Here is a 72089-nt window from a genome sequence, read left to right as displayed (position 1 = left end):
AGTGATGGCCTTCATCCATTGTGATGGCAAAAACCTTCACTTCATCCTGAATAAAATTTCTATAACTATTTTGCAAAGTAGGCTTATAGTCTCTCTTTATTGCCTGGAGTAATTATTATACCCTGACCAAATTAAGTGACTTTTAAGATCATTACTGCTCTCATATTTAGTGATTCTGTGGAACCAAAGGTAAGTTCTGTCAGTTTCTGATGATGTGGATGTTATAAACATGCAATTACTGATTTGAATGAGAACACTACATCATTTAATTTTTTGTATTTTATTTGAGGAAAAAGACATTTAAGTAGGGAAGCATGAATACTTCTCCATAACTAGAACATTTAAGCAAGTTATATAGTCCTATTAACTCACAAATGGAAAAATGAAAAATGTTAATAGCCTAGAAAATCCACCACAAGAATAATATCTTGAATTTAAAATTTCTTTCTGCAGTGAATTTTTGTGGGCAACTTAGAAAACACTCGATCTAGGGACTTATAATGGAAATGTAGAAAGACCTTTAAGTATAAGAGCAAGAAGAGATACTGCTGTAATACAAAATGAATCTTTTTCCAACAAAAGGCTGAATATATAAATCATTGTTATGAAAAATACATTTCTTCTTAGTTATATTCAATCTGCAAATCATAAACTCATTCTTGCTAGCAAAAAATAGCATGGATTTTATTTTAATGTTGATTTTTTTTTTTCATGCTTCTCATTCTACATCTGTTCTGACTCTTCCTTTCAATCATTTCCTTTGTGATTGCTTAACTTCATGGTTCCTATATTTTGTTAGACTAAAATGTAATGTACTCCAGGTTTATATTGGCAGACCCATGCAGCTAGTCAGCTCTGAAGCTAGCTTTCATCTCAAATGGGCAAGGCGGGGGAACTATAGAGGGGAGAAAGCAGGCAGCAGAAAATGGAGGCAGAGAAGAAGAAAAACCCATTTATATTTCTGAAGTGGCTAATGTTCCTTGTTGCACAAGTTATTCTAAAACAGAATACCTCTCTTCAGATGAGTACTAGCAGCTGTGCCATCTGCAGAACAAGATACCTGTTTCAAATCACGCAGCTTGGATTATTTTTAATGGTGTGATATCTGTCGCCTGTTTACTTATATTCGATAAAGTATCCTCAGGTCTGCTGGCTTCATTAGCTCCCATTTACTCTGTTTTTGGCTCACCCTGTGTTCTGCTGTCGACAAGTAACTAATGGGCCTTGGGGAGGCATCTGGTCAGAAAATCTTTTCTATCTGATGCTCTTTTGATTGTGCCAAGTTGTTTGGTCATCGTATCATCCAACGGGGAGAAAAAGGATAACATTCTACTCTATGCTTTTATTTTTAATATAGTAAAATATAATAAATGTCTCTGTATGTAAAGTGAAAAAAGACTTTATTTTTATTCTTTCCATTAAGAAGCTTCTTGAATTTCCAGGGATTGCCTGAGCAACAGAATATCAAATTCTACCTGTTTATGTGAGCAGTAATTATATATTCTGGGTGGCAGAAAGCACTCAGCAGGGCTCTAAGGAAGTCTGTTATTCATTTCATCATTCTATGCAGCGTTGATCTTGCTGACTGCACAGAGCACTAATAGAACAAGTTAATGGAGTTTATTCTGTCACAAATGCTGCCAGTTGAAGAAGATGATTGCCACGTATGGAAAACCAGTCTCTCTAACGTCTTCCCAAAGATATATAGAAATATTAAATCTGTTATCGGCCATAGAGGAAATACATAAATATTGCCTTCTTAATATGAATACAGGTGGACTTTATTATTTCAAAGTAGAAATTGCAGACGTTTTGGACAATTTTTGGTTGTAAAACCTATAGGGATATATAGCTGCATGTTTTTCTTTAATGAATTATACAATATCAACATGATAGCCCCCCCACTGGAAAGTTAAATTATTCTAAATAGAGATGAGAATTTCATATTTTATGAGTTGAATATGTACCAAATTGTGCTGTTTAATAAGTAACTTGCAGCCTTGGATTGATGTTGATAAAGATGTAAAATCCAAATGTTGTTTTCCAAGCTGCAAAATTGCATGTTATTCATGCTAAAATATGAAGCTGATTATAAGATTCAATGGTAATCAGACTGAATTAATAATAGTCCTGAAACAAACCTTCATTTTCTCAATAGTCCTGACAATTCAAGTAAATAAAAATTGAGAGGATGTACCAGTTCAGAAAATGAATTTAGCATTTTACTTAGTGCCTAAAATATTTCTCTGACTGATCAATAAAACTAACTAATTAAAATATTCTTTTATGGACTAGAAGGTTTTTGAAAGAATATGGATTCCCACTTACATGGTCTAATTATTGGATGAAACTAATCAAGAATGAAAGATATATGTGGTTGTTTGTTGTCAGCATAGAACAAAGAGACTAATTGTGATTTACACAGTATATCACTATTTTAATTTAACATTTCCCTAAGTAAAACTAGAGCTTTTGCATTTCTTCCAGGAAGCCAAAATCTAGTAGAAATTATTTTCTGAAGACAAAGCCTCAAATTCAGAATTATTTTGTGTGTGTTTTCTGTTATAACAATTTTTAAAAACTTTCCTACTCAAACTTCTACCAGTTAAAAAACACAAATGTAATATGCTTTTTGTTTCTTATTCATAAATTATGTAAATGCATTCCCTTATGAATAAACTATATACTGGTTGAAAGATATACAACCATAAAGATTCAAATGAAATCTTTATAAAATTTTATGGCTGAATATCCAGTTTTAGAACTGTACCTATTTAAGATTTAGAAGTACTACTCATCTAGGAAAGAATGTAATTTCATTACCACAATTTGGTGTTTTCTAATAACATCATCCTTCAATGTACTAATTTGTGGGCTATTCTTCTCCTGTCTCCAACTCAGTATAGATTAAATTTTAGATTCATCAATTTAGAGAACAACGTTTAAATAATTCATGCCTCAAATGAGGTATACATTAAGGACGATGATAATGGATTTGCATTTGGAGAAGATGTTACCTGTTAATACAACTTAGAAATACACATCTCACTTCCAGTTCTGGTTATGTTGGTTATTCTGATAACCAGTTCTCATAAAAATAACTTAAAATACCAAATTCTTTATAAATAGAACTTAAAATACCAAATTCTTTATAAATGTTCTTCAAACAACATTAGCAAGTAATACATAAGACAGAATTTTTTTTTTGCAGTGCTGGGAAGTAAACTCAGTGTGTGCTAAACAAGCACTCTACCTTTGAGCTACTTCTTGAGGCTTGGACAGAAATTAAAAAGAGAACTGTGGACTAAAAATTTGAGCATGAAAGGGGTATACTGGGGTGAGTTTGACATTGTCCCTTGCTTTTGTTCTGAAGGTATTGTTGATTACTAAGTCAAATTGTATGTGAGGAAGAAAAAGTAAAACAAAACAAAACAAAACAAAACAAAAAATACAACAGAATTCTTATCACTCTCACAGAGTAGGAATCACATTTCAGAATTCAGAGCTTTCCAGGGAAGAGAATATTAATCAAAAACTCAGGTTTTCAATTGAGGCCCCTAAAATGATCTATCTTAGAAACAAAACCTAGAAATAGAAACTTAAATCTGAATTTAAAGAGTCTCATTTTCTGATTTTATTAGGGTGACATGACACTTCTCCTCAGAAATTAACTCAGTCCTCTAAAAGCAAAATAACATTGAATACCTCCAAAAAGATTTTAATAAATAATACCTGAATGTTTAAATACAATCAAGTATGTCTGGAGATAATATACTTAAATAACAAATAATTCAAAGTCTAGAGGAAAAAAAGAAAAACAATGAAACAGATAATCCTTATGTTGAAGTTATTAGGTAAATATTTTGAAAAAATATACACATAATGAATTTAGGAAAATAAATTAAAATGAGAATTTTACCAAGGAATTTTGCCCAGTATTGGAATCTATGAAAACTAAATAAAAACTCTAAAATTAAAAATGTATTATTACTAATATCATGAACTAAAATACATGTAAAATTATATAGGAAAAAATAAAGATGGAAAGATTATTATGGGATTTGCAGGAAAATGGATGGAGTTGGAGAATATCATGCTAAGAGAAATAAGCCAATCCCAAAAACCCAAAGGTTGAATGTTTTCTCAGATAAGTGGATGCTGATACATGACGGGGTCTGGGGTGGGGGGAAGTGGGGGGTGGGATAAGAGAAAAATGGAGGAATGTTGGGTTGTGTAGAAGGAAATGAGGGGAGGGGAGGAAAATGGAAAGGGGGGAAGGAAAGATGGTGTAATGAGATGAACATTATTACCCTATGTACATGTATGATTACACAAATGGTGTGAATCTACATCATGTACAACCAAAGAAATGAAAGTCGTATTCAAAAAAAAAAAAAAAAAGCAAAGAAAACTGTCTTTCAGAGAAAAGAATAAAACCTGCACAAACCACAATGTTCAGTCACAAACAACAAATAATAAACATGTAAAGAATTTTAAAATGTGACCTGCAACCTGGAGATATGTCAGTTAACAAAAATGTATACAGAAATGATAGAGTGAGGGAATCAGCAGATTAGCATATTGAATGTGCTATCATAAATATACCCAAGAACCAAAAGAAAAACATGAACATGGTGAACAGAAAAAAGAAATACATTTTAAAAACTTGAATGCAGAGATAAAAAATTAAATTATTTGATGATAATGGGTTTGTATGGCAAGTAAAGTCCAACAAACTTGAAACCATAGCAATAGAAACTTTTCAAGCTAAAAAACAAGGAGAAAACAACTGATGATAGATAAATGAAGAATCAACAGTCTGTAAAAGTGTATCAAGTAGTTGGAGCCCAAAGGGAATGGGGATGTGTGAGAGAGATGTTAAGAAATAATAAACAAAATATTGAAATTTTATGTAACTAGTGCTATAAAGATCAAAAGCAATATTCAAGGGTAAATACAAAGTAAACCATGGTAAACTATATCATAAAGGAATTTTTGAAAACCAAGAGCAATGAGAAAATGTTAAATGCACCTATGAAATGTAAAAGATGTGTTTCATTCAGAACAAGATAAAAATCATCAGACTTCTCCTCAGAAATAATGTAGTTCACTATTTTAGATTCCATACATGAGTGAAGACCCTGGGTTAGAGCCTCAGCAGAATCAAAAATAGAAAAATGATGCTCTAATTAAAAAACAAAATAAATAAAAAGAAAGAAAGAGAAGGAAAGAAATAAATGAAAAGGAAAAACAGAGTTGAAACAAGTGGAAAGTGAATAGCCAGATGGTTGACAGAAAATAACCTTGCTGTTAAACTTTTCACTTTAAATAGTAGGTTAAATTCGTCAATTAGGTACTGAAATTGTTGGCTACATTTACAAAGGAGTTGTCTATTCTTTCTTCAAGAATTTAATGAGTGATAATAAATAAAAGTGTAAGTTAAATGGACAAGTATAAAAGTAAAAAAAGTCAATAAAGAGAAAACTGTATAACTTTATTAATAACAGGTAACATATAATTTTAAAAATTATTGAGGGGCATTCCACAATGGTACATCAGTTTGACATAAAAAACACAGGGCTATTTTTTATTTGGCTTTTAGCTTAGTGTGATACAATGGAAAATTTGTACATAAGGTATACAACTTGCAATATATCTGAATTTCTGACCAGTGCCAGGTCTGGTGTTGAATCAGAATTGCTTGCATTGGCCATGATGCCATATTATTGTAGAGATAAACTATGTAACTCTGGGAACATTCTTCCTTTCATTCTTGACCCAAATATGTTATCATTCTTAGTTATCTGTATTTTTTTTTTTTTGGTGTTGACTGACAACTTTTTCTGAAGTAATACTGAACTAACTGCTTTGTTTTCTCTTTCACTTTTAGTGAAGTGCAATAATGTAAAACAATATTTGGAAAAAAATACTTGTATTAGATGTGTGTGTGTGTGTGTGTGTGTGCATGTGATGTATATGTAAATTTAATGAAAGACCTATATTGACTATATAACAATATCTCCTAGATCCCAATATTAAAGTGTTAGAGAAAGCAATAAAATGGACAAAACTGTCTACTTTTTCTTTACTTATAACTGACTAGAAAAAATTGTATAAATATTTATGGTGTATAACATGATGTTTTTCATGTGGATATATATCTCCATACACACACATACACATTGTGGAATGTTTAAATCAAATTATTTAACACATGCTTCCCTTCATAGAAATTTATGTGTTTATTAATTTTTAGAACACCTAAAATCTACTTTTTTTAAAGCAATTTTCAATTTTACAATAAATTGTTATTAATTATAGTCACTATGAAGTAAATTGATCTCATGAACCTGTCTTTTAGTAGAAAGTTTGTCCTCTGACAAACATTCCTCTACTCCTTATATCAAACATCTTTTCATAACTACCCTTTCATTCTCTTTTCCTATGGGTTTAACTTTTTTAGACTCATATAATACAGACTCAAATGTATAAATAAAATCAGAATACATGAACCTAGAGTTATACTGAGGATTTTAACACTTAACTCTTAATAGAATATGTAGATTAAAATTACTAAGAATAAAAAGTTTGAATAATGTAACAAATATACTCAATGCAATTGACTTAGGCACAATAATGCACACAAATGCAAACTAAACGTTCTTTTCAAATCCATAAGGAATAGTTATCAAAATTGGACAGAAAAAGTTGGTCAGATGTTGGTTCATGAAGCAAGGTTCAACACACTTCACTAAAAAAGCAGTTTTATAGTGTAAAGCTTTAGCTTTAAGGTAATTATATGAAATCCTATAAGAAAAAGTAAGCAAAACAGTCCCAAATATTTAGGAATAATAACGTTTCTTGGTAATAATGTAAACAAAATATCACAATGAAAGTTAGAAAATATTTTAAACATATTATCACAGTACATCAAAATTTGTGGATTGGAACCAAAGTCATATCAACAGAAATATTATAGCTTTAAGTGTATGTATTAAAAAAAGATGAAATTGTGAAATAAAAAGCCAACATAAGGATTCATTAAAATATTAAAACTTATTTAAAATAAGAATTACAAAATACATAAAAAAATAATGAAATATATTTTGAAAAATGATAAAAAATTTAAAAACCCACAAGCATATTCTTTTAAATTGATGAATAAAGGCAACATACCTGTAGCAAAACTGGGTCAGAATACATGTCATGAACTACTAAAAATAAGCAAAAAGGGAGCATCATTACAGATCTTATAGTGTTCAAATATCTCTAAGTCTTAAAAACATATTTCTAATGAATATGAAAAATTTTTTAAATAACATAACTATTTAGTAGTAAACTTATTAGTTTTGCTCAGAAATGTATAAATCTCTATCATCATAGAACAATTAAATATGTTGTTTCTGCAAATAAAAATAATTCTTAAAATTGGTGAATTATTTAGTATATTTGTATCAATAAAGCAGAATATCATGTATGAAAATTTTTATACCTTTGAAAAAGAAGCACTTTTCAAAATTAACCAGTTTTAAATAAAAATTCTCAATAAATTAAAATTTGAAAGGAATTTCTTTAATCTGGTAAATGTTCTATATGCCTACAACCAATTTATAGCTAATGCTGAAATACTTGAAGATTCCTCCTAGATATCAGCAATGATTTAGAATTTTCTTCTACTACAGCAGTCAGTAAAATGAGGTAAATAAAATAAATATGAGAATTGAAAATGATGAATACAACTGTTAATATTCACAAATAATATGATTTTGAACCTAATGTAGAAATAATCTACAGAAAAACCATTGGATTAATAAGTGAAATAAACAAGACTGTCAGAATCAAGGACAATTAAAATTGTTAATCTTTATAAGATTGTGTAAATATTACCAAAATAGTATGTTGTTGACAGAAGTGTATTCAAATAAATCAATGACAGAAAATCGCATGTACCGAAAATCTCAATATTATAGTCATTTGAATTGCAACAAGATGACATAGCAGTATAGAAGATAAAGCACAAATCAATAGTACTATGATTGATAGATCTTCAGATATTTCTATAGGAAGATAATGAATACCTAGGAAAAATAAGAAACTACAACTATATCAGTCACAGATGGATTATAAACCTAATGAGAAAGTTAAAACAATAGAGTTCTTCAGCACATTAGAATGCATCTTTATAACACTGAACTATTTAAATATTTATTAATACAACCAAAATATCACTAATAATAAAGACAAGATTTATACACTGAAACTTATTAAAATTACAACCTTGGTTCATCAAAAAATTTTCTTGGAAATGTGAAAAGTGAAGGCACAGTGGCAAAAGTATGTGTAATATGTGCATCCACTAAAATATCCCTGTTAAGAATATATAGGGTTCTAAACCAAAGAAAATGATGGTATACTTAAAAAGAGAAAACAAATACAAAAATCAATTCATATAAGAAGACATCACTTTCTAACCCCCCATACAGGGGAATGAATTCAGGGGTACTTATCACTGAGCTATATGCCCAATTCTTTTTAATTTTTATTTTGAGACCATGTCTTGCTAAATTGCCCAGGTTGGCCTCAAACTTGCTACATTCCTTCCTCAACTTCCCAAGTTGCTAGATAATAAGCATGTGCCATCATGTCTGGCTGAAAAGATCCTAATGGCTAATGTTTGGATATGACGTGCCCCCAAAATCTCTTGTGTTAAGCAAGGAATATTCAGAGATAAGATGATTAGACTGTGAAACAATGAGAGCTGTAAGATAATCAGGGGACTGATCCATATGATGAATTAATAGTTCTGGTGGATTGCATGGGTGGTAACTGCAGGCAGGTGGATTATGACTGGAGGAAGTAGGTCACTTGGGGTGTGCCTTTGGGAATTATATTTTTGTCTCTGATGCCACAGATTCTCTCTCTCTCTCTCTCTCTCTCTCTCTCTCTCTGTCTTTCTCTCCTTTCTAACTGCCATGAGGTCAGCATCTTTCCTCCACCACACCCTTTCCTCATGGTGGTCTGCCTCACTTCCCACCCACATTTTAAAACTGTAAGCTGATAGTAATCTTTTCCTCTAAGTTTTCTTTGTCAGGTATTTGGTCACAGTGACAAAAACTGGACTAACCCCACTAATAAACTTGAAAATCAGAACAAAACATAACTACATAGCCACTGGGATAACTAAAAGTTTAAAAAAATACAAACTGACAATTTTAAGGATCTACATGGTATTTGATTTCCTCTTCCCTCACAAGAAGGACATCCTAAAGACTTAGCTCTACACTCATTTTGAAAGAAATCTTTAACTCCTAGAAATCTGGCTAGTCCTTCAATTTTTTTTTTTAAACAGTGAAATCTTGGCATTTTTTTCTTTATTTAATATCACATTTCGGTGACTTTTTCTATAAAAGTGTAGGTATTTAGGGGAAAAATTTATAAAAGTCAGCATTCTTTTCAAAGTATGGGACCAAAACAGATGAAGAAAGATCAACTTACAGTATTTTCAAATATTTAAAATGTCAATGAGTATTAAGGACACCAGTATTTCAACACTACACCACCAAGAAAATAATATTGTTAACAAAACTATGGTATGCCATCTTGATGTCACAGATGCTAACTTCAGAAAAAAGTTGAATCTTTGAATTGGAAAAAAGAACAGTAAGGGGTATTTTTAAAAATGAAGACTTTTTTGCAGGACACTATAATACGATGATAGTAATAATAGCTTTTGTTGTATCCTTAATGTATAATATATCAGGTAAATATATATCTAAACTGATTTTTTACTTCAAGGAAAATATTACATTTAGAGAGATTTAGGAGCAATTAAAATTTTGAGACAGTTTTTTACAGAATCCAACAACCCAAATTTTGGAGATTTTACTATGCTTAATGTTTTCTACTATTTACAACATGTGTTGATGAGGTTCAGTAAGCACAATGATATATCTCTGTCCAGGTTGTAAATAAATCAATTGAAATTAATACAAGTGAACATCAAAATATCACCTTTATAAGAGAACTAATTATTATAGAAAGTAACTTATATGAAAATAACTTATATGTTTCCTCCTTTCTGGAGGAAAAAAGAATAAAGGCTATTAGTCCTATATGACCAACTTCTTCCAAACTTGTTATTTGCCTGCCATTTCAGTTTTTCAATGCGGAAAATTAGAAGAAAGATTAAGAGGTAGCAAGAGTTACATTAACACATGTATCTTTACTTGTAAGAAAAGAGGCAGAAAGGAAGAGGGCTGATTTCTACAGTAATAATTCAACCAGAATTTGTCCATGTATACTTTTATGACTGGGCATGTAATGCATTGTCAATACTCCAATGACTTTCCATTACCAGAGCAACTCAGACTCACTGCCAAAGAAAAGTCTAACTTATGCTTGGTTAGATGTAAGATGTGGACCCCACATTAATTTTGGTGATTAGCATGGTGTTAGTATGGTTACTTGGGAATGTAGATCACAGGAGATGAGGAGAAAGGATGGCCTACAGCTTTTGCATGGTGAGTGGTGGTGGTGGGGTTGATGGTAGGGATAGAGGTGGGGGTGGATGGGAGAATAAGCCTAGGAAGAGATTTTAGCAACCCACATGCAAAAAGTAGTGACTTATTCTAAACTTAGTTTTGGTTTCTCTATTTGTGGAAATTTTTAGTTAAAACAGAAGAAAGTAGCCTTTTAGTTTTTTTCCAAGATAGCCTCTGAAAGGTCCAGTTCTAAACACTCTTATGGATGTACATATAAGTACTTTGTCATCTGAATATGGTTCATATTTGCCCAAATGATAATTAGAAAATTTTGAAGAGTGTTTTAATATTAAATTATTTGTATTTATTACAATACAAATAATTTCAGAGGTAAAAGAGATATGTGACTATTTTTGAAGGCTATATAAAAGCATTTTTTGTTAAATGCCATATGATTATAAACAAAAAAAAAGTATAAAAAAAGTAAGGAAAAAAATAATGTAGAATATTTGACCCTTCCCAAGAAATTTCCCTTGTCAACCTTTGTTGAACGTAATTTCTGCTGTCTCATAAACATATACCTAGAAGAAAGGAGATTGCTCTGATTTTCTCAAAATTAGACTTTTACATGTTATTTTATAAAAATATTAATTTTTATAAAATTTAACAACTGAACAACTACCAGCAATAAAATACAAGGAAAAGGATTATTGAATTTAAGTTAAATGTTTATCGAGCCACACACAAACCCCAAACTATGAGGCTTAAAAATAGCCCTCTAAAATTAGGAAAACTAGTGAAATTGGGGTCAATAGCAGTATGTATCTTTTAACTGCATGTTTCAACTTGCAATGATTGATACTTTACTTAATAAAACTAGGGAAATGCTAACAGCCACGTTTTATACCTCTGTCCCTCCTTTGTTCATTTACTTTCTATTCTATTAAACATACTTCCAAATGTTTCAAGTCTTACTTTATAATTGAATTGCTTCAGCAGGTCCTTTTAGGAGTCATTTAAACACAGTATCTCCATTTCTGAATTATTTTAGATAATCTCTTTAGTGGCTGGACTCTTGATTATTCACCCATTTCACATTACCTGAAACTTTCCTGTATTCCCACACCCCAAACTCTTCCACAGTCTTCTTGTTTTTATTTCTTGTGTTTCTATGCATAGTAAGAAAATTTCCTTTGCTTTTTTTTATTATTTCTGAGCACAGAGTGAGCACCTACAAATGACAAGATACATCTCTCTACCTTCTATTACTGATCATTTTTATGAAAAAATTTAACATTTTAAATTTTTACTGACTTAAAATATTTTTAATTAAAAAGTTTGTGTGTGTGTGTGTGTGTGTGTGTGTCTTAACTTTTTTACTCTTGAAATTTAATAGCTACACAAGAGTAGTCTTAATTACTTTACTGTAACTTTTTCCTTGGGGAATAATTTTCCATTTTTTATTAGAAAACTGAAGTTTTTTCTTATTTTAATTTCAGGTAGGATGTGTGCTTTACCTGTTGAACTTGCTTACACCTTTGTTCTGTTGTGACATTCGGTATTGATGATGTATTTTCTTGGTTCCTGCTCTTCCACTGTGTGTAACTCAGGTCCCCCTTCATACCTGTGATCTCATCTCAACCTGCTCTCTCTAAGGTGATGCTGTCCATTATATTTGCTCTACTACCGTAACACTGAATGCTGCTTTTATTCTTCTAACAGGTTTCCCCTTAGTAGTTACAGATTGATTTCAACTCATTCCTTTTTCTTGTAAATACTTTCCTGAACCTTCGTTTGTTTCATCTCAGCTGTTAGCTTGTTTTCAATTTTTTTTTTTTTTTAGATTAAAGAGAGCTATTTGAACAGTCACATTATGACTTTGCTTTTACTTTCAAATAATTTATTACTCTTCTTCAAAGTTCTTGTGCTTAAGATCCTTTTCTCATTTCGTTATCTATACATGACTCATTCATGATTTATTTTAAAGGAGTCAGTGAGTTGATGAATAAGTGAATTGAAAAATTAGAGGAAGACAATATATAAGCCTGTGTTGGACCATAGCTTGGATTTAGATTTTTTTGCCTTAGAGATCTTTACTTTTTGCCCTAAGTATGAAGATGCAATCATTTTCTTGACTGAGGTGTAATTGTAGCTCCTGATGACACATCTTGGGGCCTCTTGCCTGTTGAATTCTGTTGACTTCTTTCAGCTGCAGAGTAAGATTACAGGGGAGAAAAATGAGAATACATTTTCTTTTAGAGCCTTTTCTGCTGTGCTGAGGCAATCTGCTGAGTCAGCATAGAGAAGAGATTCAAATCCAAGTCTGCTTGACTCAGGTCACAAAGCTTTTATATCATATTACACTTTTTGTCTTAGATTCCAAAATTCTTTAAAAGAAAGTCATAGAAAACCTCTGTAAACTAAGACATTTTGGAAATAGAATATTGTATTCAATTACATTTCAGTTTAAGATAAACAGGAAACACTTTGATTTCAAATTTTATTATTGAAAACTCCTTTAAAATGTATTAGCCAACGTCCTTGACCTTCTTAGTACATTATGCAAAAGATAATTGATTCTTCTTGGGAGGTTTGAAGGTTGTTTGGGATCTCAATATCAATATTATAGGTGTGACTCCCACTATTGCATAAAATAGATGTAGGTATCTGTGACTAAATGCTATAAGTTTTCAATCCAACAGTGTTAATTTTTAATTGGCCATGTCTTTAGTGTTGAACTGTTTCCAATGAAAATAAAGGGAGAATATATATATTTAAACAAATAAGATAAATAACTCTTTCCATAGGGACATATTTATTATATTTTTATGTTTATCAAGTAACATATATTTACATATTATACATTTGTATACAGATGCTTCTGGACCTACTATTGGTTTACATCCTGATAAAACTTTTGTTAGTTGAAAAATACTGTAAGTCAAAATTGCATTTAATACACCTAGCCTACTGCTCAGCTTGGCAATTCTCTACTATAGAGTATTGGATTTTCCTTAGTGATTGGTCTAGGAGGTACGGTGTGTTTCTGCTGCCCAGCACCACAAGAGTATCATGCTGCTTATCACTAGCAAGGGAACAGACCAAAACTCAAAAGTTGATATACAACATACCTTCTTGTGTCATCACAAGATTGAAAAATCATAAGTCAAATCATCATAAATGCAGGACTATGTTATGATATACAAAATTATATGTATATTTTCTGTATTCATGAACTTATAATTCTATTTAAGTTATCATTCATCAATATTTTAAGATAATTTGTTTTATTTTCTTCTCCTCCTAGATTTTAAAGTAATAAACTAAGGCACTGAGATAACAATGAGCTGAATCCATTGAGTATCAGAAAATAGTCATAAATATTAGGTAAATACTGCAACACAAGGAAATCCATGTCTTCCATGCTATGTATCATAATTAATGCAGTCTATGAAAAACCTGAAATATGTTTGCATCAAAAATTTTAAGGTTCCTTTCAACACAACAACAACCTGGACAGATGGTAAAAATTGATAGTTACATCACAGGTTTTTTTTTTTCAGCTAGTATTAAGAAATTTCTGAAAATTTAACCCCATTTGTCATTTTTTCCTTCACATATTTGATAACTTGTAAACACAACTTAAATGCATTTTGATGAATTGTAGTTTGCATGTTTTTTTGACAATATTTCCAGTGTTGGTTTTCACATTCTATTTCTTGATGTTTTTATTACCATCCACATTTTAGGTTATCTGATAGCTAAAAAAAAAAAAAAAAAAGAAGAAGAAGAAAAAGAACTAGTGAAAATACCTGAATACCTGAAAACCCCCTCATGCTCTTATCTTTCAAAGTGAAAAGCATGTGCTGAGTAGATGAATAAAAAGAAGATAGGGACACATAGACTGCAGTGTAGCAGAAGCCATTGATCTTTACAAATTAGGCTGACAACACAGATCCATTAAAGTCCACAGCACAATGAAAAAAAAAAATCCTTTCCTTTGGCCTTTCTTTTATCTCCACTCTTCCTGAATCTTATTCTTCTCTCCCACACTCTCCTGTCCTTCCGAAGAAACACTAAATACTGATGAGGTAATGGCCTTTACAAACCTTTCAATCTTATTTGAGAAATTACTCTATTCTAAACGTTAATATTTGGTACTATCTGAATATCAATAAGTTTGCCATTTCATGGATCATGCAGTGGAGAAGAATCAAGACAGTATGAAAGAGTTGCTCATTGTAAGACAGTCCCACCATTTCAATGAAACCCATTGGTAGTTAAAACAGGACACTCACTACCATTTCTTACAAAATTTATCACGACATTTTTCACATTCTGAGTTTCAGTTTATTTTTTTACTTATATTTTGTTTTTACATGAAGAAAAGCTTAAGGTTAGAAACCAGATCTTCCTAGGTTTCCCTACTCAAATAAGACCTAGCCACAATACCACCCATTTGCTTAGTTATTTGAGACATGTTTATTAGATACTTAAGAGAAGGTAAGAATGCTTACTAGTGCAGCTGTTTAAATGACTGAATTATTTGGATAAGTAATAAAAATAGAGTAATGAATGTAATTGAATGTGATATAAATTACGACAGGGAGAAAAGGTCTGCTTTGCAGAAATGCTACCTCATTTTCCAATTCCTACAAAGGAGAAAATCATTCTGAACCTGGGTCACCCAAATTTTATTTTTCTTATATCCTAGCCCTTAAATGACTGTATAATCCATCTTATTTTCATGCTAAACCATGAGTCCCTTAGAGGCATGAATCTTGTCATCTTCATGTTTATATTCTCAGTGTCTATTTTAGTGCTTGCCAAAAGCAGATGATCAGATGTGTGTGTGTGTGTGTGTGTGTGTGTGTGTAGGTGCAAATGTATACATATGTATATTTACATAGACTGTAAAAATTAGGCAATTTCTAAATTAGGCTACTTTGGAAAATTTATATGGCATTGCTTGGAAACTTTCTCACCCAATCAAATGGACAAAAAAGGAAATCCATTTCCATGATTCAGAAGCAGGAGTTCTGTTTCTGGGCCACGTGACTGGTGCCATGCTAGCACTTTCCATACAGCACTATATTTATGCAAGGTCATTCAGAGAGGGAGTATCACAGAGTACACAGGAGCATTTGGAACAATGCACTCTTTATTTGCCTGTTGATTCCTTTCCTTATGAGAACTAATAATTTAGAGAAGAAATTTAACTTCTCTGTATTTGATCTTTTGTATATATTAATAAGAATTATAGTCAATTCATAATGTGTCGTCTTAAACAGAAAATGTACATTCAACAGTTTGTATAATACCTAGCACATAATAAACACTCAGTTAATAATAGCTTCCACTGCTCTCAACCTGACCCAAGTGGAGACTGCACTCACTGAATGTGCATCACTGAATGGAGAAATAGGTAGCTGACTTTGCAATTAAGGAAGGGAGGACTGTGCTAGGTAATAAGGCAATTTAGGTAGTTTTTTTTTTTTTTTCCTTTTAGTACCAGAGTTATGATGTCTCGGTTGATGAGTTTTCCCAGGGAACATAACCATATCCATGAGCCCAGGAAGTGAAGACTAGAAAACTGAGCCATACATTTCTGCCTCTAAAAGCCTGAAAAAAAAAAAAAAAAAAAGTGACATAAAAATTTAATTTGGGAAGTATTCCTTTGTCTCTTTCTAGAAATTTTAGGATATGATTGTGCTATTCTAAGTCCCAAATAGCATTGGTCTAATAGTATAAGAAATATGTATTACATTTCTAAAGTCTATCACAATTAAAAACTTTTTATTTTTTATTTTTTTGGGGGTAGGTAACAGAAATTGAATTCAGAGGTACTCGACCACTGAGCCACATTCCCAAACCTAATTTGTATTTTATTTAGAGACAGGGTCCCACTGAGTTGCTTAGTGTCTCCCAGTTGCTGAGGTTGGCTTTGGACTGGTGATCCTACTGCCTCAGTCTCCTGAGCTACTGGGATTAGAAGCATGCAACACCAAGCACAACAGATAGCATTTGATTTTTAAGGTAAGAAAACACAATTCATTGCATATTTTCTTTTCTTTCTATTTATTTTAGTTTTTAGTTTTCTTCTAGAGATATTAAAATGACACTTATCTCATGTTTATGAGATTATTCATATTTTCCCACTTCTATTACTCCTTGAGATTTTCAACTTTCAAAAGTATTTCCTCAGCAATACAATTTCCTACATAGGGTTTTATTAACAACCTTTTCCAATCTCCAACCAGATTATTAATAAAGTTAACAATCAATATAAACCTTGACCAGACGTTCCTGGTGAAAATTCAGGTTTTTATGTAGGAATGCTTGCACATAATTCTTTTCTCAACGTGTAAAATACTGAAGCACTCCCTTGAACTTTGCCATTGTGTCCATTTGCTAGCCTTGAGGGGGAAAAAAGGCTTATGTATCAATTTGGTCTCAAATATCTGAACATAAATTGAAATATAGTTATAAATGCAGCTATTTTGGCAATAACATATTTCTAATTTCTTATTTCAAATTTAAAACATTGTATTAAGTATAAAAGTTATGTAGAAAACAAGTGAACTGTTTTGAATACTTTAGCACAAATTGCAAGGCATGTATTTACTTGGGATTTTGAATCACTGGTGGGAAAGACCTAGCTGGAGATCATTAATGCAGAGGTTAGAGCAATGATTGAATCTGTGGCCAGTTGTTATGCTTATTTAACAAAATCTAAATATTGAAGTGATTTCTTAAATGCCAATGTGCAATTAGTTTCTTAATATCTTCTTCCTTATACCTGTGGGTCAAATCAGTCTGTGAATTTTTTTTTTTTAAAGCAACTTCTGCTTTTTTTGTTGTGTAGACAGTTTCACAGATTACAGGACTACAACTTTTGTAATAGGAAGTGAGAGTCTTCTTCCTATCTTACTTTTGGGTCAGACATGAGGTTAATTCCAGAGAAGTGTATCCTGCAAAAAGGTAGAAGCAGGGAACTTAAAACTAATTAGATGACTCTTAAAACTTTCACTCAAACCGAAAGTATATATACATTAAAAAATAAACAGTGGGTGAAATTTGGGGCTCATTTGGAAATGGAGATTTTTTTTCCTGGAGCGAACTACCCAGTGAGAGTTTCCCACCCACTCCCACTCTCAACCCCCTCCAAGTGGGAAGGGATCAGAATTCCTTCTTTTGTCCTTTCAAATGCAGAGTAAGCCTAGGCTACAAGAAAATACCTGGAGAACTTAATAGGAGTCTTCTGATGTTTGGAATGGGCAGTGATAGAATGGACAGTGATCTGAGTCAAACTTGAGAAGTTGGCAGTGTGACGGGCAGAAGTGCTGCTAAGGATGTGTGGAAGGAAGTGACTGCTCTGTAAGCAGCTGGCTATTGGAACTAGCTAAGAAAAAGTATGGGTCCCTTTTCCCTTGGGCCACTTTGGTGTCAAAAAGTCTGAATAAGCTTTACTTTATGACTCTGCAGAAAGCAGCTACAGGAGTCTGTGGCCTCATGGGGATTACAGAAAGGATGTGGATTGTGCTTCAAGTGTGGATATAAACATATCAAGAGACTGAAAGCAAATAGTAGCAGTGACAGAAGGCACTTTTCCCTGCAAATGGACTTTAAACACCATGAGACCCGGTGAGGGTAGCATTATCTGATGATTTTGGATATGTAGTCCCTCCTGCTTGATTCACTTTTCTTGAATACTCCTCACTCTAAAACCAAAGGGACCAAGAAATTGGGTTAACCACCTGAGGGAGAAGTGACAGAGAAAAATATTAACCAACCTCCATCCCTGATCTTAGACTTCCTGAGTAAAGCAGACACTAGCTGAGGGAGAGGGAAAGATTAAAATACATTGGACAGGACATTCCAATTTCTAAATGAGAGAGCTTGTTTACTGACGGAACATGACCAGAGAACTCTTTATTACCTATGAGTGAACAGAAAAGTTAGGGGCTTGACTGTGTTATCACCCAGGGGTAGGATGAAAACTTCATCCCTGAATAAACATAAGGGAAATAAAATACTAAACTCACTCTATGATTACACCTAATGAGTTCTGCTGATACAGTGTACTGTTTAAGCTCTCCATTGTGTTAACCAAAATAAATCATGTACAACCCTCAAGATTATTTATGTTTAAAATTATCTATAATGATGCCAATCTGCAGTCTCATGCCAGGAGTTGGGCAAACACATCTAATAGATACTAGATTTCTTTTCCTCTAAAATTTCAAAATATTTGGGAGTACAATATATGCTAAATTGTTACAGTCACTAATCTGGAGGTTTAGCAGAATGGATCTATGCTATTTCCATTAGTTTCAAGGAAAATCACAGAACAAAAATGCTATCATTCTAAATATACCTTTGACAAGGGTAAGACTTCAGTTATTATTATGGAAATTTGAAAAATATCTAATAGGACTTGGGGGTGATTTTTTGTTTATAAGAATTATAGGGTATTATTCTTCAGATTTTCTTTACTCTCTGGTCTGTGTTTCTGGACATTTATATAACTGAGGTTACATATTCTTGTTTACACAATATTAAACATATACAACTACACACATGCTATCTTCACAGCATATATAGTCTTTTTAGAAGTTGGTAGTCATTTTATGCTAGCTTTTGCATGGCATCATTCCAATGAGATATCTTTTCATTCTACAGAGAGTTTAGAAGTTGGACTTGTTATTTTTAGAAACGGGAAAAAAACATCTCTCCAAGGTAATGGGACACCATGAGGTGTGCTCTTGCATATTACTTCCTTTACTAATTAAAGGGAATGTGAGAGTGAAAGTAAGTTGGCATTGTTAAAGTAAATGACCCAATGCTTCAGTAATGAAGACACATCTAAGCTCAAGTTTATTGTTTTAATTTTAATCTTGAGCAATTTTAGCTTGAGCAGAGTAGGTTGCTCTACATGTCCTGCAGTGCATCCTGTCCTTTGCACCAACAATGCAACCCACTGACTATAAAAACAAAACCATCTGTAATAAGTTGCATTTTGGAATGAAGTGGTATATTTATATGCAAGGTGAATTGATATTGGACATTTATTAAATCTTGTTTTTAACAGGCTGTCACAAGTGGGGTTCTTCAGAGGGCAGAGATATCGGGAGACTAAAAGTTGCTTAAATTATGCCCCATAAAAATATAGATGAGGCTCAGATGCCTTTGGATTAAATATTCATTACTGAATATTTACATAATGCATGTGAAAGTGCTTTTAAAATAAAAACTCTCTTTATATAAATGGAAGCTATGGCCAGATTTTCCCCATTATACCCAGTAGAGCACTTCAAAGCATCCTCTGGAGCCTTGGAGAGGAGAAATTCCTTCCATCACGTCTACAAAGGAAGGGGAATGATTATTCCATGCTATCCAAACTTATCCTGCTTAAATGATTCTGGCAGTCTAAAACTGTTCAACCTCTAGGAGGATATCTATTTTCTGTGATTTATAAATATATGATTCTAAAGAAAACAAATATATTTTTTAACTTCCACTGAAAAGTGTTAAGTGTTCAACAAGGCCTTGTCAATAAATTATGCAGGGAGGCAGAGACATGAACACAGACAGAGCTGGCTTCCTATCCCAACTCTACCTCCACTGTTTACTGGTTGTGGGCATGACCTTGTACTGATAATTTCAGCTCTATTTCTTTGTTCCTCTTCTTTTTCATATGAGATTGTAATGTCTACCTTGTAAGGCTACTTAGAAATTAAATGACATAGTGCAGGCAGCATTACCAGGATCTGACACATTGAAAAGGCTGAAAAACAGTTAATTTCCTCCCACATAAATACATTATTATTGCCAAATTGAAAGGAACCAACTCTCAATTACCCACAGTAATATATGGAAATCCCAATGCAGATAAATAAAAATAATGTGGGCATAATTTTCACACATAGTTTTGTGATCTATTTTTAAATTTTATAATTTTCTAATATTCCACTACAGAATTTAGATAGGAAAGAAGGATTTTAGAACTAAGTGGTCCAACCCTCTCATTTGACAGATAAAAAAGTCAGAGATAACAAATACAATTGTCAATGTAATACAACTAGTTAGTGGTAAAATGGGAACTGAAGATTAAATCATTTTTTCCCTGTTCTGTGATTTTATAGTACTTCAAATAAAATAATCAAACTGATGTTCAAAATAATCTCAACTGAAATAGCTGAAAAAATACACTAACTACCATGCTATTTATTACTTGCCTTCTGAAAATTTTATTCTGTGGGTATCTGTTGTAATTTTTTACAGTAGTCCAAAGGAACATACAGGGTTAGAATTCATGAATAATTTCAGTGGAGATTCTGAATTAGTTTAGTCTAAACTTTGGGCTATTTAGGACAACTATGGATTAGAAAATATCAATGACTAAGTCCTAAAATAGTGATTGGGTAACTTTGCACATTCGCAGGTTGTATTGTTTACTCCAGAGTTTATGGGTAGAGTTGGGATGAAGACTACTTTTTAGTCTGAGCACACAGACACAATCTTAACTGAATATCTTAGCTTATAACATCCCTGGAGGCAAACAGTAATTAAATGCTTTGTAGTTAAAGTCCTTCTATTGTGACTCATAAGCAGGTAAATCTAGCTTATGATAACAGTGAGCAGAGCTACTGATAATGACATAAATAATGATAAAGTAAGAGCTAGTAATAATTTCTATGAGAACTGGAAATTGAGATATGTTTTAGAAATTCACATAACAGATAATCTTCCAGGGAAAGAGACTCATTTCCCATTACTCTCTATCTGTACTTCTCCAACGGCACTTATTCTCTAACTTGCACTGGAGTTATTTATGCACTTCTTATCTCTTCAATTGTACCATAAACAGCTTGGGGATCAAACCTCTTTCAGCCTCATTTTTATAGTTTCTGAGGAATTTGCTTATTATACCCTGGCCATAAAAGACATTTAACAAGAATGGCTTAAATGAATTAATATATTTTTGCTATGATGATATTGGAATTACATTTCATATAATGGAAAGAGGAAATAATAATAAAGTAGTTGCAATCCTTCCTGGAGGAAAGGAGATGTTCTCATATTCTCTTTCAATAAAGGAAATAAATTACAACACTTTCTCCAAGGGTCTCAAGTAAAAGAAAAAAGTGAAAATAAGAAAGTTTGCTATAGTGGTTTAAAATATACTCACTTTAATATAGCTTCTTTTGTAATTCCGCGATTTATTTGAATTATTTCAAATGAGATATTCATAAATGAAATATGAGCTGAACATTAAAAAAGGTCAAGTCCCCTTCTGTATGTGACCAACTTTTACTTCATGATTTCTGACTGCCTATGCATCGCAGACACTGGCGGCTGACTATGCAATATCTATTCCTCATTTTTCTTTCTAAAAGAATCTGTAATTTGTTCAGGGATCCACTGTGCTCCCATGAACTCCAAGAGACTCAGAAGAAGCTCAATTTCTAGCTCCAGTAAAAAGTCTGTCTCTGATGGTCTAGTCCAGTCGTGGTTTGCCATCACCCACCCCTGGGACTGATGAGAATGTCTGATTGAGCTATCAGTGCACAATTACTGACACACTCTTCAAGAGTTATTGATCCAATCGGGATGATTTTCAGGAGAGTTTGTCTGTTCTCTTGTTGCTCTCCCTGTTTCCTCCCCTCTCCCCGTCTCCCATCCCTCCTTCTCTCTTCCCTGCCTCTACTCCTCCCTCTCAGCCTTTCCCACAACTCCAGGTTTTAATTTTCCCCTATCATGCTGGACATGAAAAAGGCAGCACACAGCCAAACAGCTTTGCAGAAACCCAGCACTCTTTAACTCCTAGGAGGAATATCAGCTCTTACTTAAGCTGATGCTGAAGGAGCTGAGCAAGGAGAAGAATTTGGGTTCATGATGTTATCTCTGAGACACTTTCTCAACCCACCGTCCACATGAACTTGCACTTTCTTAAAATGATGAAATGTACGTATTGTTTAAGCCAGTTTGCTCCAATATTGTTGCAAACTAATTTTGATGCACTCCTTCACCTCAATCCTCCACCTCATTTTTAAATTTCCTTCCTCGCCCACTTATTTTTCTATATGTGCCATTATTATTCTTATGTAGAGAAACATGTCTAGCTTTATGATACTAAATGATTACCATTAAATATGGACAATAGCAAGGGAAAATAGTACAAACTCAAATGAAATGCTAGCAGCTAAAAGGCCGCTTTTATAATGTGCATTCGTAGCAGCCATTTGAGTGAGTCTACATAATGGTTTTAAAGGACTTTCAATAATGTTTCCTGCAGCTGTGCAGACTTTTAACTTTTAACTCTTCATTTAAAAAATACATCTAAATATAAATCAAGCACTATACACTTCCAATTTAGCTGTTTGAATGGAAAGAGAAAGTTGAAAGCTGGAGCAGTCATGAGTAAGTGCTATAGAAAGCTGTAGTCGACAGTTGCAATTTAAAACCAATCAAGTGGGCAGGAGAAGGGGAACACAGAACCTGAAAATAACTGGTAAGCTTAGAAATAGTCTTAAAGCAGCAGCTACACTAATAATGATTATGGTTAATTAGTGATCCAAGGGTGCCACCCTCTCAGTAAGAGGAGTTGGAAGGTGAGAAGTAGTTTAAGCACAGTCTGTCACTCTCCACCAGCCGTATTCACCTGAGCCAATCTTCCCTAATAAGGGAAGATTTTGCCTTTACCAAAGTGCAGAGAGTATGAGGGGGCGGTATCTACATAGTGACGTGACATGTGTCCACACTTCTACATTTTTTGAGACTGAAATACTAAGACTTTTTAAGGTGGATGACATGCATAACATGAGAAATGACTTGGAGCCAAGGCCTGGAGGCTCAAGACTATTACTCCGGGGATTATGCATCTGGAAGGTAGAAAACAGGTTAGCTTCTGTAATGTCAACCAAGGCCAGTACAACTCGAGTGAGAGGATGGGGGAAGCTATTTTAGACCTAAAATAATGCTTTCTCTTTTAGCACTGTGAAAGAAATTACAGTGTCTTGGTTGTTCTTGTATTTTCATGTAGTTATAATCTGATCAAGTTATTTAAGGTCTTTCCCCCCTCTGAAGACAAAGAACATCAACCCTGTACTGTTTTTCTTTCTAGGGCATTTGTGAAAGGAAAACTTACATATGTGAAAACTTTTTCTACCTAGCAAAGTACTATAGTGATGCTAACAATTGGCATTATTTTTATTAAATTATCCCTTTCAAGCAGAAACAAATTAGAAGATAAGCTGCACCTTTGAAAGTTATTATATAAGCCACGGGAATGATCACTTGTTTCAATCATATGAAATTTTTTTTTTTTTTTTTGCAGTGCTGGGGATCGAACCCAGCACCAACTGAGCTATCTCCCCAGCCCCATATGAAATTTTTTGAAAAAAATAAACAAAATTTTTTTAAAAATCTTTAAAGCAAAATTAGATGACTAAGAATAATGGAAAAGCAGTTTAGCATATTTGTCTTTGATTTTTTAAAACTTTTGCCTATATATATTTTCTACTATATTTACAACTTTCATTGTTTCTTTCTTTCTTTTCTCTGAGATACTTTTGGTAGAAACTATCAAGGCCTGGTTTGCATTTTGTTCTTAGTTCCTGAATCTGAACTTTTGGGACTTTCCCTCTCTCCTCTCCCCATGGATGGAGGTGAAGGTAGATAAGTGTGAAATACAATTTGAGATACTCTGAGAACATTTGCTCAGTGCTCACAAAGGAACCTGAACTGACTCCAGCAGAACTAAACAAGGCGAGATAGGGAGGCATTCAGAGACAGAAATGCAGTTGCTACAAGGACTTCTTGGTTGACCCTGAGTGTTGCTTAATTTTCTTTCCATGTAGTTCACTGAAGAGAAGGAAGCATGAACAGTTACCTGTTTTTTTCTTTCTCTGTGTTACAAAGGTAATTTATGATCTTAATCCCTGAATGAGTATTAGAAACAGTAAAATACAAAGAAAATAAAATTTAAGCATAATTTCCATATGCAAAAGAAAAAAAGCTTGTTAACATGTTGCTGTGCATATAGGAATGGAGAATATAAATCAGTTCTGTGACAGATTGTGCTTCCCAAACAGGTCAGAGCAATATTTTTGATCCTATGCACTCCTCCAGACCCTTGCCACTTGCCATCAGAAAGTAGGATATTTTTATCTTCCCTCCAATGCTGGGTGGGAATGAATGGTAACCGCCTCAAGCATGTAGTAAAAGGGATACTGTGCATCTTTTGAGCTGGATTATAAGTGGTGAATTGGGTCCTTCTGGCTCCCTCTCTGAATATTCACCCTTGCTTTCCGCTACCATGCTGAGAAGCAGCTCTGAAAGACCACAGTCAAAGGCTTCTTCCAGAGAACTTCATGGAGAAGAATCAAGGTACCCAGCCACCAGCGTCACCAGAGGTGTGTGTAAATCAGCCTCCACAGGATTAGAGCCCTAATTTTCACATCAGCCCTCTGAAACTAGATCTCAGTCAAGAAACTTAAGTGTCTGGGTGTAGGTGGTGCACACCTGTAGGCCCAGCAACTCAGGAAACTGAGGCAGGAGGCTCACAAGTGTCAGGTCTGCCTCAGCAACTTAGTGAGACCCTGTCTTAAAGTAAAAATTAAATAGAGCTGGGAATGTAGCTCTTCATTTATGCCCCTGGGTTCAATCCTCAGTACTAGGGGATTGAAAAAAGAAAGAAAATTAAAAGAGAGATGAGTAGACCCTGCTTGCCTTCTGTGAATTACTAACTCACAGAAACCAAGAGTATTCATAAACTATTATTATTTTTAAAGCCATTATAATTATGATGTAGCATTAGATAACTATAAGAGGTACACATAATATCAAATCAATTTTTATGACTCTTATTGTTTTACTTTTTTGGAAATCATTTAAAATTTGGCAATATAACTTTAACTATGTGAACCTTTTGTACCTGTTATGTTTGGAAAATAATATAAACATTTAAATATGAAATAACTTATTCTTCCTCCTTTGAAGACAAATTATCAAGGAATTTTGGCAAACTAGAGGCTGAAATACAAGTATTAAAATTTATCTTTTGCTCATTTTCTGCAGATGGAATAAAATATGTCCTACTCTTCTGTTTCTAAAAGCAATAAGTACTGTTGAACTATAATAGGGAGTGAAGAAAAAGCCATCTCAGTGCTAAGGAGTAAAGAAACGAAACAAGACAGAAAGAGCTATAAATGGAAAGGAGTGGAATGAGAAGGAGGGAACAAGGTGGAGGAGAGAAAGGAAAGGGGGAAAGAAAATAGAGACTGTAGGAAAACATAGAAAGTTACTTAATATAATACACCAACACTGTTTTTATTTTTTAATATTTCAACACCGTGTTTGTATTGCTTGAAATTTGACAATACTTTACTAGGATTCAAAGCTTTGCAATAATCAAATGTTCAGCTGGTTGATTCTTTAGCAAGTAGCCACAATAACCTACCAGCAAGAGAAAATATTTCTAAGACTTAGTACTATCAGTTCACATACCTTGAAATCTCTAGGTTGACAGAATCAAGTTAATCCAAGAGTCAAGTTTACCTTAAAGATGGAAGGCCGCCATTCCTGATTTAACAGTAAAAACCATTCTGGCTCCTAACAAGTAAGCAAATATTATGGGCAATGTAGTTTTTATTCATGGAATTATGTTGGTTGTGCAACAAATTTAACATTTATGGAAAATAAATATACTGAAGATTGATTTCTCTCACTTCTAGTAGAAATCCAAGAATAGAGTTTTCCAGGAACATGTCTGTCTTTCTTTGAATCAATTTAGATTCATTTTAAAGGACAGGCTCTGCCATCAAATTCCCAGACTGAACTCTCAGCTCTATTACTCACAAGTTGAGTGACATTAGTCAAGTTACTGATCTCCAGGGACTTTAAATTGACCTGTGAAGTTGAGAGTGTAATAGAACCTGTATGACAAGTTTGTTTAGAGCATTTAACAAGTGACTACATATCATGCACTTAAGAAATGACTGGGATAAAATAAGCATTTAATAATGTTAGTTCCTACTATTAACAATTATTATTATTTTTTTAAATCAATCTCACTTCTAGTTTTAGCTAATCACCCTTTGATTTTAAAATTTCTGGCTATAATTATTTGAGATACAAGTTTCTTTTATAGAAAGGAGAAAATTGCTTTTCTACATAGTATAAATTATGTTTTAAAAAATAACAAGATGATTATGTATTAAACAACAGAAATAAACATGGTCATAAGATAAGGAATCATTTGGAATACTCAATTACATTTAAAAACCTAAATATAATTATCAGTTTTAGATTAAAAGCAATTATATAATATACATCAAACTAAAATAAGAGTCTGCTTTCCTTTGAGAAATTCCCCTAGATTATAGACCTGATTGACTAAATGGAAGTTACAGATGCCAGAAAATACATTTATTCTGTTCACCGTCATCTCCCTTTGGGATCTACACAATTCAGCATATCATTGGGGAACGAGCTGAATTTGTACATACCACTGAATTTCTTGGTTGATCATTTTAAGAGGATAAAATGAAGTCAATTTATAAAGTATGCCTGTAGTAGAATAGCATATAATATTTACATTGAAATGATTTCAATGAAAACCATTCTTTTTAATAATAATTAGAGATTTATATTGTGTGTTCCATATATGTTTCAGAGGCAAACAAAAAAAATGTTAATAAAACCTTTCTGAATACAGTATTTGAAACTTTCAGATTTTATTTTTGTGCTGAAAGTGAGTGAGCAAGAGACAGAGAAAAGAGAGAGAAAGAGAGCATTCTAGAGTGCTTTTATGTAAAGCACTTCACTAGTATTGGGATTTGGAGATGTCAATGGGGAAACTAACAATCTAACATTAAAAATACAAAACCTATCCTTAATGAAACATATAATTTAGTGTGGGAGATAATCATGTAAGACAAAACATGAGGGAGCGAATGAAGAGCAGATGGACAAAAGTGTGAGTTATATATTAAATCACCCAGCTGAAGGGTCTTAAAGAAAACATTTAAATAAAGATTTTCCAGGTAAACAGGAACAGTGCAGTTTTTAAAACTTTTCTGGATATCGCTTCCTTTTAAAATTTTATTTATTTATATTTTTGATATTGCAATAACCCACCTTTAGTTTGAGACAGTCTTACTACATTCCTGAGGATGGTCTTGAATTTAAGATCCTTGTGTCTTAGTCTCCCAAGTTGCTGGGATTATAGGCATGCACCACCAAATCTGACTTTCCATTTTTAAGTGCAAAATAATGCTGGGTGAATAATTTTTAAATTCCATACTTACATTAATATAAATAATATACTCACTGGAAACCAAAACAAAACCATACACGTTATAATTCATTGTAGTTTTAATATTTTTTCCAGGTGTCACATTCAATAAAATATCGAGCAATATCTGAATTTTAGAAAATTTTTTTTAAAGATTTGCCTCTCTTATTCTTTGATCTGTATTTCTTCTTTTGAGATTTTGTCTGTTATTTTGGAAAATACTTTTTTGAAAGCCATTGTACTCAATTGTGCATATAAATGAAAAACTGTACTTTAGTAAAACAGTAAAAGCAAAACGTGTAAATATTTTTAATGATTAAAAAAGGCTGTGACATAAAACATACTCTTATAGATGCAAAATACGCCCATAAAAATGTCAGGCCTTGGCCAAAATTATCCTGTACTGCCGTCTCAGTGAGTAGAGAACTGGACATTCAAATGAAAGAACTTGTTGGAGCTGGAGACATGTTAGGAGTTACAGAATTCAGAGGAGACTTTTGTGTCCTTTCCCTTCTCTCTTCATAAGCAACATTCCCAAAACCTAGGAAGAAGGCCTCAAGCAAACCCCACATAGACCTTGAGGTATCTCTTCTAATTAGTGTAGCAAATATGGTTGGTGCCTGCCCCATTCCTTTCCATCCTACTTCAGAGATTTTCACTGGAAATCTGGATCTCCAATTGCTAGAATGTGCCTTGATTTGTCTGAGAGATTTTTCTTGCCCATTGACCTTGATTCACTACTTATATAGCAGGCCAGAACATTCTGGGAATTAACACATTCTCTCCATGAACAGTGCTTAGTGATGGGCGGGAGTTGGAGTCTAAATGCGTTAGTTTCTATGCTCCTATATCGAAGGAGTCTGAGGTGTTGGTTTTATACTGGCTCCCCAAGTTGCCCCAGGAGACTAGGCTCATTGCCCATAGCAGCAGCTGGCCTGATAAGACACCCTCTATTAGCCACTTGCCATTCACTGCATTGCATCCCAATGTCACACCTAGTAGTCTTTTTCCCTCAAATACATTTTTGAAGGCTACACTAGCACAGTAACTCAAACTGAAAAAGATTGACAGTGAACTGGCTTACTCTCATCTCATTTAAGCAAAAAGAGAATGGGATTCCTTACAAAAAGCAGAGTAGAGAGAGAGGAACAGCAATGGCTCAGACTGTATTGATCATAAAATTATTTGGCAGTTTTTTAGATCAAAAATGGTGAACAAGAAAATGTAGTTGATTGAACCAATCTTTAGAAGACAACCCAAAGGTATTGATCATCATAAGAAATGAGAAAGAGATAAGAAAGTATGTTGGATGAGATAGAAAACTAAAGTTGCAATTTTGACTAAATTTAAAAAAATCAGAATGAGTTCAAAATCTCAAGTGTTCTTATAACAGAAAGGTACTGTAGAGCTCTAAGCTTCACCCAGATGTCAGTGAGAGTGTTGAAGGAATTGGAAGTGGGGGAAGGAAGCAGAACCATTTCATGCTTAACTTGGCTAACTCAGACTATCAAATAAACTAATTGATAAAACATGGCGCCCATTCCTTCTTAACCTCTCCTTTACCCATAAAAGACATCACTAATCAAACATCACTAAACTCACAATGATGCTAGAATACTTCATAACAGCAGAGCTATTCAGTCACTGTTTGTCACTCACGATTGGTATACAAATCACAAACATTTCCCAATCCTTAGCCTGGCAAAAAACAAACAAACAACAACCCCCCCCCCCCATAAAACAGTAAATAAATAAATAGTAAAAGTCTTACTTCCTTAGAATCATATTCAAAGATTTTTCATCTTGCCCCAAATTAAATGTTCAGTCTTAGGTGTTGCCAAAACCATATACATAGAAAAATTAAACCATGAAAACGTGATCAGAAGGCTTCAATAATTACTCATAATCTCTTAATTTAGATTTATTTTATCATTCATTTTTTATTGGAAAAGCTCTATACAAAACCTTTGGCCTGTTGCCGCCCGCGGCAACAATTCCCACGGATATTGTTACCGCCTGCAGCAACAATTGCACAGGTATTTACTGGAGGTGGACTGGAAAGAAACTACTTCTACTATCTTTCTCTTTAGTGCTCTGCTTTCTTGCTTGTTCACTTGTTCCCTAGCTTATAGAGGAAGAAAGGCTTTGCATAAGAGAGTCTTTGCTTAAGAGAGAGAAACTTTGCTTATCGGAGAGGCTACACTTTCAGAGATACTACTTCTTAGTTTTGCTGTTTCTTCTTAAAGGTGCATCCTGCATCCTGCGTCCTTCACTCTGCTATCTAGAGGTGTGGCTTTACTTCTCCTTTCTGCAATCTGCAACCTGCGTTTTACCATCATTCAGAGGTGCTGCTTATCCTCTGCCCAGCGATCTAGAGCTTAGTCCTGTGTTCTGCAATCTATCAGAGGTGCTGCTTATACGATGGTGCTTCCTATAGTTGTGTCTTATATACCTAAGGCAGCCAATCAGCTTAGGATTAAGTAGCATGGTTGGAGCATGCGCTACGGTACTAATTAAGAATGAGGAACATCTGTTGACCACTAGCACAAAGGAGACATTAACTAATTAGGCAAAAGTTGATCTCGCTGTGTTAACACTAATTATGGGCCACACCTCTTAGCTCAACGCCAGCAGCCATCTTAGGGTTACCCGAACATGTCTTCTGCATAGGCCAAACTCAAATGTCAAGCAATCTGTATCTACTTCCCCAGATTATTTAGTCCAAAGAACTTTCATCAACTCTTTATACTGTGTTCTATCATTGAACTCTTTTCCTTTTACATTTGTCTGTTTCTCCTGTGCATATAGTTTACTTAGGAAAACAATTACATTTTATTAATTCTTTATATCATGGTACCTGGCCAAGCTTCACATATTTTGTCAAATCAAGTTGAATGAACATGATTTACTTTAGTCATCATTTGGACTTTCTCAATATCTCCCTTCATGAGATATGCTGCTCTACTCTTGTTCTTGTTCTGTATAGTTTGTGTTCCTTGACTTGTTTGAGAAACTGTGGTATGAGTTAATCAAAAAGATGTGGCAAGCAAAGACTTAGAGTTAAACCGTATGAAATTAGAAGGAATAGTCAAGATTTCTAGATTAGAAGTTAATGTTTCCTCAACTGTGTCTGTGACTTCTAGAACACATGACATATACATACATTTAAATTAACTAGATATAGAAAAAATTTTAATGTGTTCTGATGATCAAAGTTATAAGTTCTATTGATTTGTTCTGTTATTACTTAGTTTTTTTATGTTTAAAAAATTTTAGCCTTTTACAGAGTAATTGAGCTCTAAAAAATGCCTGTGTTTTGTTACCAAGTCTGCTCACTTAGTCCTTTATTTTCCTGAATGGTTTATTCCTTACTTGTTCTACAGTCTAGGGCAAGTCAAAATGTTTCTCGAAGTCTTATTTCTTCATATATACAGAGCTATAATAATCCCTACCCTCCAACCTACCTAACCCAAAGAGCTGTTGTACAGATCGAAAGAAAAACTATTATATATAAATACAAAAATATATGTATTTATATCTATAGCTATTGAACTGAATATATATGCACACACAAATTTCAAAAAGAATACTCTTATATACAAATATAGTATGAAAATATTAAACTTACGTGAGAGCATGTTGTATATTTTTACTGAGTCAATTAAATTTCTAAGTCCTAAAAGAAGTTTTTATCTAACTGATGATATGATTTATCTATGAAACTTTCAGAGATTATTGCACCTGGCCAAAGGGATTGGGGCAGTGTACCAAATAAAACATTTCTTAATCACTTAGGTAAAAAGATCTTTGGAAAACAATTAGAAATGATGCCAAATTGCTTGCTACTAGACAAATATTTTGTGGATCATAAATTCTCTTAGAAGGCTTTAGGCAAACTTAATTAGATTTTTTAAAAAAGTTTCTCTACTAAGATTAGTTGGTGCTTTAATTAGGTGGACACAAAATTAAAAAACCTGGTTTTATTTGATTTATTGAATTATGGCCTGAAATATTTCTCCCCTTTTGATATCTAAAAAGAAGGCTTGTACTGAAGGTTTAGTTCCTCCATGGAGACTGGGCAAATCTTCATACTAGAAGAGACTGGAAATCCCAGCTCTTCTTACTTTTCTTTGTTTTTCCCTTCAAAACATTAAATTGTTGACCCATTTGCTTTTGCAAATAGTTTGACTTTGTTTATGTAGTCCACCCAGAGAAAATACATATGTGGCCCAGACAAGGATAACAGTGAGTGGAATGGAAAGAAGTGAGAAATATTGAGAAGATAAAATTCACACCCACTTGAATTGGATTTGACTTAGAGATGTCAAGATAACTTTGACATGTATAGCTTCCACTACAGGAGGAGTGATGACCCTTTGCTTAGTTGGAAACAAGAGGCTTGGTAGGGTTGAGGGTAGACCAGCATCAAGAGAGATAAGGGGTTCATTTTAGTGTATTTTATTTATATCTAAAGTATCTAAATTGCACTAATGTAAAAGCATTCAAATATATTTGAAATATTCCTTTTTTCTAATATAAACTCTTTTGGAAAGTAAGGGCATCATAGTGTGAAATTAATATCTTAGGGTGTATGGATGAATTTATCAAATTGTTATCTTAAATGACAAGAGGACCTGAGAGAAATAAGAAAAAGCTAATAGAGTGGAGAGAAGATAGTCACAGAAAAATATCTATATTCTTTTTAATATTGATCAAGAGTGTTCTAATATGACTGTTAGAATTAAATGATTTTCATATTTCTCGAAGTTGAGCTCATCAGGATGCGAACTTTTTTCATAAATTTCACAGCTTTTCAAGGTGTGTGATTAAAAGATTTTACCTAAGATTTATTCTCTGGTCTACATACTATAAATTTTCTTATTCACTATGTTCAAACAATCAAGCAGAGCTAGTCATTAGCAAATTAACTGAGTCTTATGAAGTGTGCATTTCACTCTCATGTTTGTGACTTTGAATGAGGACCAATTATGTTCTCACATCTGTCACTCACATCATGAGCTACAGAGTGTCAGGACTCATGTGCACACTGTGCATATACTTGAGAGCAGAGACTTGGGAGTGAATGCTTTATCTTAACTGAAAGCTGTTGTCCATAACCACTTATATTCATCAGATAATTCTTTTATTCTTGGTAGAAGACAGATCATTTATTCTTTCCAGGTATTTTGACAAAGTTATCTAAACAGAAGAGGATTTTTCTTTTCTGAACTCTGATTTTAAAGAATTTGTTTATTTCTAGAAGCGGGAGAGCTAAGACACAATAACATATATGACCTTAAACATATATGTAAAAGATTACTGTGAGAAAACATAGGTAAATAAGTAATACTAAGATAAAATAATTTTCATATACAAATTATCCTGAGCAAAGTTAAAGTGATACGTAAGACATCATAAAGGTGGAAAATACTGGTCATGTAAAAATATTATAAATTAAACCTTAAAACACAAACTAACATTTGAGAAAATGTTTTCATTATTACACGTCAGCAGATCTTCTCCCCACAAAACACTAGAAATTAGGAATACTTTCAATCTCTTTAAAGGTATGTATTGCAATGGTATTTTAAGTATCTTCATTGTGTTTATTGGTAATTCTAAACTCTTGATATTTCTGTACCTGTTTTTTTTTACATTCAGATTCAGTTCATGGTCAGTGGACTCTGTTGCTCTGAACTTGAGGAGTGACAGAGCACAATGGCAGAATAGCAAAAGGGCCCACATCATGGTTTGGATATGAGGTGTTCCGCAAAGCTCCTGTGTTAATGTAGGAATATCCAGAGGTGAAATGACTGAAGTAGGAGATCTGGAACCTATTTAATCCATCCTAATTTGAATGGATTAACTAGGTGTTATTTGTAGGCAGGTGAGATGTGGCTAGAGGAGGTGGGACACAGAGGATGTACTCTGGAAGGGTTCATCTTCCCTACCACTTTTTCACTTCCTCTCTCTGCCTCCCGGCCACTACAAGGTAAGCAGTTTTCCTCTGCCCTGCCTGTCTTGTAACCAACCCTTATATTGCAAAGCTATGAAGTGTGAGCAACAAGGTACTTTCCAGCCAATTTAAACCGAAATATTAAATTATCAAATATAATAATTAGTTTGTGTCTAGGCAGCATTTTAATCACTATGACCAAAATACCTGGTAAGGGCAACTTACAGCAGGCAAAGTTTTGGGGGGCTCATGGTTTCAGAAAGTCTCAGTCTCAGTAGATGACCTACTCTGTTGCTCTGAGTCTAAGGTGAGAAAACACATCATAGAGGAAGGTCCCAGCAGAGGAGGAGGAAAGCTGTTCAGTTCATGGCCTGGTCAGAATGCAGAGAGAGGAAAATGGGAAGGGGCCGCCGAGAAGATGTACTTTTCTAAAACACACCTTCAGTGATCTATCTCCTTTGGCCATGTCCCTGCTTTCTAGTTACTACCCAGTTAGTCCATTCAAGTTAGGATGGACTGATTAGGTTACAGCTCTCATAATCTAATCATTTCATCTCTGAGTATTCCTGCATTAATAGGAGCTTTTGGAGGACACCTCATATCCAAACTGTAAGTTTGTATATCTGTGTAAATGATAACTACAGCACAAAGTCTACATACCAGAGAACTTTTTACCATTGAAAGAGCTATCTAATTTCAAACTGTGGTGCTACTGCATCTAAGTAAGCATCTACACAATTCAGAATTGTGTATCAGAAGCACTTCTCTAGGTACCACTGACAGAACTTCAACCCCTGCACTTTTAGTATAAATCTTCCTAAAAGAAACTACGATACAAATCTCATTACAAGCTGTTTTACACATCTTATTCTCATAAGGATGCTTCTGAGTCTTCAATTCACCTGTGTTGTTTTTAGGTGAACAGGAAGTTGAGAAAAAAAATAATTAAATTTTAAATCTGTTTACCAAAGATACAGTAAAATTATTGTAATTGAAAAAATCACTAACATTGTATTGATTAAACAAAAGGAGATGGGCAGAGGGAGAGACGCATCCTTGTCATTTATTTCAATATAATTTTAAATCATAATGAAATTATTGCAATTTTATCTGTTTATAATTCAGATTTCAGACTGATATCAATAAAAGTTCAGTTAAATCAGATTAGAAAATGAAAAACATTACATGAACACCAGGAAAAAAGAGATGTGATTTTTTCTTTGTTCGTTTGTTTTCAGTTGTATACACCATGATAGTATAGAAAAGTCAAAAGGTACCCATAAAAGTTATGATAATTGACAACAGAATGTGTTAGTCTGCAATAATACGAAGAAATTTTTAAAAACTAGTGTTTTATTTTAGTTCATTTACTAACCCAATAAAAGTGCAAAAGTATATAAGGACTAATTTTAAAAGAAATATAAAAATTCTATATAATAATGTATACTTTTATGTAGGATGAAAAGGAAGATATTAACATGTGGAAATAAATCTCTACATTTCAGAACTGATATTTTAATATATTAAAAATACTAATTATCATTAAAAATGTTCACATTTGTGACAGTTCAAACAAATATACAAAATAAAAGTATGGAGCATTGCCTTATTATATATCATAAAAGAAACTATAGAGTCACCCTAAAATTTAGTTACCATGTAGAAATAAGCAGGAAATGAAATAGAGTTCACACATAGATCATGGAAAATATATCAAATAAAAAATATTAGTAATATTTCAGTTGAAATATTAGAAAAAAGCATGATTTATTCAATAAATAATGATAGCATTATCATTCTGAAAGAAAACTGGTGACCATCTGACATGAGATATCAAATTAAATTGAAAATGGTTACATATTGAAAACAATTTAATACAAGTGTCTTACAATTAATTCTATAAGACTATATGAAATCAAAAGATGGAAAGAACTTCTCTATCAAGTTAGGAATCTGAAATACTATAAAAGAACATTTAAATTGAAGCAATCATAAAACACTTAAGAGTATGTATACCAAAAGATTCCAAAGAGAGATGATATATACTTATTTTATTTGGAAAAAAACTAATTGAAGGCAAAACATAATAGCAATATTATTCAAAACAGTTATGAATTGAAGAGAATGGGACATTTCTTACATTCCTCTATTCTAATTGGTAATACATAAAAATTTAATTTTCAGAAAAGTAAGTCCAGGATGTCAAAAAGCAGAGGAGAGAAAGGGACATAAAGTTAAGAGATGGATGAAGGAAGGAAGAAAAGGAAAGACAGAGCAAGGCAGAGAGACAGAATAATGCTTACAATTAGTGTAATAAAAATAAAAATCAAACTCACAATGTGATAATGCAATACATTATAGAGTCATAAAATTTCAAACTGATATCACTCACTGAAAGTGGAAATGTTGAACAAAAGGAAGTATTTTTCATTCTTTAAAAAATTCATATCATTGTAGTCATTTTAGGAAAGCAACTTGGATACAGTCATGAGGATTATAAATATACTCATTCATTGTACCAACAGTTTCATCCTGCCAGTCTAGTCCACAAACATGAAGTTGACTCCGCCTAGTGTGTTCCTTATCATCAGTGTCTGTCACCATTGGTATTGCTCATACCAGCTGAATTCTTAAGTAATTTTCTATCAATCAGAATAGAATCACCAAAGTCTTAGAACATAAGTGCAAAGCTCTTTATTGCAGCATTACTGGTATTGGCAAAAAGATCAAGAAAATCAATTGAGTTCCCATTCTTCAGGAAAAAGTTAAAGGAATCATGGTATGTATGAAACACAACATTTTATATTGACATAAAAATGAGTGGATTATAGATACAATGTAGATATAGGGAAATTTACCTATTATATTTTCATTTGAGAAAAATAAGACTGAAATGTTTATATTGTATGATCATGATTTTTAAAAGAAACACTCATTAAATAGAAGAGTGAATATGTGTGCAGATATGAATATATGTATAGAAATGTGTACATAAGAGTATGAATGAGAAACACAGAGGGAGAGAAAATATTATATGACCATCAAGCACTATAAAGATGGATATATTGAGTAAAGGCTATGGATCATGGGAGTAGAATTAGAAAAGGAAAAAAAATCAAAGACAAAAGAGTTAGTATGATCACAACCATACAAATTTATTTATGTAAAGTTGTAAATTTACAAATATGCAGGTGTTTTTAAGAGACAATTCACTAAATTTCACATATGAGAAGCTAACTCCAAGACATTAAGAAGTAAGGTGATAATACACTGGGTATAGCAGATGCAAACTACCATTATCAAAAACACTGCAAAAGGCAAGAAATACATTGGATACTTGAGAGAGCAGTCAATTGTGCGATTGGTGTGATTTGAGCTTATTTTTATTAGAAGGAAATTAAATGATTTAGCAGAAGGGATTCAGGTAACAGACCAAAAAAAAAAAAAAAAAAAAAAAAAAAAAAAAAGGAAAGAGAGAGAGAGAGAGAGAGAGAGAGAGAGATAGCTATAATACATAAATAGAATAGGGACTGAGTCATTTGCATTTGTGTAAGTACAAGATTGAGAGTTCAATCTGCTAGATAAAAGTAAAAGAGGAGAGGAAGAAAGAAGTTAAGGGAATATTCTGAGTGAATAGGGTCGTATGACTTCTTTTCTCCTTGAAAGCACAGCCTCAACAGGAGTAAATGGTGTTCTCATTGACCAGTGACTAAGATGTTGTGAGATGGAAATAATGGAGATATGCATGAGCAGCTGTGGTTCTATAAAGCTGGTCTTCACCTTTGACTGCCTATGAACATGTGAGGGGTCAGTGAGAGAGTCCTACCTTAGTATAAGAATCCATCATTACTTCACTAGCTTAACAAAGTTGGTGATAAAAGCAGGTAAGGATTTGTGATAGAGTAAAAAAATTCTCTCAGTGTGCATTAGATGTGGAAATTCTATCAGTCAATTGAAGTTTAAATGTATGTTTCACAATAGAGCTACTAAATGTTATAATAATTAATTATAACATCCATCACTGATAATTTTTGTATGAAAAATATTGGTAATAAACTTGAAAGGAATGGAGAATAATGAAATATAGACTGGAAATTTATATAAATATCTATTAAAAAACAAGCTGACAGTTTATATAAGTGTTAGAAAGAACCCATTAAATCAGTAAGTATGCGAAGGACACATGATCCATTTTGAAATTAGAATATTAATTAGATAATGTAGTTTTTTCTATGTGGAAATTACTGCATATTACTGTCATAAAAGAATATGTTGTTTTCTAAATAAATGCTAAGGTTTGGTGATAGCTATACCATGATCAGTATTCTGTCTGGGCAGAGCACAAAAGACATACTTCGTATCATAACAGAGCTCAGGGGAGGGGGCAGAATTTGTTGACCTGTGTAAATATTCAGTACTATCAGAAAGACAGAAGCATTCTGTCTGATAACATAGATGTGAGGAGTGATTGTCTCTCCATTGTAAGGTCAAACTTTTTAAAAAGCAATAAACTACTACTATGTTAATAATAGAATATTAATTTAATAATTATGTTTTGAATAACATTAATTTATTCTATAGACTAAGAACTCATTGTACATGATGATTTTTGCCTGAATTTCACATGAACATTTATTTTGATATTCATCTACTTGGTATTCAGTCAAAACATGCCTCTCCAAGTGAATTTATACTCTAACCCAACATTGAAAAGTTAGGTGAACTAGCAATGGGTAGAAATTGTTATTCACCTTATCTTTCTCAAAAATTCTTCCTTCTATTTCTGAGGGGAAGGATTAAGGAAAAGAAGTAAGGGGCAACTTGAACATGGATAGCCTCCTGTAATGATAAAAAGTTTGGAAGAGCATTCCCAGTGAAGGTAGAGAATATCAAAAACATGCTTACCCATGTGAAACAAACAAATAAATACACCCAACCATTCCTAATTGGAATTGCTACATATGCTGCTAGAGTTTGAGTCTGGAATATTCCCCAAAGGTCCTTGTTGTAAAGGCTGGATTACCAGCTTCATTTTAAAGGGAGGTGGTGGAAATTTTAAGAGATGGGATTTGTGGGAGATTTTAGGTAGTTAAAGGGATGCCCATGCAGGAGATTGTGGACCCTGGTTTCTTCTTCCTCTGTTTTACTTCCTGTCCACAAAGGGAGAAATTTTGCTTCACCATGTGTTCCTGTCATGATATCCTACCTCACCACTGGCCAGAAAGCAGGGGACCCTCTGATCTTGCCTCCAAAACTGTGAGCCAAAATAAACCTCTGTGTAAGTTGCATATCTCAGGTGTTTGTTATGGTACAGAAAGTTGTCTAACCCATATGCATTGATCATGAACATGTAATCAGCAAAAAAGTAACATGTAATTCATTTATTTAGAAGGATATATGTTTACTTGTATAAGCATCTAGAAAAAAAAGTCTCAAAAGTTCACACTGTAGATATTTTAATCAAGTATTCCTGGAAGAAGGTAGAAAATGCAGAAGAGAATGGATGTTTAGCAGGAGAAAAACAAGAAAACTAACTAAATAAGTAAGTGGGAAAACCAAATACTGCTTACATAGAGAAAACCATACTAACAACATACACCTCCATGATTGGTAAAGTTAGTAGAAGTAGGAAAGTTTTAGCTGTGGAGGAATTTTTACTCCAGGTATTTCCTGTTTCATGATTATTCCAAAGGTCACATTTCTTCATCAATTTTTACTTATTTACTTTCACCTCTACTTTAGATGTTTAATATATACACTGCATTCTTTCACTAGAAATAATAGCTTCTGTTGTAGCTTTTTATGGTTACCTTTTATTATAATATGCTTAAGATAATCATGATTATAATTTAAAAACAATTCTTTCCGTGGTCTGTTTATATTACTATAACAAAATTCCAAAAAGTGTGTAATTTGTAAGGCACGAATATTTATTTCTCATGGTTCTAGAGGCTGGGAAGTCCATGGTCAAGCCATGGCAGGATTTGTGTTTGTTGAGGGCTGCTCTCCACTCTCAAGATGGAAGCTGATCATTGCATCTTTGAAACCATTGTGTCCTCATGTGGTTGGAGGGACACAAAGCCAAAGGAAAGGGGACAAATGCTGTATCTTTACATGACAGAAAATCAAACTGAACACACACTCTTGGGTCCTTTTATATGATTCCCTAAAGCCATTCATGAGGGTTCTGCTCTCTGACTTAATCATCTTTTAAAGGCCCTACCACTTAACACTATCACACTGGTGATTTTCAACACATAAGTTTTGGGAAATTCTCGTATTATAGAAATGTTTCAGCATATTATGGTTCATTATTAATAATGAACATCTTAGCTTATTTTTGTATAATTTCAGCTTAATTCTGTGTTTCTGTGTGTCCATGTGTTATTTAGAATTAAACATAATAATGCTTTTATTACCTTCCCACAAAGGAACCTGACTGAACTCAATACTTCCATTTTGTATTTCATATTCTCAAGATTTTTCAAATTCTTTTAAATTTGGAAAAACTGCTCTTTTTACAACCCTATGTGCTACTTACTACAGATGAAAGGGCAAGTATTACATGGCTCTTGACCTTTGAGAATAACATATGAAAGGAGAAGTAATAATAATACTAGTTATAATCACCATGATGGTGGTTTACAGAGGATTCTGTGATAACCTACTAAGAGACCTAGAGCTGGGGAAGGATTATAAGAGGAGGTAGAAGCTCTGACCAATGTGATTAAATATCTTCCAAATGAAGGAGGCAGAAAGAAATGTTTCAGCCAGATGGAACTTTGTGAAAAAGTATGGATAGAGAACAACGTGAGACACAGCAGAGTCTTCATGGCCAGAACTGAATCAGCATTAGAAATGGTATAAACAAGACTAGGAATAAAAGTAAAATCATGAAAACCTCTTCAAGTTTATGTAAAGAGTTAGAACTTTAGAACTCCAAATGGTCAGTACCCTTCCTAAAAACTCTGATAAACATATATTTCAAACAAACAACTAATGAATGGCAAGATATTTGAATAACAACTGTCAGGTGAAATTGTTTCATATGACCAAAGTAGTTATTTTTCACTGAATAAATTTTATTAAATTGTAAAAATATTTTGTATGCAATTAGTTTGAAATCTCCATATTGAGTATTAGTTTGCTTGAGACTTGGATAGAATAAATGGTAATTCTTTTGGGTCAGAACTTCTGAATAACCTCCCTCCCTTTCAAAAGAGAAATGCTCTGTAATGTGGAAACAATTATTTTGCTTTCATCTCAAAAAAATACTTAAAAAAATTGTAGTTCTGTGTGCCTTAACTCTGAATCTTCCTTGAATAGCAAATAGTCACAATCAAATAAATTATCTCTCTTTGAAAGCTTGGGAAATTCCATTATAGTGTGTTTAACTGACTTAAGAAAAAGAGTGAGATAAATATTCCACAAAAAGCATAGGTTCATCATGAAGAAATTACATAAAATATCTCAATTTTAAAGTCATTACAATTTTAATATTTTTATTATAGAATGAAAATTGAAACATATTGCATTAAAATTTCACCTTAATTTTCTCAAATCATCCTGGTTTTATTAGGAACTAACATGCTGCCCAGTAATATTTATGAACTAATAGAGATCATAGCTTTTAGCACAGCTTTCAGATATAAAAATAATGTTGCTATCTACTGTAATTAAGATGTCCTGTGTTGACTAAGAAGATATAAATTGCCTTGTAAAAGAAAAATGTCTCATTCTAAAGATTTTCCCTCCCATTAGTAAAAAGACATAGGTATGATTAGATTTTTATGTTTAGTATGACATTAGATATAATGTAGAAAAATAAAATTATGCATTCAACATAATTGGAAACCAAACAGAAGGAAATGTGAAGTTCTCTTCACCCAAAAAAAATGTTTAGATCAATTGTTTAGAATCTAATTTAATTATCTTATAAAATGAGTCAAAGTGGGATAGCAAGTTTTAATCTAATGCTGAGCAAGGCCTTTAGAGTTGCTATTACACAATTATTTTGACTTTTATTTCCCAGTGATGGGAAATATCTCTGACCCCATACAATCCCTTGCTGCCAGATCATTTTGTTCCTTGCATATAATTCTACTTTATTCTTTTTCTATTGCCTCCATCATATTCTCAGCTAATATGACAATATTATTGAAAATATGGAATGAAATAAAGGAACTAAATATACATAATATACACTTAATTAATAAATTAAAAAGATGATTTCTGAAACTTTCCTCTGGTATATCAATATTTACAAATTAATGCATGTAGTTTCACTTGGATTTTTATAAAAAAAATTAAAGTTAATTATCCAGGAAGTGTTGAGCCCTGTCCTAGGAAGCAAATGCCCTGAAAAAAGATTCCTACCCTCACAGAGGGTTCCATAGGAGTATTTTCTCCAATTACCAAGGCTTCATTTGTCCCAGATTGGTTCTTGTTGCTGTCCTGTCTTCTTCCTTGTAGTCTTATTCTTATATCTTCTCCACTTAATCATAATAGTACACTCAAATTTTCTTCATGAACTTATCTGTTTTATAACTTCTCTTTATCTTTCTTAATTTTTTGCCCTAAAACATTTTAACACTAGGCTATCTATAGTCAGATCAAAACCTGATTATTGCTTTAATATCATTTGTTCAACAACTTTGCACTGCACATTGAGAGAAGATAGTACATCTTGATGGTAAAGGCAATTGAGTGAAGAATATGAAAATGACTCCTGTTACTCATTAACAACTCAAGAGGGCATAGAGGAGCTAAATAGTGAATATTCTCTTACTTCTGTAGAAAGTACCTAAAACGTCTTCAACTGTAATGTATCACAAGTAAAATCTTCAAAGCTGAATTTCTTGCTACTTAGCAGGAAGCCGATGCTTAAGAGTGAGGTTAAGGATATGTTAAGGGATTTTTGTGATGGTTGACATCTGCAGAGTCCTTAGGGTCACTATATTCTTTGAGTTGAACATTCATACAATGATTGGTAAAAGTTTCACTCCCTTGGGGGTCACTCACAAGTGTCAGGAAGAAAGTCTCAGACATCATCTATATCAGGTCTGAAGCCTCAGGAGATTCTACTGGTCCTCATTCTTGTCCAAGCTTCATGTCCAGGTGAGTCAGTAACCCTGCTGACACCCTGCCCTGACCCAAGCTTCTCCACAGCTCCCTTGTCACCCAGTCCTTACATGGTGAGGAAAAATTAGAGAGAACACTGACCGCAGTGACCTGGCAGGATTGCTATGAGGCAAAGGCCACACTAAAATATCAAAGCTGCTCCAAGACATGCATAAATTAGAGTTCAGAGGACAGATACAAAGATGATGAAACATTTTAAAAACAGACTTTGTAGATAGAATAAAGAGATTTAAATTTCTTAGCCTTGAGGAGTGAAGACTGAAGACACAGAATAAATATCTTCAGATAGTTAAGAAATTGTCCTTGTTTTAGTTCCATTAAACTCAAGAGTGTATAACTCTAACATAAAGGATAAATTAGTCCTTTTAGCATACAATCTCCTTGTAAAGAAGCAGCTGACCTCTACAGACACTTTAAATATGATCTTTGTAATATCTGGAAATTAGATAGAAATATCATCTCCACTGATCTATCCCAGTTAGATACTCCTGAAGTTGAAACAAATTAACTCTGATACACCAGCTCATGTATATTGTTACAATGGAAAATATAGACTCCCCAAAGTACTGACAATGTATGAGTGTATCCTTTTCCCCATGTTCTTGCCAACATTTCTTGTTGCTTGTATTCTTGATAATTGCCATTATCAAGATTATCTGATTAAAGTTAGAAGAAATCTTAGAGTAGTTTTGATTTGCATTTCTCTGATTGTTAGAGATGATGAACATTCTTTCATATATTTATTAATTGATTGTATTCTTTCTTCTCTGAAGTGTCTGTTCAGTTCCTTAGCCCATTTGTTGATTGGGTTATTTGTTTTTTAGGTGTTAAGCTACATTTCCAGGAGATTAATTCTCTATCTGAGGTACAGGTGGTAAAGGATTTCTCCCATTCTATAGGCTTTCTCTTCACATTATTGATTGTTTCTTTATATACATTACTGATGGAACATAAATTGGTGCAGCCATTATGGAAAGCAATATGGAGATTCCTCAGAAAACCTGGAATGGAACCACCATTTGACCCAGCTATTTCACTCCTCCGTTTATACCCAAAGGATTTAAAATCAGCATACTACAGTAACAACCACATTAATGTTTATAGCAGCTCAATTCACAATAGCTAAACTGCAGAACCAACCTAGCTGCTCTTCAACAGATGAATGGATAAAGGAAATGTGGTATATATACACAATGGAATATTGGCATTTGTTGGTAAATGAATAGAGCTGGAGAATATCATGCTAAGCGAAATAAGCCAATCCCAAAAAACCAAAGCTGAGTGTTTTCTCTGCTCTATGGATGCTAATTCACAATGAGGGTGGGTTTAGTGAAGAATAGAGTTACTTTGGATTAGGTAGAGAGGAGTGAAGGGAGAGGAGGGGTATGGGGATAGGACAGATAGTAGAATGAATCCGACATTATTACCCTATGTACATATATGACTACATGACTGGTGTGATTCTACATCATGTATAACCAGAAGAATGAAAAGTTATACTCCATTTATGTATGATATGTCAAAATGCATTTCTACTCTCATATATAAGTAATAAGAACAAATTTTTAAAAAGAAAAGAAAGAAAATATTCTTAAAAAACACTAGCCTTGTCACTTGTGGGTATAAAGATCCAGGAAATTTCAACTTATAAATCTTAAAAAGAAATTAAAAAAAAAAGTTAGTTGAAGACATGAAAGTAGTAACTATATGACTGTTTTAATAAGTTACTAAGATTTATTTAAATATGTTAATGATAAAAATACATCAGAAAAAATAACAACTATTTTAATTACTCAAAAACATGGAACATCTGAGTTATGTAAATGAGTAAATGCTATAAAGTCACATCAGAAGCATAGGTGAGTCACATAATCTGCTCTTATTTGGAGGAACATATGCTTTTGGGTAGACCACTGTTATCAAGGCTAATGGCTCCTTGTTATTGCTCTTTGTTCCAGATTTGCTTTTCACTTCTAACTTGTGGGACAGCTTAAATGGTTGACTTGTTTAAAGTGCTTAATTACTCATGTGGTGGCTATTACCAATACAAACTGTCTACAGGATACGCAGACAACTCTTGTGTCCCAGCTGATGTTACAATACTAAATGGGACCTGATTACTGTACATTGCTTTTCAATGCTGTTAATTTGCATGTTTGAATAAGTCTGCTGGGACTCCATTTTACAGCTATTGCTCCATGTACACTGCTTGGGATCGCTTTGGGAAACAGTATGTGATTGGCTTTTTCTGTTCATCTGAATAGAGGGTTTGGAGCTGCTGACACCACGGCCATTATGCTTTGCACCTATGGGTTTTGTGGCCCATTACATATTCAATGGCTTCACTTGCTTTTCCTGTTTCTTTTTTTTTTCCCCTTCTCGAGTGCTCAGTTTCTGTTTATTATTGAATATTACTGTTAAACGTGCAAGTTAGAATTAGTAAATGATGGTTCTTTAGGAATACAGAAGGGCAATAAGACAAAATCCAACATACTTATGAGGTGGGTTGTTAGATTTCTAGAATTAATTTCATATATGTTATTGGCAATGAATGCTTCTTTGCTTAAAAAATTATAAAGGCAAAATGTTTCATTATCTCAGCCCAAGGACTCTTCAGTTCATTTAGACTGAGTAAGAAGTTGACAAATTAGTTAGTTCCCGCAAGAAATATTTTAAACTTTGTTTTCCTATTATATTGTCAATCAATTAGACAAAAAATAATCCAATTGGCTTGGCAGCACACAAACCTTCTATAAATGTAAAAATTGGTCAGTGTATTTAATATAGCATGATAGGCAATAAATGTTCGGACAAAACTGACCTGCAGTATGTTCCATGCTGAGGAACTTGCCTGGCACTCAAATGTATGTGAGAGATGTAATAATGCTTGTGAACAAATTAGCAGATGCTGAATTTTCAGTCATTAATTTAAAAAAGTTGTTTGTAACACTTTAAATTTTCTTCTTAATTGTCCTTCCATTACTGATGATGATGGCAAGGTGATTTCAACCTCTCTAACTTCACAGGATTGCAGTGCAGAGAACCATCTCGAGGTTTTGATTGAACTCACTAGAAAAGAATCAACTGGGCACTGTGTGTGTCCAAAGAGGGGGTCAAATATTTGAAACGCCTTACTTTTTGTCTCTTTCCTTAAACTTGTGAAGGGAGTGTTTATGTTCTCTTTCTAACTTGTCTACTAGTCATTAACTCTCCAAGTTAGAGAAAACAATTAAGGGTAGAACTGGTTTGCTGAATAAGTTAACTAAAATCATATTCATACTTATGCATAGAGTGTCTGAAAATAATTTAATTGCTAATAAGGAGTTGGAAAGGATGGCTTAATCTGAATTGAATATGTCTGATTCCGTTCAGATCAACCTCTCTCTGCTTGACTTGAAAACTTCATAAGGATAGGAAGACATGACCTAAAGAGCTTACTTTCCATTCACTGTATATGTTTTTATCAGATAGAAAAAACAATCATGATAGCTTACTGTCTAGTGCAATAACAAAATAGATAAAGAGTAGATCAGCAGATTACAAATGTAGTTATTTGCCAGGCATGGTGGCACACGCCTGTAATCCCAGGAGCTCAGGAGGCTGAGGTAGGAGGATCATGAGTTCAAAGCCAGCCTCAGCAACTTAGTGAGCCACTTAGTAACTCAGTGAGACTCTTTCTCTAAATAAAATATAAAACAGGGTGGGGGATGTGGTTCAGTAGTTAAGCACCCTGGGTTCAGTCCTCAGTACCAAAAACCAAAAATCAAAAGTAGTTATTTGCCCTCGGTATATTTATATAAAAAAATCAATAAATAATCATAAAAGAATGAACACTTGCCTGTCAGGGTATTATTCTCTCTCTCTCTCTCTTAAAACACACACACACCCCTTCTCTTCTCAGGCAATGGTTTCTAATTATGAACATCCGTGGGTATCTGTTACAACAGAGGTTTTCTAGGACTCACCTCTGAAAATATTTGATTGATTTGGCCTTGGCTGGGGCATTGAATTCATATTTCCTCAAAACTCTGTGTGATTTTGGAGATCAATCAAAATTTGCATATCTTTAATCTGGAGGAATAGTTTCAGTTATAGCTGCATAGAAGGGTTGCAACATTCAACAGTCCCTTCAATTCATACATAAACCAAATAAAATTAGAAAAAGAAATGGGAAAAGAAATAATAAAACAAAAACTACATATTGCCAGGTGCAGTGGTGCACAGCTATAAGACTTGGGAGCCTGAGGCAGAGGGATCGTAAGTTTGAGACCAGCCTAGGCAATTTAGTGAGACCATGTCTCAAAAATAAAAATAGATAGAAAGAACTGAGGATGTGTTAAAGGTGACTGGACTAGTTCCCCAGTACTCCTGCCCCAAGAAAAGCTTTTTGTTTGGTCTACCTGAGAGTACTTCAGATATCAGGAAACAATGAGAGGAGAATATGTCAGCCTGAGCTATAGAGGCAGGCTTCCAAGGAACACAAGACATGCTTCCACAAGTGAGAGGATCCCCTGTGCCCATCATAATGTCTATGAAAACTGCACTGATGTCACACTTCTATTTACTAGATTAATTGAATTAATTCAGACCTTCTTTTAAAAATATCATGACTGATTTTCTTATATATATATATATATGGATATATGGATATATATATGGATATATGGATATATAGATAGATTCCATGTATGTATATGATGATATGTAGGATCTATAGATATACAGATAGATTTCTTGCACTTATATGATGATATGTAGGATATATATATTAGAGAGAGAGAGAGAGAGAGAGAGATGTAGAAGTTATATTAGCATTTGTGCATGTGTTTGAGGAACCATATTTTTAAAAATGACTAAAATTTTGTCTTGACAATATCTTATCCAAATTTTCAAAATACGACCTTAAAATTAATCAGGGTATAGAATAGATTCTTTTCTGTCAGCTGCTTAAAATGTGCATAATTTTACCCCAATTTATTAGTACATAATTAAAAGATAAAAATTATTTATTTATTTATGGTGTGTAATGTAATGCTTTGACATATGTTTGCACTGTGAAATAAGTAAATTAAACAATTAACCTAGAGGATACCTTTGTTACTTGAAAAAATGTATAATCTATCTAACCTTGAGAGGTCATTAAACAATTAAATAAAATTGATGCATTTTTTTCACTATCTTACTTATTAAAGAAATAGCATCAAAAACAAATGATGGCATATTTGTCTACAATGTGTCAGCATGTATAAGTGTATGCTGAAAATAATCCTCATAGCATATTTTCTCACAATGAAATATTGCATTTTTTTAATGATATATTTTTGTTTAGAATGACTTTTGGTTTAGAAAAAAATTGTGCAGAAATTTCATAGTTCTTACATACCACTATGCACACTTTCTTCTGTTATTTATCTCTTAAGTTAGTTTGGCACATTTGTTATAATTGGTATATCATTATTGATACATTATTACTAACTGAAGTCCATAGTGCAATTGGGTTTCACACTTTAGCTTGCACATTGCTAGGTTTAGATGAGTATCCTCAAGGGTTTATGTATTGATGGCCTGGTCATGAGGGCAGTGCATTGAGAGGTGCCAAAACTTTTGGCAGAAGAATTTCCTGGTATGCCCTTTAAGGGAACTGTGGGACACTGATGTTTCAGTATTTCTTTAATTCCTAGATTAAAATGTGGTTGTTTGCTGTATCATATATTTCTGCCATGTTATGTACCCTTTCCAGAGGTTCAAAGTCATTTGACCAGAACTGTGAGCTACATATAATTTTTTTTTTCTTTTTTGGTTGCCAGGGATTGAACCTAGGGCACTTAACCACTGAGCCACATCTACAACCTTTTTTTAAATTTTTTTTAATTTTGAGGCAGAATCTTGCTAAGTTGCTTGGGGTCTTACTATGTTGCTCAGGCTGGCTTTGAACTTTTGATCCTCCTGCCTCAGCCTTCTGAACCACTGGGATTACAGGCAGGTGCCACTGCTCCTGGCTAAGACTTTTGTCTTTATAAATCAATTGTCTCTGGTGTTTTGTTGTAATAATGTAAAGCTTACTAATGTACAAAGCATTCCATGACATTTAACAAATATATAAAATATATTTTTACCATTAACATTTCAATATCTCATCACCGCAGAACATCTACAAAGAAAAGGACGTAAAATCCAAGAATACTCGTGAGTTACTGAGGAAATATTTGACTCCCTGTATGTGCTGAAAAGCCATACCATTCATCAGGGTGCTCCATTGTTATAGAATGATTTTCAAAATCTAAAAATGCTACTTTGTTCTGATATCTCGTGGTGTTCTATTGAAGCACCTGTCCTGAGACCTTTACTGACTAGTCAAAGAAAGTTGAGAAACTTACTTTTTAAAAAATAAAAGTACATTCTTCAAAAGACAAAGATCTGACATGAAAAAAAGGTCAGCTTAGAAATAATTTGTGGTGCAGTTTAACCTCAGATCTATACTCAAGACATTTTCAAAGAAAAGTCATTAATTTATTTTCTTTGAGATTTATCCTGTATGTACACTAAAATATATTATTTTGGTCTCTAGTATTCAGTATATATTAAAATAATTATTCAAGGATGGCTGGGAATATGGCTTAGTGGTAGAGTGCTTGCAAAAGGCCCCAGTACTACACATAAAAAATTGTACCTAAGGGAAATGGACTTTTTTTCTTTTTCAAACAAAGTAACTCCTGGAAAAAGCAAACTACACTGATTGTTATTCTATTTGTACTATTTTTCACATTGTACTAATTAAGTGAAGTTATCTTATCACATGTATTCTAATTTTAGGTATAAAATACATGAAGATTATTTATTTAGTACACCTTGATGAAAGATCTTTTAATTGAATATTATACTCCAATAATTTATCACTTCTTAGGTTTTCAGTAGTAGTCTTCTATGGAGGCATTTTTAACAAATCAGTTATCTCTGAGTCTTAACAGCAAAATAATAGTTTTATAAAAATGCTTTTCCGAATCCCCTACTGTATTTATTTTTAAATTTTGACATTCAAGTTTATCTTGGACACCAGAACCATGAATTCAGTCATATGAGTCAGAGAAAAATCTGACTCAGTTACATATGTAGCATCTTTAAAAGAAGCCAGAAACTACACATAAAGTCAGCCTTACTTATTTTGTGTGGGTTTTCAGAATCTTACCATGAGAATTCTAGCTTTGCATGAGACAGGTGACAAAAGGAAGTGGAAAAAAGTGCATTGAAGATGATGGGACACAGGACCTGCCAGTATCTGCTAAAATATGTGAAAATCATTTTTTACATAAAACTGCAAACTGACATATAATTTATAAGTTTAACATACTTTGCAACTGTACATGCATTAAATATCTGGAGCCTTCTCTTTGGCAGGAACATTCTTTATGTTTCTTATTGCCTTTTATGTCTTATAATTTATAAGAAGTGCTGCCGTTCTTTGTAGAACTTTTCTTTTTTTCCCTGATACAACATAATCATTTTTCAGATAAACTTCAATGGTTTCTATTTTGCTGTAGCACAAAATTAGCTTTCTCTAAATTAGAAAGACAAATATTTTGGATCATTCCGAGCTATTTGGAAAAATATAAACACATTCTCAAAAAAAAAAAACTGCAATCTTCAATGTTACCAAGACTCTTGATTCTATGTATAGTTGTCAGCTGCATAATGGAATTATCATTGATTGAGTGCAATTTAAACAGATCACACCATAATCTTCTCTACAAGGTTTCTTGTGAACAAGGCATTACAAAAAGGTTTAATATGAATTATTCACTATTTAGTATCTCTTTGTGCTCACTGTGCAGCAAAGTGAATTATACAGGTGGCATTTGTCAATAACATTCTGTCAGAAAGAAGTACTAAAAATATGACAAAGAAGTATGTTGAGTAATCATGGTTTGAATGTTGAAACCAGTTCTAGTTCCTAAATTATACATGGAAAAATAGCATAGGAACTTTCTAGACAGAGATGGGTAGATTGAAAGTAATGTGATAGGATCTCTGTGTCTCTGTTGAAATGATCTTTCGCTTCTTGTATTTTCTCTTGGATTTTATTTCTTAGGACCATTTCACTCCAGTCAGAGTGGCAATTATCAAGAATACAAATAACAATGTTGGCAAGGATGTGGGGGAAAGGGTTTAGTCATACATTGTTGATGGGCCTGCAAATTGGTGCAACCGCTCTGGAAAGCAGTATGGAGTTTCCTCAGAATCCATGGAATAGAACCACCATTAGATCCAGTTACACCACTCCTTGGCTTCTACCCAAAGGACTTAAAATCAGCATACTATAGTAACGCAGCCACATTAATGTTTTTAGCAGCTCTATTCACAATAGCTAGACTGTGGAACCAATCTAGAAGACCTTCAGTAGATGATTGGATAAAGGAACTGGTATATATACACAATGGAATATTGTTCAGCCACAAAGAACAATAAAATTATGGCATTTGTAGATAAATGGATGTAGATGGAGAATATTATGCTAAGTGAAATAAATTTTTCCCCAAAAAACTAAAAGGTCAAATGTTTTCTCTGATAAGTGGATGATAATACATAACAGGGGTGAGGGAAGGGGGGAGGGAAGAATGGGAGGAACATTGGATTGTGTAGAGGTAACTGAGGGGTGGGGAAAGGGTGGGAGAAAGAAAGATAATAGAATGAGACAAACATCATTACCCTATGTGCATGTATGTTTACACAAATGGTGTGACTCTATATTGTGTATAACTAGAGAAATGAGAAGTTGTACCCCTTTTGTATACAATGAATCAAAAAATAAATAAATAAAAGAAGTGCTTTGGATTAGACAAAGGGGGAAGAAGGGAAGAGTGGGGGATATGAATAGGAAAGAAAATAGAAAGAAACAGACATAACTTTTCTATGCTCTTATATGAATACATGACCCATGTAACTCTACATCATTTTGAACCATGAGAATGAAAATTGTAATGGGTGACACCCTACTGTCTAAAAACAACAAATAAAAAAATAATAAAAATTTAAAAGAAAGTAATGCTATAATAATCTTAGAATTAAGTGGAATTTTCTCAATAAAATGAAGAAGAAATTGATGGAGGGTTCAGTATTAACACGCAGGATCTGAGATAGCATATATTTGCATTAGTGGAAAAGTTTGATCTGTGTCACTTTCTCTCTGTCTTTAATTACCTTTTTGAAATATCTCTTTCATTAGTCACTCCAAGAATAGAGAAGGCCATGGCAAAGCAATTAAAGAGAACTTTAAATATTTTTCACATTTTTCAACTCTTTCCTATAAACCAAACGTAATAATGTATAAGTTAGAGTCACTGTGAGCGGGAAAGGGTGGGATGGTAGGTGACTTTGAATGAACCATCATTTGACCTCTGTGCAAACAGAAAGGTCATGAGTAGGAGCACCAGAATTGCTTGTTGGTAATAGTAATTGAAATCAACAAAGTTGGTAATGAATTCATTAGAGAAATAAGTATAAAATTTATTTTTAATGCAATGCAACTAAATAATAATAATAATATGAAATGACTGGTAATCTTAAATGTGCATTGAAGTATATATATATACTTTTTTGTTTTTATTACTTATATTCTTTTCCTTACCCTTGTTGGTACTACCTGATTCTTTCCTTCATTAGAACTTGCATGGCCTTTTTGATTTCAGCAGTATTCTTTTTATTAGTTTTTCATTTTTAATTTAGATACATTCTTAAAGTGGTTGAAGAGAGTCAAAAAACAAACATCAATATTTATTTGTAAACAGAACACTGGTGAAAAACTATGAAAAAATTTCACCACAAAATCCAAATTTCTCCTTCATAATTGGGCATTGTTAGTGTGTTTTCACTTTCCAATTTTCTTGCACTCAAAGAGTGTCCATATTTTAATAAACAACTAAAACCCTGACAAAATACTATTTAATATTCTTGGAAAACTTTATTTTTTGATAATTCATTTTTGCTTTTAAGAAATTAGTAGTAATGGGCAAATGATCTAAATTTTTCTCAGATAGGATTATTTACATGTATATCTGTATTATTATATCTATATAATATCTTATATAGATATATTATAATTATAATATATAACTATATTATTTACATGTATATCTCTATCATCCTGCACATGTGAACATATATATATATATATATATATATATATATATATGTATGTATATATACACACATTAGGGCTTTTTTTTCACAAGGCTATTTTGCTAAGATAAAGAATTTCCCCTGGAAATTTGGGATACACAAGATTTAAAGTGTTTAAAAATCAGTTTTATGGGTTTATATTAATAAAAATTTTATACTACATACATATACAAAACATGTCTTCATATTCAGCATTAATATATGCTATTTCAAGTAAAAAACACTCAAATTAAACTGTGCCCTACATAACATCAAAACAATTGCTCAAAAGTTAATTATGTAGTGAATTGGATATTTGATATAGTTAATTTTAAAAAATAGCTTGACACTTTTTGTTTGTTCAATTGACTAAATCAACTCATTGTTTACATCATATTGATGAAACAATGAATCATCTTGATGCCATTAATCATACTGATGTCAACCATGAAACAATGGATACTCCATTCACAGTGGCTTTCAGAATGGAAACTTGCTAGATCAATCTTATGTCAAATGAATATGACAAAACTTTTCAGTATATTAGATACCTTATGCCATACCTAATTATTACAACTAAATAGGTAATATTAGATGGAAAAATATTGATGGGGAAAGATGATGGGGCTAAGTTTTATGTTAAAATATTAAAAGAAATGATCATGTATATATTTATCTTCCACATAATAAAACAAGTTATGTAAATTACAAGCAGAAACAGAAAGTTGTAATTTAGAAACATTTTAATGCACAGAGTAGTAAACTTGACAGAACAAAATTTACCTAATAGAAAATTTTATATGATGTTGATTTCAGTAGTAATGACTGTGAGGATTTGATAACTATTTCCACCTCTCACTTTCTCCATCCTGAACGTAGGAAACATACAATAAAGCAAGGCATTTTTCTCAGGCTGTTAGGGCAGTCCCATGAGTTAAGGCATATGAAACCACTTTAGTAACAGTAAAACAGAGTATAAACATGGCAATTATTATTAAGGATGTCAGATTATGTTGTTGCAGATATGGCCCCATTGCTTTATTGAAGAAAATGAGTGCTAAATATTCTTAAAGTTTTGTTAAAGCTGCAGAAAGCTGCTAAATTGGAGAGAATGAGAAAACTTTGCAAACCTGTCCTAGAAAATTGCTGTGATTTGAAACAATATTTAAACAATGAATAACATAATCTAATAAGTAAATTAGTCTAATAGAGGCTTCACATTACTACATAATTATTAGTAGTAAAAGTAAATCAAGTATTCAAGAGGTTGTAAAGTTGGAGTGTTCATAAACTATACCAAAATGCTATTTATCCATCATCACTTCATATTTAATAATTAAGAAATAAAAATTTTATTGGTTAAAAATTGCTGCCTTCTTTTAATGTAGTAGTATATTTGAATCTTTTGTTGGTAGTGTGAAAGTATTTGTACTATTTCTAGTGTTTATTTTTGGTAAATTTTATTTTATTTTTCACTGATTACCTTTTCAGACAACTGTCTGTTTTATTTCAACCCTTTGCAAACAAAAAGCACATTTAAAATAATTCATAGTTTAGTATTCTTTTATTATTTGCTAATCATCCTCATTATAAAATAAAACCATGTCTTTGTACATTTTATTTCATGTAGATTGCATGTATTCATTGAATATGGGAATAATGTTCTACAATGCTAAACATCAGTTAAGATCCTATACAAAAGCAGAAAAGATGAAATAAAATAGGGTATTTTGAAAAAACTAGAGAAACCTAAGGGACATTATAGTTATCAAGGTTATGTCACTTAAGAGCCACAGTCCCTACTATTATTTTATTTCTAAGCTATACGATGAGATAAATCCACAATATCATTCTTCATTTCAATAAACTGCTTTGAGATTACATAGTGCCAGAGATTTTATCCCAGATATGTCAAAATAACATATCATGATCTCTTTGTCAAAATATGAAAATCACATGTTACTTGGTAATAATAAGGAATAAAGAACCCTCTCATAGATTGAATTTGGGATTAAATTTCAGGAAGAATAAACACTGCAGAAGGATAAAAAGTGGCTTCTTTTACCCAGGAGATAAAAGAACTCTATAATAAAAATTATAGAACACTGAAGAAAGAAATCGAAGAAAACCTAGAGAATGGAAAGCATTCCATGTTCTTGGATAGGCAGAATTAATATTGTCAAAATGGCCATACTACCAAATGCAATATACAGATTCAATGCAATCCCCATCAAAATACCAATTACAGAATGATTAAAAAAAAAAATCTTAAAGTTGTTTGGAAGAATAAGAAATCTAGAATAGCCAAAGCAATACTAAGCAAGAAAAGTGAAGCAGGGGACATCTGAAATTATACTACAGAGCTGTGTTTACAAAAACAAGATGGTATTGGCAACAAAATAGACATGAAGACTGATGGATTAGAAGACACAAAGATGCACCCACAAACCTATAACCACATAATCTTTGACAAAGTTGCCAAAAATACATCTTAGAGAAAAGAGAACTTTTTAAAAAAATGGTGTTGAGGAAACTGAATAACTATATGTAGAAAAATGAAATTTGCCCCCTATTTAACCCTGCACAAAATTAAAATCAAAATGGATCAAAGACTAAGAAATTAGACCAGAAACCTTATAGCTTCTAGAAGAAAACAGGGTCAATAATCCATCATATAAGTGCTACCACAAACTTCCTTAACAAGATCCCCAAAGTACAAGAAATAAAACCAACGATCAATAAATGCAATCCCATTAAACTAAAATGCTTCTGAACAACTAAGAAAATGATTGAAATCATGAAGAGAGAGCATACAGAATGGAAGAAACTCTTTGACAGCTATACCTCCGATAAAGGATTAATATCCAGTTCATAAAAAGAACTCAGATAACTTACCACCAAAACAAAATAAAACAAAAACTAGTAACCCAAATCAATAAATGGGCAAAAGAACTAAACAGAAGTTTCTCAACAGAAGAAACACAAAAGGTCAATAAACACATGAAAAATGTTCAACATAGCTAGTTATCAAGGAAATGCAAATTAAAACTGCCCTAAGAGTCCATCTCACTCTAATCAAAATGACAAGGATCAAGAAAACAATCAATACTAAATTCCAGTGAGGTTGAGGGGAGAAAGTAACAGTTGTACATTGTTGGTGGAACTCCAGATTAGTGCAATCACTCTGGAAAGCAGTTTTCAGATTCCTCAAAAAACTAGGCATGGAATCACCATATGACCCAGCTTTCCCACTCCTAGGATTTGCCTAAAATGAGCATATTACAGTGATACAGCCATATCAATTTTTATAGTAGCACAATTCACAATAGCTAAATTAAGGAATCAACCTAGATGCTTGCTAATAGATGAATTGGTTAAGTAATTATGGAGTACATGTATAATGGAGTTCTACTCAGCCATTAAAAGGAATAAAATTATGGCATTTTCTGGCAAGTGGATGGAACTGGAGAATATCATGCTAAATGAGAATAAGTCAAACACAGAAATTGAAAAGGTGAATCTTTTCTCTCTTATGGAAAACCTACAAAAAAATAAAGGAAAGGGAAAGGGAAAGAAAGGATAATATAGAGAAGAATGGATAAAGAAGTTGTGGTAAATATACACAACAAAGTATTACTCAGCCATAAAGAAGAATGACTTTATGAAACTTGCCACTAAAGGGATGAATCTGGAAACTATCATGCCAAAAATCCAAAGGTCAAATATTTTTTCATATAAGTGGAAACTAAACGACATTAAATGGTGGGAGGGGAAAAAGAGAAGTTCAGTAGATTAAACAAAGGGAAATGAAAGGAAGGGGGCAGGGAATAGGAATAGGAAAGATAGTAGAATAGATCTAACATAATTTTCCCCATGTACACATATGCAATTAACTAAGTGAATCCCACCCATTGTACCCACTCACAAGAATGGGGTCCTAATTAGAATAAGATATATTCCATGCTTGAATAATTTTATCAAAGTGGATTCTACTATCACATATAACCAGGAAGAATTAATAAAAAGAAGAAGGGACCAAAAGTGCTATACAGATTCAATGTAATTCCAATTAAAATCCTAATGATGTACCTTACAGAAATAGAGCAAGCAATCATGAAATTCATCTGGAAGAATAAGAAACCCAGAATAGCTAAAGCAATCCTTAGCAGGAAGAATGAAACAGAGGGTATCGCAATACCAGAACTTCAACTATACTACAAAGCAATAGTAACAAAAACGGCATGGTATTGGCACCAAAATAGACAGGTAGATCAATGGTACAGAATAGAGGCCATGGACACACAAAGGGGCCAAAAATATGCAATGGAGAAAAGATAGCCTCTTCAACAAATGGTGCTGGGAAAACTGAAAATCCATATGCAAGAGAATGAAACTAAACTCCTATCTCTCACCCTGCACAAAAATCAACTCACAATGGATCAAGGACCTTGAAATCAGACCAGAGACCCTGAATCTTATAGAAGAAAAAGTAGGTCTGAATCTTCATCTTGTTGGCTTAGGATCAGACTTCCTTAACAGGACTCCCATAGCACAAGAAATAAAAGCAAAAATCAACAACTAGGATAGACTCAAACTAAATAGCTTTCTCTCAGCAAAGGAAACTAGCAGCAATGCGAAGAGAGAGCCTACAGAGTGGGAGAATATCTTTGCCACTCATACTTCAGATAGAGCACTAATTTCCAGAATATATAAAGAACTCAAAAAACTCTACACCAAGAATACAAAAAATCCAATCAACAAACGGGCTAAGGATATGAACAGACGCTTCAAAGAAGAAGATCTACAAGCAATCAACAAACATATGAAAAAATGTTCACCATCTTTAGTAATAAAAGAAATGCAAATCAAAACTACACTAAGATTCCATTTCAGCCCAATTAGAATGGCGATTATCAAGAATACAAGTAACAACAGGTGTTGGAGAGGATGTGGGGAGAAAGGTACACTCATACATTGCTGGTGGGGCTGCAAATTAGTGCAGCCACTCTGGAAAGCAGTGTGGAGACTCCTTAGAAAACTTGGAATGGACCCACCATTTGACCCAGCTATCCCACTTCTCGGTCTATACCCAAAGGACTTAAAATCAGCATACTACAGAGATACAGCCACATCAATGTTCATAGCTGCTCCATTCACAATAGTAAGACTGTGGAATCAACCTAGATGTCCTTTAATTGATGAATGGATAAAGAAACTATGTGTATGTATATATATATATACATACACAATGGAATATTACTCAGCTATAAAGAATAATAAAATTATGGCATTTGCAGGCAAATGGATGAAATTGGAGACTATCATGCTAAGTGAGATAAGCCAATCTCAAAAAACCAAAGGACGAATGATCTCGCTGATAAGCGGATGATGACACGTAATGGGGAGTGGGAGGGGGGCAAGAATGGAGGAAGGAAGGACTGTATAGAGGGAAAAGAGGGGTGGGAGGGGTGGGGGGGAAGGAAAAAATAACAGAATGAATCAAACATCATTACCCTATATAAATGTATGATTATGCAAATGGTATGTTGTTACTCCATGTAGAAACAGAAACAACATGTATCCCATTTGTTTACAATAAAAATAAATTAAAAAAAATGAAGAAGGGGCTGACATGAAATAGAAGGGAGACCCATAGAATAGAAGAGAAAGACCAGAGGGAAGAAGGATGGGAGGGAAAAGGGAGGTACTGGTAAAGGAAATTGACCAAATTATGTTATGTGTATATATGAATATGTAACAAAGCCCACCATAATGTGTAACTATAGTGAACCCATAGAAACGCTCTTAAAAATTTTTAAACAAAAGTCAATAAAGTAAGGATCAAATACAAATTAATAGACAAGCAAAAGGAAGTCTGGAGGAGTAGAGGAAGGAGATGGGGAGTGGGGAGGAAGGGATGAAAAACTCATGCCTTAATGCATGAAGATATGCGTTTCCCAGGATGAATCCAACTACTGGGTGTAACCATAAAGCTCTGAAAGGAAAGAAAAGAAAAAAATAAATTAAACTTAAAGAAAAAAGTTAGCTTCTTTTGACTCAATGGTGAACTTCTAGGAGCTTATCCTAAGGAAATTAGGAGGCAAACATATTAAATATACATGTTAGGATATTCTTTGAATATTTGTGTGTAAGCAAAAAATGTTTGAAACAACCAAAATATTCAATATTAAGGAACAAGTATCATAAATAAAATGCAGTATGAAGAACTTAAAACTCGTGAGTACAGAGTGGAGTGGTCAGGCAGTACAGGGTAGAGAGAGAAGGGCAAGGAGGAATATTCATATTTTTCAAATGAAAACATTACATTAAAATATACATTGTAATCAATTTCCACTTTACGAATCATCTTGTCCTCTGTGTTTACCAGATATATTATCTTTAAAAAAAGATGTAGCCTGCTTATTGATAACACTAAAATATCTTTTAATCATTTGAAAATTTCATGTTTAAAGCATTAATCATAATTCTATCACTCGTGGAACAACCAGTTTTAATATCTTTGTATTTAATTTTTCAGGTGTTTGCTAAGGATGTGAAAATGTATAGATATAATATCTGATCTCTTTACGTCCTTGCAGTTGATGCACTGTATTATAAGTCAATCTGTTTTCAAATACCAACATAATTCCATGTGAAGATCAGGATTCAAACACAAACAGAAATGCAAATGCCAGGATCCTTGCACTTTAAAAAGCAGGTGGTGTTTATTGCCTCATGCTTTTTAAACGTCTTTCTATCTTTACTAACAACAAGGTGGGTGGTACTGCAAGCTGCTATATATTTAACACGACTCTTTAACTTTAAAGAGCTTATAATATGTATTTTTTTTTATGACTAATCCCTAAGGTGATTCACTCTCAACTGCATAAAAACATTCAGTCTTATTTTGAAGAGAAAAAAGCTGCTAGTTTAATCAAGATTGTATTGTTGGCAGGGAACTAAAAGCTAAAAACAGATTTTTGTTTTATTTTCAAAAGAAGGTATTGGCAAGATGACAATTTAACAAGAGTGCAGCTGTAGGTGTAGTGACACCACCTTTGAAGCCATGTCTTCACAGAGCAATTGACTTAACTAGTTTGATTCAAAGCGTTTAGATAAGTCAAGCAACCCCATGCCCTATGGAGACAGTGAGGAAATATTATTTGTGTTCTCATTTATAGGTATTTAATAATAATAATAGTTGTTATGCATCATGCAATTTAAATAATGAGCAACATTCTGACCTTCGCTTCCAAACAAAATTTTTGAAACCCTGGCACTATTGACATTTTGGATGGGGTACTTCACTATAATTGATAGTGGGGAGTTATCCTGAATGTAAAATATTTAGCAGTTTTGGCAAATATCTGCATCACCCCAGTAGTGACAATGAAAAATATCTCCAGGTATTGCCAGATGTTCTTTTAAAGGGCAAAATTACCCCCATTAAGAACTTTTGCCATAGACTATATCAAATAATGTCATTTCTAGGCTTCCATAAGGTTAAAGAATGTGAAATAACCAAGACCTTTACTGTATTTTTCTAAGATAATGTGGTAGATTGGTCTTCTTTACAATGATAATGTGTATTAAATCTTAGATTGCCAATTTAGGGAAAAAAATCTTTGCCAGGTCAAAGAACAAATATTCTATGCTGCTATGATTTAGCACTCTTACCCAGATATTTCTTTGGTTTTTTTGATCATTGATTATCCAGAGTGTTTTTTGTTTCTGGAAATGATCTGAATAGATGATATCCTCAGAGTTGATAAATACTGGCTCCAGATTAACATAGCTACTAATAACATAAAGTTTTACTAACTGATCATATAAAATTCAAGTGGTTCATTGGCTTCTTCATGAAAAACTTCTGTCTTTTCATTCTTCCTTTAATCATTTCTGTCTATGGATTCTCAAAATGCCAACTTCAGTTTTACCTATTTGTCACATTTTTCATCCTCTTGTCATCTTCATGAAAATCACCTCTAAGCCAACTACTGAAAATAAGTCAAAAATACATTTATTAAAAATAAAAATAGTCAATAATTCACCCCACTGCACTAAATAAGGACTCTTCGCACACCATTGAATATAATGATTATTCTAATCACTTATTCATCTTTACAGACATCTGTTAATTGTCAGACATGGCCCTTAGCACTGGGGACACTGTGCTAAACACTGCCTTCTCTGTGCCTAAGAACCCTTGATGGGGAGGAAATTACTTGTCCTGACAATGTGTCTAAATAACCAGAAGATGTTATACCAGGGCACTTGAACGAAAATGTTCTTCCAGACTTGGGAATTTCTTGAAGGAATGAAATCTGTCTTTTCCTATAACTGTATTCAAATTTGAATTCTCAAACATAGTAACTACTAAATTAATTTAATTTCCAGATTCTAGACTTTATATACACTATACAATCATTTATTCCCTAAGTGTTACTCACAGGTCAAACCCTATTTTTTTCTGTTTTTGTTCTTTTTCCTGTTCTTGAAGACTTCTCCTATGAATATAATTGTCCCAAAATATTATCAAAAATAAATATATTTTCTTCTCAGAGAATGTTACATCTCCACTGGAATTGTCAATTTTGTATTATCATTGGTTTTTGATGACATCCATTAATGTATCATTCTGAAAAGTATTCTTTGGGCCACTAAAGTAGTATTGCTGGCCTGGGGTTTTCCACACCATGATGCCTGCTCCAAAAACAGAAATCTCTCCACTAGAAGGTCTTAGAATCAATAAAGTGGATAAAAAGATATTTAGGAAAGACCTGAACTAATAAAAACTATTTAGATCAGGAAAAAGTGTTTTTCAATTGTTGCTACTGGATACCACCTAACTTATAAAGTTCTAAAATCTTCACTTCTTAAAACTGGTTAGAAAAAATTAAGTATCTGCATTCAATGTCTCAAATCTGTCTTCATAAAACATTATGAATTCCTTTCTATCTTATAATACCTTATCTTAGAATACTGCTAAATATCAAATTTCTACCTTTCTTTTTATTGTTCTAATTCACACAATGTAGGTTTTTTTGTCTGTGTGACTGGTTAACTGTTTTCTCATTCATTGATGCTAATATTGCTGAGGATGAGTTAAAGTTGCTAAAAAGGAGCAGAAACACCTTGTCAGAGAGACAGCAAATTTTCATTACCAAAGATCTATAAAAACAAAAATAAGATCACAGGATGAACCACTGGAGGAAAACAATTAAACAATGCCTTTATAATGTACAGAAAGATATTGTTCTACATATGCCCAAATGGTGAGAAGATGTGAATTTGAAAATACCAAGATATTTGTGTAAAGTTTTCTCTTAGAAGCTGGACTTGGGATTTTAAATTGGGGAACTGGAGATTGAGTCTTAAGAGAAATTGAATCTTCTAAAGATTTGAAAACAGACTGAGTTTTGTGGTAACTAGTTTATCTTAAGATGCCTAAAAGTATTAATTTCTTGAAGCCAAAAGTCTCACTTGTAATTTTTTTTTTAAAATGTTATTATCAATCTAATGAGACCCCCTATTTGATTTCATGATGTGATGAAATTCTGTTATAGTGGAAAACAACACATTAATCATTTTTGCTTGTTTTAAGTCCCTCACTAATTTGGCCTCTGCTTGATAATTTGTCAGTAATAATTAGAAACCAAGGAACATTTTAAATGAAAGAAAAAATTTAAGAGAAAACATGCAGAAACTGCCAACAACATGTAAACGTATAATACATTTAAAATGCACTCACTGGCTTTAAGTAGACATTCTCCATCAAAAATTACATTTCAATTTACAAAGAGAATTACTGAATAATTTACAAACCAGCTTGAGATGTCTGAGAAATCATATGAAATGAAGAGATGCTAGAATGCTCTAACTAATCAGATGTGAAGGTTAATTTCAGAATCAATGACTCTAAGTTCTTCTGTAACCAAGAGCAATAATTCGTTTATTAGGAAAATAAAGAATAAAGCCACCCACACTCATTGTATAATATTTCTGAACCAGAGCTCAGAGAAAACCTGGTGGTCGATAATTTGTAGATCTTACTATTCTGAGAGCCATATATCCTTATGAACAGGAACATAATGGAATTATGTGGGGTAAGGTTGCAAATGATAGATTCATTCTGTACCATGAATTAGTGTCATTTTGAAGGGCAGGTTTACTGATATGTTGATAGTACCACACATGGCTCTACCTCAAGAGTTTTGTTTGTAGCTTGGATATTTCATACATGTGAAATGTGCGATTATCAAATATACAACTAATATTATGAAGGAAAGGAAAGATAAATATGTAAATCAAAAAGATCTCAATAGCCTTACTTGAAAAAGAAAGAGCATTTGGTTGTGTAAAAAACAACTGAAATGATTCAACATCATTGCTGTGTTGTTTCACAATCGTGTATGTAAATCCTTTTATACTCTATTTAAGAGATAGAGCTTAATTTTCCCTGTGAGGTTCAGATATACTCAATATTTGCCTCTGTTCACTATAGTACAGCAAAAGTGGTAGCAAATGGATTCATTACTAGGTCTTTAAAATATCAATGCTTTGGTCTTGGTTACTGGTTGTATCTGGAATCACTTGCTACCATGTCATGAGGCAGGAACTAGAGTTCCACGTGACAAGGAACTAAGGTTAGGAGACAACGAAAAGCCAACAAGAGTCTGACACTTGCAAGTAAAACTGTCCAAAGACAAAAACTTAATTGCTGCCTTATCAGAAACCCTACTATGAAACCTTCCAGAAAGTCTACTGCTTGATTCTTGACCTTCAGAAATTGTGGGATATAATGAATACTTTTGTTCCTCTATAAACAGTTTTAATAGATGCCATTTTGAGTTGCTTAGTTCTGGGGCCAATTTGATATGCTAATATAACAGGACATATGAATTATCAAATGGGAATGTAGGTGACTTAACATACACTTGCATTGCTTTATTAGACAAAGAATGCATAAGATGATAGTCAGACCTTACTCAGTGTTGAGTCCTGAGTGCCACATAGAACAAGGAAAAGGGTGATGTGAGCAAATTCAGAGAAATGTTTCTGGAAAGAGTTTGGGATGCTTAGCCCTGGAACAAAATTCTGATGGGCACAGTTGAACTATCAAATGTTTTATCTATTTGAAAGATCAAAATATGTAAAAAGCAATAACACTATTATTGGTCAGCAAGAAATGTACACCTTATTGCTCAAAATAAAGCCCTCCCTGCAACTTCCTAAGAATGGGATGAGTCAACAGTCAGTCATTTCCATATATCATTAAAGATGTTAAAAAATGAGGTGAATGAGGCTGTGTAATAAATATATTTGGGTTAGATAATCCATTAAATCACTTTCAGTCCTGATATTGTATGATATAATTACATGCCCATGGGTTTTCTTAACCTTGTCTCTACACTGCTAATTTCTAGGGAGGGTAAAAATATACAGATATCCAAGTTGACCTCAGAACAATTAAATCAGAATGCTGGCTAATAAGGCCTGGTCATCTGTATTCATAAATGTAATATTAATAATATGTCATTTAATGATATATAGACATGTATCATTACATATGAATAAATTTATTATATCTATTGTATTCATTATATTCACTCATTCATTTATCTACTAAATCAAATTTATGTATACACACATGTGCAAAGAAATGTTCATCAAAATATTTGTCCAAGGTTATTCAAACAGTAGTTGGAGCAGCAGTTATTTGGAACAGGCATTCTGGCTGCAGAGCATTTGCTTTTGACCATTATATTAGAGTTATTCATGAATGACATGGCAATATTATTTCATTTAAGAGTTTCTTATCTTTTTCTTCATCTATCTGCAAAGATAAATCTGCTTTAATCCAATAACTTTCTTGGCATTTTTACTTCCTGAAGAAGAAGGACTATTGCTTCCTAGGAGAGCAGCTGGATCAATTTCAGAAATAAAGGAATGGAAAGAAGAGGTAGAAAAGACAGAGGACAGGGGTCAAATCTGAAGAGTGAGGACTCCAGCTTTGGGGTGTAAAGGAATTAAAGAGAAAGGAAAAAGATGCTATAAAGCATCAAAGATTATTAATAGGGTCTTTTTAATGAAAGGATTCAAATATAATTTTATATTCCTCTATTTATCAACTTCTCCTGATGGTGACCTTCCTGACAATATCTATCTTATCTTGGTTTCTGTCAAAGACTCAATAACTCAAATATGTACTTATTATATACATTATAATAGATATATACAAGGTACAATATATAATATTATGTATATGATGATTTAGCTTGGGTTACCAATATGTCTAGAACAATATAATGATCACTATTCTTTAAAAAGTTTTGAAATTATCAACTACTCATCATAGAAAAAGTAAATAAAATTACAAATGCTTAGCCTAGAAGAAAGACTGGATGAAAGATTCTCTTTTAGCATATCATTATCATATTAATGCTATTTTCAGTGACAGTTAAGTCCCCAATTCCAAAGTGTGAAAATTCAATTTTTAATGCATTGCACTTGAGTATAAAACTAATTTTTACTTTTGCCCTTTATTATGTGAAAATTTAAAAAAAAGAAAAAAATTCTAAACCTAATTTTAAAAATTAAGATTGAGGTCATTTTTTTAAAAGTAGTTCATTATTCATTAACTTGTGTACATAGTTTTGGTATTGTTATATAATTATTGGGCATTTATATAGCACTTTTTATAAGGAGACTAAATTAATACGTATTTTACAAGCATTTAGTAGCTATTCTGAGAAATGAATGAGTCATTTAAAGTTGCAAAGAATAAACCAGAACCATTACTGCTATTGTTTCATTGGATAGTACTGCTATTATTACTGTCATGTATAATAATGATTCATAGAGCAGTACACACACTTTCCATCTCAAAATGAGAGCTTATAACCACTTGTCATCATCAACATATAGTTTATCTATCTTCAAAAGCAACTTTAGAAATAGCTATGTCTGAAAGATTCATTTGTGGCTTATATGATTGGCAGAACTCTTGAAATACAAGTCCCATTCCTTGTAGGGTATTTGTGACAAGGTGCCACAAACTGAATACATGGAATCTGATGGTCATTTCTGAATACACAGAATCTGAGTTCAATTCCACTTAGGTTATATAGATATGGATGTAAAGGGATGTAAGGTCATTGTGGCTGACTTGGAGCATAAAAAGCAGAGACTTCAAAGAGTTATTTTCAATTGAAAGTGACATACAATAATAAGAAAACAATTCTAGGCAAAATGACTAGAAGCACAAGAGAAACATAAAAGAAGAGAAAAAGGAAAAATAATATTTGATATTTGGAGGGTATAGAGACATTTATTCTTCATGTGGAATGGGAGTGTTGGAAAAGAGATTTTGAAATTACCAGAAAGTTAATAAATGAGTCTATTTAGTTTGGACTACTGATGTAGAAAGAACCTAAATGCATATCAAAATAATCAGTATTTGTGTTAGTTTATTATTAAATTATTTGAAAATGAATTTAAAATACAGCAACTACAGTTACTGAAAACATATTGTATATTTTAAAATAGCTGAATGAAATAATTTAAATGTTCTCATAAGAAATTATAAATATTTCACGTAATGGTTGTGCTAATTAGTCTCATTTGATCATTTCACAAGGTATACATGTATTAAAACATCACATTATATCCCATAAATACATACAATTATTTGTCAATTAAAAATAAAATAAGAATTTAAAAAATTGGGCATGTGACACAATTTGCTGGACAGTCTGAAATAGACAAGGATTCAAGTAAATAAGAATAAATAAATTTCATAGAATTTGTGCAGGCATGCAAATGGATATAAATTTTCATCATAAAGTCTTAGGTTGATGAAACCATGCCCATATGTTTAGTTTTTTAAAATTTAGGTCTCTTAATCTGACAAGAAATGTTTATGTCCCATCTGGGTATAAGAAGCAATGTCTAGAAAACATTATTTACAAGTATGGAGTATTGGGATTCCTGGGACATTTTATGGCTTTTGTAGATGAGACACAATTATCTAAAACTCAGAGCTTTCTTTTCTTTGTTGGTTTTTCTTTTTAATCTAGGATTTTGGTGCACCATAACCAACATGTACAGTATTCCTGTAGAATTGGATCCTTTGTTAAGTTGATGCTAAGTTGTTGACAATCTAGTTCTTCTAAGAATTTCTCAAAATAATCTAGATCAAAAACATCTATCTATAAACATTGATGTGGCTGTTACTGTAGTTTGCTGATTTTAAGTCCTTTGGGTATAAACCGAGGAGTGGGATAACTGGGTCAAAAGGTGAGTCCTTTCCAAGTTTTCTTGGGATTCTCCATACTGCTTTCCAGAGTGGCTGCACCAATTTGCAACTCCACCAGCAATGTAAAATTGTGCCTTTTTCCCCACATCCACACCAACATCTATTATTGTTTGTGTTCTTGATAAAAGCCATTCTAATTGGAGTAAGATGAAATCTTAGAATTGTTTTCATTTGCATTTCTCTAATTACTAGAGATGTTGAACACTTTTTCATATATTTATTAATTGCCTGTGTGTCTTCTTTTGTAAAGTGTCTGTCCATTTATTGATTGGGTTCTTTGTATTTTTGTTGTAAAGTTTTGTAAGTTCTTTATAAATTTTGGAGATAGTCCTATCTTTCATTCAACTTCCTTCAGCAATCCCAGTGTTCAAAGTGCAGGCCAATTGTGAGTTTTTCAAATGAATCTTTGTTTTGGATGTCTACCAACAATTAGTTAGAGGTGACACATAACAGGGTTGACTTGTTAGTTTGAAGACAACTCATTAACTTAAGTGTAGCTCAGTTCTTCTAAGATTAAAAACAAAATTTTAGTAACCCTGTACTGCTAAATACTAATTGATTGTAAAATTAGTGATAATGGATTTCAATTAAATTGCATACATCAAAATGACACGTGAAGAATTTATGCCATTCTAATATCCTTATCTTGTTGTTTTGTTTTGTTTGTTTTTTAACCTATTATGAACACACATTTATTTTGCTGTTTGTCAATTGTTTCTACTGTTTTCTTCTGGTCCTGTTTCTGTGTGTGTGAATTATCTCAACTTTCCTCTAGATCTCTCAATTCCTCTCTGTCACAGAGTCCTCTTTCCACTGTTTTAGTCAATATCCTTCTGTTAAAAAACAGAGGCACATTTCAATCTAAACTGAGATATGCCACTACATTCACAGATTCAAAATACGAAAAAAGAGCCAGTCACCCAAGGCTCTAGTATAAGGATTCAAGACTCCTTAGGAATCAGGCAGAGACTTTTTTCCTCTCTCACCTCTGCTTGTGTCTATAGGGTTTCTTCAGTTTGTTTCTTTTTCTCTCCTCTCTCACTCTTCTCCCTCATCTGTCCTTCTTCTCTCCCTCAACCTTCAACTGGCTAAACTGTTTTCAGTACTTTATTAGGCACATAGATAAAATGGGCCAGATGTAAATTTTCTAATTAATAAAACTCCATTGCAGTCATAGATGTTAACTAGTCGTCTCATCCCCATTTCAGATTTGTCAAGGACATAATCAACCTCTGCTTGAAACAGGTATCTCTCTTGACCTGATCAAAAAAAAATAGGAGGCAATGCCTTGAAATGAGAATGCACTTGCAAAGGTTCACTTGGATAAGTGTTGGATCTGTGCTGAGCCTGGCAGAATTCCCCGCTCCTTTGCCTCTGTAACTCTCTTGTCTTCTTTGTCTATCACTGCAGGGGCCATTGGTTGATTTTCAAATATGCCAAAATCTGTTCTTACCTTGGGGCCTCTGTTCTGGCTGGTCCTACTGCCTGGAATCCTCTCCAAATGATGTTTGCCAACATAGATTTGTTACTCAGATCTTGGCAGAAATATCACCTTTTTAGCAAAACCTTCTTTAGGTTGGCTAACCAAACTAAAATAGCCACCTTACTACTTGACATAACCTTATCCTATTTTAGTTATTTGCATAGTACTTACAGTTAGCTTCCTTTAAAAATGTTTCTTTGTTTTAATTCTATTTGTGACTTGCATGTAAGTCAAGCACAAGAACCTTATCAAGTCTTCTTCTCTATTGCACTCTTAATGAATTGCACAGGGCCTGACATGTAGTAGGTGCTAAATTAATATTTATGACATAAATTAATTGATATGATAAGTCTTCAATACATTGGCATTGCCAATGTATTCTCAATTTTTGAAGTAGATTAATTAGATAAATTTGTGTGAAGTTTTAAGTGACATCTTTTTGATAAGAATTATGAGAATATAAATAAATTCAAATGGTATATTACTGTGAGCAGCAACTCCTAAATTCTGGTCATCTTTATCTGCTCATGGATTTAGAGTATTGTATAATCAAACAACAACAACAAAAGTTAAAATAATGTTTTGATGTCTATTGTTTTATTGTTATAGTAAAAAGGTACATAAATTGCACCCTCATGACAAGAGATTTTGGAAGTAGAGAAACAGTTTTCATATTTTTCAGCATCTATCCCCTCCTCATTTTTCCTTTCTTGTACAAATTAAACTCCTGGTGAGAACACATTTCCACACTTATCTATATCCAGGCATCTAAAATTGTGTCAGAATTTTTAATACTTCTTTTCCATGTTATTGGAACCTTTGCCCTATTTACTAGCTAATCCAAGAACAAGTATTTTTCAATAAAGAAAACTTTAAAGAGTAACAAAATCTCACATTATGTGCCAGTAAAATTATATAACAAAAGTTCTATGCCTGTAATCCTAGAGGCTCAGGAGGCTGAGGCAGAAAGAACACGAGTTCAAAGTTAACCTCATGAAAAATGAGGCACTAAGCAACTCAGTGAGACCCTGTCTCTAAATAAAATACAAAATAAGGCTGGGGATGTGACTCAGTGGTTGAGTGCCCCTGGGTTCAATCCCCAGTAATCCCCCCCCAAAAAAAAAATTCTAAAGAAGGCATGAGATACTTTTAATAGAGGACAAAAATTTTGAAGGACCAAAAAACTGGCTATACAACACAGGTGAGTAATTAAATAAATTTCATAACTAAATACTATACAATGGTGTACAAAACATCATAGGTTAACATGAAATAGCACTAACAGAAATGAAAAAGCCTTTTTAAATAGGTAGAATCTTGATTAAGGCATTTAGTAAATCATTCATAAAAGTGGTATAGTATAATCCTTAGCTGAGTTTCAGGAAATGGGTAGAATTTGTAACACTAATGCTAGGGGATAGCGAATAATAAATATTTACAGAATACAATGAGATTAAAAACTGAACATATTAAATTCGTTTTGAATAATATTTCAAGAGGTTAGACTGTTGTATTCAATAAATCATAGTGGAATACTATTAAATAGGGAAGTGACACAAAATTAAGTCAAACAATAAGCTACCTGTTGCATAATAGGCGAAATTTGAAAATTTAACTAATTAGATTAATTAATTAGAAGTTGATTATAAGTTTGTTTAAGAGAAGCTATGCCACTAAAAGGATGTTGACTTTTATTAAAGCTACAATAAAGAGAAAAAAGAAGAAAAATGATAGTACAGAAGATGAAAAATTTAAAAGAGAGTCACTTATAATTTTAATTTGCTACAGGCACGTCTCAGCTAACCATCTAGGCAAATGAAGCCAGTGACTTCCCAACAGTAAATAATCTTTATGATTTGCAATAAATGTAACTTCAGTGATAATTTCTTTTCAAAAAGTAATTAAAAGAGAAAACTGATAGTCATTTTTTTGAAAAACTTGATCATGCTTCTTATTTCTCATAATAGAAAATAAGTTTCTAATAAGGAGTAGAAATATTTACCTATGCTGAATCATTAAGGTAAACAAATACACACACTACCCATTTTGGTGTCACCATCAAGAATTTAATTTTCTCTCATAATTTTTAAAGAATTTAAAAATAAGACATTGAATGTATTTTAATAAAATGTGACTTAGTGGTTTATCCCAGTTTATAGCAAAGTTAGACATTTTAATTAGAATAAATCATTATTCCCTGAAATTGTGAACATAACTCATTTTTTTTCCTTTGTAGCCAAAGAATTTGCTTTGTTTGGCTTTCCAAAAAAAAGTCCATCTAAAAGTTAATTCCACTAATATTAAATGTGAATTGCTGAAATCATAGGTGATATAAATGGGAATAGAAATACACCAGAACTACAGCAGGATTTTTAAAAGGTATAAATGTGCATAAGGACTCAGTAAAGATAATAGTTCAAATGACTCACAGTCTTCTTCTTGACTAAGAGGTTACCCAGAAAGGGGATATCCTCCCTCTACTTTATGTGTAGAGGAGGTGTGCAAGAATGGTGGATTGTGGGAAAATTGTAGATCAAAAAAACAAAAAAGCACATTTGGAAATCAAGAATGTTGGGAGCATTTGATAAGAACAGACAATGCTTCTGTCATCATCATAAAAAGAGTATGGTTTATGTTATGGCCACTTATCTAAGAAAAAGGAAAGATGTGAAGCAGATATGTAACAATTCTGGACCTGGAGCCAAGTCTGATGCAATACAGCCAAAATCAGCTGAGAGAACTCATAGCAACCCCATACACATCACTAAAGCACAGAAAAAGGGTAGAAATCAATGACTTCTTTTACATTACCAAGTTCTACAGTGATTTGTTAACCAGCATTACTTTGGATATGTCTGGTTGATACATAGATTATTTTTAAGATTGTAGCTTTTCCTCTTGGATAAGATGTAAATAAAGCCCCTACAGGATTTGGAGCACAGTGAAACCATCTTAACATGTCTACTCTTTCTGCTGTATTGAAAATTGTGGTCAAGTAAACAACCAGAGAGCCTTATTGGAAGATATGCTAATCCAGGTGAGAAATAATGATGGTTTAAAAGAGTGAGGTGATAGGGTGTGTAAAGTATTAAATTGTGATGTACATTGTAAAATAGTACCTTGTTGTTAATGTTGACATCAGAAGTGTGGGAGAAAGAGATGGACTGGACATAGAGGTAGAGATGTAAATGGAAATAGAAATGGAAACTGAGACAGAAATGTCTAGGGGAGAAATAATGGAGAGCATGAAGGTTTGTGGT

The sequence above is a fragment of the Sciurus carolinensis genome, chromosome 5, assembly GCF_902686445.1.
Source record: "Sciurus carolinensis chromosome 5, mSciCar1.2, whole genome shotgun sequence".
NCBI classification, from domain to species: Eukaryota; Metazoa; Chordata; class Mammalia; order Rodentia; family Sciuridae; genus Sciurus; species Sciurus carolinensis.
This window is presented reverse-complemented; position numbering follows the sequence as displayed.